Source organism: Protomyctophum bolini (genome assembly GCF_963924005.1).
Source record: "Protomyctophum bolini genome assembly, chromosome: 2".
Classification (NCBI taxonomy): Eukaryota; Metazoa; Chordata; class Actinopteri; order Myctophiformes; family Myctophidae; genus Protomyctophum; species Protomyctophum bolini.
In genome coordinates, this window is record NC_137863.1 from 43,104,385 (window position 1) to 43,176,473 (window position 72,089).

General features: G+C 41.1%; 1 protein-coding gene across 1 annotated transcript; it reads left to right on the plus strand.

Moving 5' to 3' along the window:
- Nucleotides 1-14,158: 14,158 nt before the first annotated feature.
- LOC308334310 (electroneutral sodium bicarbonate exchanger 1-like) lies at nt 14,159-52,544 on the plus strand (the record flags this gene model as incomplete). Its single annotated transcript, XM_080790997.1, has 25 exons — nt 14,159-14,288; nt 25,988-26,057; nt 27,345-27,470; nt 28,882-29,017; nt 29,330-29,490; nt 32,475-32,651; nt 33,190-33,278; nt 35,593-35,750; nt 36,685-36,772; nt 38,194-38,340; nt 40,342-40,442; nt 41,239-41,413; nt 42,199-42,332; nt 43,006-43,251; nt 43,965-44,064; nt 45,105-45,266; nt 45,396-45,509; nt 45,801-45,962; nt 46,577-46,828; nt 47,520-47,588; nt 47,774-47,947; nt 50,523-50,660; nt 51,538-51,632; nt 52,219-52,321; nt 52,539-52,544. Exons 1-25 carry the CDS (start codon nt 14,250-14,252, stop codon nt 52,542-52,544), a joined length of 3,222 nt encoding a protein of 1,073 aa, XP_080647123.1. The 5' UTR covers nt 14,159-14,249.
- Between the last annotated feature and the right edge of the window lie 19,545 nt (nt 52,545-72,089).

Here is a 72,089-nt window from a genome sequence, read left to right on the forward strand (position 1 = left end):
GTTGGACATGGCAGAGAAGTGTTTTCCACACTGATCACATCCATAGGGTTTCTCTCCAGTGTGAATTCTCTGGTGGCTTTTAAGGTGGTGTATTTGAGAGAAGAGTTGTCCACACTGATCACATCCATAGGGTTTCTCTCCAGTGTGCACAATTCTCTGGTGTGTTTTAAGGTTGGATATTTGAGAGAAGTGTTGTCCACACTGATCACATCCATAGGGTTTCTCTTCAGTGTGCATTCTCTTGTGGATTTTAAGGCTGGATAATTGAGAGAAGTGTTGTCCACAATGATCACATCCATAGGGTTTCTCCCCGGTGTGAATTCTCTGGTGCTTTTTAAGGCTGGATATTTGAGAAAAGTGTTGTCCACACTGATCACATCCATAGGGTTTCTCTCCAGTGTGAATGCGCTGGTGTGTTTTAAGGTCGGACATTCTAGAGAAGCATTGTCCACACTGATCACATCCATAGGGTTTCTCTCCAGTGTGCATTATCTGGTGCTTTTTAAGGCTGGACATGGCAGAGAAGTGTTTTCCACACTGATCCATGGGGTTTCTCTCCAGTGTGAATTCTCTGGTGTATCTTAAGGTGGGATTTGTAATGGAAGCGTTGTCCACACTGGTCACAGTTGTGCTGTTTTGGTTTAGCCAAGATTCTATCTTCATTTACTGTTGGTAAGACAGGGAGGCCAGACTGATGATGCAACACTGGATTGGAAACAAAGATAAAGGAAAAACACATTGAGAGGTTGAACGACATATACTTTTATGGACTGAAATGTACATTAACTATTACACAATAATAATAAATTACATGATTATATAATTATTCAGTGGTAAGTAATAGGCCCACTACAAGCACTTAGAGTGAATTAACCTGTGAGACAATATAAAGGTAAAACACGATCTGAATCAAATTACAATGGAAAAAAAAGCGGAAGATTGAGAATGCAATGTTTTAATTATCCAAATATGACAGGTGAAAGGGGCAAGTAACATACCATGGTCTTTGGGTTCCTCCTGTTCAGCAGAGTTGAGGTTGACAGAGTTCATCTTCTCCTGAAGTCTTGAGTCCACAGTCAGATCTGGTCAGAAATGATTGATATCCTTGAGCAGTTGTGGAGAACTGACACAGAGCAACTCTTCTTATACTAGAGAGCCTGAGGTGGAGCCACTAACTGCTTGGATTGATAGGCCGAAGAGGAGAACAATAGAACCATCTCTCAGCCAATCACAATCTAACAAACTGCTGCATGCCCCACCCCTCCCTCCTCCCCCAGGCATGCTCTATCTATACCCAATACATGTGTAGCAGGGGGGATTTTTGAGGGACTAATAATAAAATATACAAGTAATGCCTACTAAACTACGCCACCTTTTTCTAGAGGGAAGGTCCTCTTTAACAATAGAAAGCACAGGTTTGTGTGACCAGGGTTGAGCATGGAAATAAGACATATTGGGATTTCAAACAAGGCATTTTTATTCTCTTTTCGTTTTGTACACAGTTATTCTTTTAAAATACTCATATTAAAAGTCAACATCATATAAACAACCAATACATACTATACTGTACCATACACTTGGCTGGCGTACCGGAGGAGGAGCACAGCAGCATGGAATAAGGGCATTTCTACTTACTAATTCTAATTCACCAGGCAGCCAGTGTGCTGATACATTTAGGAAAAGCCATGCCTTCAAACTCTTGTCCTCAGGTACGCCAACCTTACAGCAAGCTAGGGGATCCCCTGAATGAAAGCAGCCCAGCCCTTTTAAACCTGTTTGCCAAAAAACCCCACCCTTAATTTGAAACAAGGAGCACCTGGCTGATGTTGCCATAGTAACAGGTCTACCTGGTTACATGTATGGCCATTATGTACATAGTATTAAAAGCATAAATGTATGTACTGTATCAGTACAGTTTATTGCTACTGAAGCAGAGACATATTCCTTCAGTCACAACAGAACCAAGTAGAACCAGCTCTGATGAAGATACAACTGCTCCTTATACTGTGATCTTCATTTATCTTACAAAATGTTATATGCTTTAAATTTAAAACAAAGTGTACTATTGACTCTCTATTTTACGTTACTCGCTAAATGGGTGAACACATGTGAACACACAGCACTCCTACAAACCACAGATTAACAACAACTCTTGAGCATTTAACCTAGATAAATAAATCACAAGTAAAAGTCTACCAGTTATTACACAAACTGCCACCCACCCCTGCACTAAATAGTACACAAGTCATCACACATTGACTTGTAAACTATTCTACATTATTATTAAGTTGCTTCATTATCTAGAAGACCGTTTTCTGGTTTCACAGGACTGGTGTTGTTTTGTACAGAATATAATAAAATGACCGATTAGCCCACATGCAATGAAGACAGTGAAGACTTGTACACCATTTATCAGAAAATAAAAGCTACAATTAAATTAGTAATCATGTTTCTGCATTTACTCAGATCAGCAAGGAATGCACAAGTCCAGTACTTTACAGCAGAGGAAACAAGAAATTAGATTGAAAATAACATTCATAGCAAGTGGAAATATTTCAAAAATGAATTTGTTTGCCTGCTTTTTCACCATTTGACCCAAGTTACATCGATTCGTTGTTGATGTGTGTATGGGCGGGGCTGGGGGTGTCTATTTGGCTATGCTATTGAGATGCAATTCAGTCAGACCATTGACTCATTAATTGAGAATAAAGTAGTGATTTACATAGCTGTGTGTATGGAACAGTAGCCTATAATGTGTGAAATGATGATGGCTCATTTGCAATTGCTTGGTCTATAGTTTTACTTTTGAGATGTAAGTGAGTCACTAACTACTAGAAGTTAAAATGATATGGTTTGTGTTGAATATGCAATAAAGGCCTACATGTCACTATTAGTACTAGAAGTTAAAATTATATGGTTTGTGATCAATATGCAATAAAGACCTACATGTCACTAACTTAGTAGGCTACTAGAAGTTAAAATTATATGGTTTGTGATCAATATGCAATAAAGACCTACATGTTTGAGTGCAGAACCTTGTCCTTGTTCATCATGTTCTTCTCCATGAACAATCCTGTTGGATTTTACAGTAGAATATGTTGTTGAATCTCCACCACTTTACAGGGTAGGGTATATGCACATTTCTACATTTAAGACCCTTTTAATACCAAACATTGTGTATGAAAGAGGCAAACATGAACATGGCAGATCTACAAGCTCAGAACTGAACCCTTACCCGATGCAAACAATGCCACTACTTTGAACTAACACCATAATTATGCTCTTGCAAGACCGACGTCCAATAAGTAAAATATGTTATGATAAACTATGACCTAGCCTACTGTTTATACCATTCTTAAATCTGTTCAAGTCTATTCCTACTGTAACTGTACAACAACATAACAACTATAGAATGTAGTGTTTTCTTGCATTCTGTGGTTTGGTTTATGGGTGAGCTTGGTGAGGGGAAAATTGTGAATGGAAGGAAAACATGCAAAGCCAAATCCAACAAATGCACAGTGAGCTTTACCTACAGCCATGGTGGCAGCTTGAAAAATGTGATCTATTATTCTGCATATTCTGCTGTGAGTTACATTTTGATAATTTGATTTGCAGAACCATTCAGATAGATGTGACAATCAAGTACACATAGAAACCACTTGATTGCTCCAAATGAAGCTGTTGTGTTGTGTTTATAGTATGTTATTGTTCATAACAGCATCTTCATTTATCTTGCTGTTACATGGTATTGTATTGCCTTCTAAATGGTATTTCATGTGATTGACTGGAATTACCACACAGTACAAAAAAGTTAATAAGAAACAAACAAAATAAAAACAGAAAACACCTCAGACTTGTTTGCCTTTATTTGTGACTGCACAACCATTATTTATGCTACGTTTACTTGCAATTAATTAACTAACACAATTAATTAACACATTGATCAAAAAAATAAATCATCATGCAACACTTTTATGTAGATGCTGATATGTGTACAACCTTGTGAAAGTCTACATCCTTTGAGCATCTGAAAGCTTTTCTACTCACATATGGGTTTCTCTCTGGTGTGCATTCTCTGGTGCCTTTTAAGGTTGGACATGGCAGAGAAGTGTTTTCCACACTGATCACATCCATAGGGTTTCTCTCCAGTGTGAATTCTCTGGTGGCTTTTAAGGTGGTGTATTTGAGAGAAGAGTTGTCCACACTGATCACATCCATAGGGTTTCTCTCCAGTGTGCACAATTCTCTGGTGTGTTTTAAGGTTGGATATTTGAGAGAAGTGTTGTCCACACTGATCACATCCATAGGGTTTCTCTTCAGTGTGCATTCTCTTGTGGATTTTAAGGCTGGATAATTGAGAGAAGTGTTGTCCACAATGATCACATCCATAGGGTTTCTCCCCGGTGTGAATTCTCTGGTGCTTTTTAAGGCTGGATATTTGAGAAAAGTGTTGTCCACACTGATCACATCCATAGGGTTTCTCTCCAGTGTGAATGCGCTGGTGTGTTTTAAGGTCGGACATTCTAGAGAAGCATTGTCCACACTGATCACATCCATAGGGTTTCTCTCCAGTGTGCATTATCTGGTGCTTTTTAAGGCTGGACATGGCAGAGAAGTGTTTTCCACACTGATCCATGGGGTTTCTCTCCAGTGTGAATTCTCTGGTGTATCTTAAGGTGGGATTTGTAATGGAAGCGTTGTCCACACTGGTCACAGTTGTGCTGTTTTGGTTTAGCCAAGATTCTATCTTCATTTACTGTTGGTAAGACAGGGAGGCCAGACTGATGATGCAACACTGGATTGGAAACAAAGATAAAGGAAAAACACATTGAGAGGTTGAACGACATATACTTTTATGGACTGAAATGTACATTAACTATTACACAATAATAATAAATTACATGATTATATAATTATTCAGTGGTAAGTAATAGGCCCACTACAAGCACTTAGAGTGAATTAACCTGTGAGACAATATAAAGGTAAAACACGATCTGAATCAAATTACAATGGAGAAAAAAAGCGGAAGATTGAGAATGCAATGTTTTAATTATCCAAATATGACAGGTGAAAGGGGCAAGTAACATACCATGGTCTTTGGGTTCCTCCTGTTCAGCAGAGTTGAGGTTGACAGAGTTCATCTTCTCCTGAAGTCTTGAGTCCACAGTCAGATCTGGTCAGAAATGATTGATATCCTTGAGCAGTTGTGGAGAACTGACACAGAGCAACTCTTCTTATACTAGAGAGCCTGAGGTGGAGCCACTAACTGCTTGGATTGATAGGCCGAAGAGGAGAACAATAGAACCATCTCTCAGCCAATCACAATCTAACAAACTGCTGCATGCCCCACCCCTCCCTCCTCCCCCAGGCATGCTCTATCTATACCCAATACATGTGTAGCAGGGGGGATTTTTGAGGGACTAATAATAAAATATACAAGTAATGCCTACTAAACTACGCCACCTTTTTCTAGAGGGAAGGTCCTCTTTAACAATAGAAAGCACAGGTTTGTGTGACCAGGGTTGAGCATGGAAATAAGACATATTGGGATTTCAAACAAGGCATTTTTATTCTCTTTTCGTTTTGTACACAGTTATTCTTTTAAAATACTCATATTAAAAGTCAACATCATATAAACAACCAATACATACTATACTGTACCATACACTTGGCTGGCGTACCGGAGGAGGAGCACAGCAGCATGGAATAAGGGCATTTCTACTTACTAATTCTAATTCACCAGGCAGCCAGTGTGCTGATACATTTAGGAAAAGCCATGCCTTCAAACTCTTGTCCTCAGGTACGCCAACCTTACAGCAAGCTATCCCCTGAATGAAAGCAGCCCAGCCCTTTTAAACCTGTTTGCCAAAAAACCCCACCCTTAATTTGAAACAAGGAGCACCTGGCTGATGTTGCCATAGTAACAGGTCTACCTGGTTACATGTATGGCCATTATGTACATAGTATTAAAAGCATAAATGTATGTACTGTATCAGTACAGTTTATTGCTACTGAAGCAGAGACATATTCCTTCAGTCACAACAGAACCAAGTAGAACCAGCTCTGATGAAGATACAACTGCTCCTTATACTGTGATCTTCATTTATCTTACAAAATGTTATATGCTTTAAATTTAAAACAAAGTGTACTATTGACTCTCTATTTTACGTTACTCGCTAAATGGGTGAACACATGTGAACACACAGCACTCCTACAAACCACAGATTAACAACAACTCTTGAGCATTTAACCTAGATAAATAAATCACAAGTAAAAGTCTACCAGTTATTACACAAACTGCCACCCACCCCTGCACTAAATAGTACACAAGTCATCACACATTGACTTGTAAACTATTCTACATTATTATTAAGTTGCTTCATTATCAAGAAGACCGTTTTCTGGTTTCACAGGACTATGGTGTTGTTTTGTAGGCTACAGAATATCATAAAATGACCGATTAGCCCACATACAAGACAGTGAAGACTTACCATGTATCAGAAAATAAAAGCTACAATTAAATTAGTAATCATGTTTCTGCATTTACTCAAATCAGCACAAGTCCAATACTTTACGGCAGAGGAAACAAGAAATTAGAAAATCACATTCATAGCAAGTGGAAATATTTCAAACATGAATTTGTTTGCCTGCTATTCCACCATTTGACTCAAGTTACACCGATTCGTTGTTGATGTGTATGAGCGGGGCAGGGTGGGGTGTCTATTTGGCTATGCTATTGAGATGCAATTCAGTCAGACCATTGACTCATTGAGAATAAAGTAGTGATTTACATAGCTGTGTGTATGGAACAGTAGCCTATAATGTGTGAAATTGATGATGGCTCATTTGCAATTGCTTGGTCTATAGTTTTACTTTTGAGATTTGCTGTTACATGGTATTTTATTGCCTTCTAAATGGTATTGCATGTGATTGACTGGAATTACCACACAGTACAAAAAAGTAAATAAGAAACAAACAAAAGAAAAACAGAAAACACCTCTGACTTGTTTGCCTTTATTTGTGACTGCACAACCATTATTTATGCTAAGTTTACTTGCAATTAATCAACACATTGATCAAAAAATAAATCATCATGCAACACTTTTATGTAGATGTGCTGATATGTATCGGCCTCTATTTAATGAGATTGATGTTCAGTGCTTGATGTAGTAAAACTATTTCCACATCGACCACAAGGGAGCAGTTTAAATCCGGTTGTGTACAACCTTGTGAAAGTCTACATCCTTTGAGCATCTGAAAGGTTTTCTACTCACATACAGGGTTTCTCTCTGGTGTGCATTTTCTGGTGCGTTTTAAGGTTGGACATTTGAGAGAAGTGTTGTCCACACTGATCACATCCATAGGGTTTCTCTCCGGTGTGAATGCGCTGGTGTGTTTTAAGGTCGGACATTCTAGAGCAGCGTTTTCCACAATGATCACAACCATAGGGTTTCTCCCCGGTGTGAATGTGCTGGTGTGTTTTAAGGTCGGACATTCTAGAGAAGCATTGTCCACACTGATCACATCCATAGGGTTTCTCTCCAGTGTGAATGCTCTGGTGTGTTTTAAGGTTGGACATTTGAGAGAAGTGTTGTCCACACTGATCACATCCATAGGGTTTCTCTCCAGTGTGCATTCTCTTGTGGATTTGAAGGCTGGATAATTGAGAGAAGTGTTGTCCACAATGATCACATCCATAGGGTTTCTCTCCAGTGTGAATGCGCTGGTGTGTTTTAAGGTCGGACATTCTAGAGAAGCATTGTCCACACTGATCACATCCATAGGGTTTCTCTCCAGTGTGCATTATCTGGTGCTTTTTAAGGCTGGACATGGCAGAGAAGTGTTTTCCACACTGATCACATCCATAGGGTTTCTCTCCAGTGTGAATTCTCTGGTGTATCTTAAGGTAGGATTTGTAATGGAAGCGTTGTCCACACTGGTCACAGTTGTGCTGTTTTGGTTTAGCCAAGATTCTATCTTCATTTACTGTTGGTAAGACAGGGAGGCCAGACTGATGATGCAACACTGGATTGGAAACAAAGATAAAGGAAAAACACATTGATAGGTTGAATGACATATACTTTTATGGACTGGAATGTACATTAACTATTACACAATAATAATAAATTACATGATTATATAATGATTCAGTGGTAAGTAATAGGCCCACTACAAGCACTTAGAGTGAATGAACCTGTGAGACAATATAAAGGCAAAAACACGATCTGAATCAAATTACAATGAGAAAAAAAAAGCGGAATATTGAGAATGCAATGTTTTAATTATCCAAATATGACAGGTGAAAGGGGCAAGTAACATACCATGGTCTTTGGGTTCCTCCTGTTCAGCAGAGTTGAGGTTGACAGAGTTCATCTTCTCCTGAAGTCTTGAGTCCACAGTCAGATCTGATCAGAAATTGATATCCTGGAGCAGTTGTGGAGAACTGACACAGAGCAACTCTTCTTATACTAGAGAGCATGAGGTGGAGCCACTAACTGCTTGGATTGATAGGCAGAAGAGGAGAACAATAGAACCATCTCTCAGCCAATCACAATCTAACAAACTGCATGCCCCACCCCTCCCTCCTCCCCCAGGCATGCTCTATCTATACCCAATACATGTGTAGCAGGGGGGGTTTTTGAGGGACTAATAATAAAATATACAAGTAATGCCTACTAAACTACGACACCTTTTTCTAGAGGGAAGGTCCTCTTTAACAATAGAAAGCACAGGTTCGTGTGACCAGGGTTGAGCATGGAAATAAGACATATTGGGATTTCAAACAAGGCATTTTTATTCTCTTTTCGTTTTGTACACAGTTATTCTTTTAAAATACTCATATTAAAAGTCAACATCATATAAACAACCAATTTCATACTATACTGTACCATACACTTGGCTGGCGTACCGGAGGAGGAGCACAGCAGCATGGAAAGGGCATTTCTACTAACTAATTCACCAGGCAGCCAGTATGCTGATACATTTAGGAAAAGCAATGCCTTCAAACTCTTGTCCTCAGATACGCCAACCTTACAGCAAGCGAGGGGATCCCCTGAATGAAAGCAGCCCAGCCCTTTTAAACCTGTCTGCCAATAAACCCCACCCTTAATTTGAAACAAGGAGCACCTGGCTGATGTTGCCATAGTAACAGGTCTACCTGGTTACATATGTATGGCTATTATGTACATCATCATCATCATACTAAAATTCAGCGAATGTCTGTCTGTCTGTCTGTCTGAATGTCCCTGACAGTGCTTTATCTCAACATTGGCTGGCCCAATCACTCCCACTTTTCACACAGGCATGGACCATAATTATATGGAGGTCTTAATGGAGCCCTTTTTCCAATTTGACACATTAATGATTTATAATTAATTTATTAGTGGATTAAAAAATGCAAAAATGGCTATTGTACTGTCAATATGACATGAATATGAATGCAAAGTAGCGGTCCATGTGTGGACAGGCTACCTGTCGCCGTTGTGCATGGTGAGATGTGTGCAAACCGTGTAGTTTATCAGGAGAAGAATACCAAAGGATGCAAGATGTATTAGTGAATTAAAAACGCACCCGGCCGCAGTACCCCCCCACGGCCACAAGAGGGGGGCAAATATCTCACAACGGGTAAGGGCTAGTAGTATTAAAAGCATAAATGTATGTACTGTATCAGTACAGTTTATTGCTACTGAAGCAGAGACATATTCCTTCAGTCACAACAGAACCAAGTAGAACCAGCTCTGATGAAGATACAACTGCTCCTTATACTGTGATCTTCATTTGTCTTACAAAATGTTATATGCTTTAAAATGACAAAGTTTACTATTGACTCTCTATTTTATGTTACTCGCTAAATGTGTGAACATACATGAACACACAGCACTCCTACAAACCACAGATTAACAACAACTCTTGACTCTGAACATTTAACCAAGATAAATACAATGTAAAAACAATGAGTCTAACAGTTATTTGTTTTCCAAGACACAAACTGCCACCCACCCCTGCACTAAATAGTACACAAGTCATCACACATTGACTTGTAAACTACTCTACATTATTATTAAGTTGCTTCATTATCTAGAAGACCGTTTTCTGGTTTCACAGGACTGGTGTTGTTTTGTACAGAATATCATAAAATGACCGATTAGCCCACATGCAAGACAGTGAAGACTTGTACACCATGTATCAGAAAATAAAAGCTACAATTAAATTAGTAATCATGTTTCTGCATTTACTCAGATCAGCAAGGAATGCACAAGTCCAGTACTTTACAGCAGAGGAAACAAGAAATTAGATTGAAAATAACATTCAACATAGCAAGTGGAAATATTTCAAACATTAATTTGTTTGCCTGCTTTTTCACCATTTGATGAGTTACATCGATTCGTTGTTGATGTGTGTATGGGCGGGGCTGGGGGTGTCTATTTGGCTATGCTATTGAGATGCAATTCAGTCAGACCATTGACTCATTAATTGAGAATAAAGTAGCCTAGTGATTTACATAGCTGTGTGTATGGAACAGTAGCCTATAATGTGTGAAATGATGATGGCTCATTTGCAATTGCTTGGTCTATAGTTTTACTTTTGAGATGTAAGTGAGTCACTAACTACTAGAAGTTAAAATGATATGGTTTGTGTTGAATATTCAATAAAGGCCTACATGTCACTAACTTAGTACTAGAAGTTAAAATGATAGGTTTGCGATCAATATTCAATAAAGACCTACATGTCACTATTAGTACTAGAAGTTAAAATTATATGGTTTGTGATCAATATGCAATAAAGACCTACATGTCACTAACTAGTAGGCTACTAGAAGTTAAAATTATATGGTTTGTGATCAATATGCAATAAAGACCTACATGTTTGAGTGCAGAACCTTGTCCTTGTTCATCATGTTCTTCTCCATGAACAATCCTGTTGGATTTTACAGTAGAATATGTTGTTGAATCTCCACCACTTTACAGGGTAGGGTATATGCACATTTCTACATTTAAGACCCTTTTAATACCAAACATTGTGTATGAAAGAGGCAAACATGAACATGGCAGATCTACAAGCTCAGAACTGAACCCTTACCCGATGCAAACAATGCCACTACTTTGAACTAACACCATAATTATGCTCTTGCAAGACCGACGTCCAATAAGTAAAATATGTTATGATAAACTATGACCTACTGTTTATACCATTCTTAAATCTGTTCAAGTCTATTCCTACTGTAACTGTACAACAACTATAATGTAGTGTTTTCTTGCATTCTGTGGTTTGGTTTATGGGTGAGCTTGGTGAGGGGAAAATTGTGAATGGAAGGAAAACATACAAAGCCAAATCCAACAAAGGCACAGTGAGCTTTAAACCTACAGCCATGGTGGCAATATGTTTAGTTTGAAAAATGTGATCTATTATTCTGCATATTCTGCTGTGAGTTACATTTTGATTAATTTAATTAACATTTTAAACCCATATTCATGTCTTTGTATGAGTCTTCCTCACGTTCCACTTGCTATTTAAGCAGAACCATTCAGATAGATGTGACAGAAAACACCTCTGACTTGTTTGCCTTTATTTGTGACTGCACAACCATTATTACTTGCGCAAGCAGAGCGCGCAAGTAATCGTTTCGCTTGGTCTCTTCGAAGTGAAGCCAAGTTTTCTTCAACGGTAAATCTGTGCCTGGTTTGCTGGGACTAGTTACAACATTACGTCATCCTTGAGAGAGTACATGGTGTGTATATGACGTAATGTTACAAGTTACAAGTTACAAGTTACAACATTACGTCATATACACACCATGTACTCTCTCAAGGATGACGTAATGTTGTAACTGGTCCCAGCAAACCAGGCACAGATTTACCGTTGAAGAAAACTTGGCTTCACTTTTTGGAACCAAGTAACCACAGTATACTGCTAATCAAATTACAACTACATACTCTGTATGTAGTTGTAACTAGAACAACTACATACAGTCTGTGCCTGGTTTGCTGGGACTAGTTACAAGTTACAAGTTACAACATTACGTCATATACACACCATGTACTCTGGTCCCAGTTCTCAACGATGACGTAATGTTGTAACTGGTCCCAGCAAACCAGGCACAGACGGTTGAAAAAAACTTGGCTTCACTTTTTGGAACCAAGTAACCACAGTATACTGCTAATCAAATTACAACTACATACTCTGTATGTAGTTGTAATGTGATTTGTAATTTGTAAATCTGTGCCTGGTCTGCTGGGACCAGATTACACAGATGACCATTTCTCTTACGTCATCACTGAGAGCTAGTCATACATATACACACCATGTACTCTGGTCCCAGCTCTCAACGATGACGTAATGTGGTAACTGGTCCCAGCAAACCAGGCACAGACTTACGGTTGAAAAAAACTTGGCTTCACTTTTTGGAACCAAGTAACCACAGTATACTGCTAATCAAATTACAACTGATGAAAAAAGTAGAACACGTATACATACATGTAAAAAATAAAGATCTATATATCATTCTTATGTACAGATCACCTAAAACAAACCTTTCGGAATTAAACACATTTCTCAAAAAAATGGTAAAGTATCTATCATCTCCGACTTCCACAATTATGATAATAGGACATTTCAATGAAGACCATTATACTGAAAAAGATATAAATATAAAGACCTTCATGTCAAGATTAGGCTTTAAACAATTATTAAAGTACAATTATTTGAAAGTATTATTACAGAAATTGAAGTTAGAGACACATATTACTCTGATCATGATTTAGTATTAATATCACTATAGTACAAAATTAATTTGAAGTAATAAAATAATTATACTGTATAATATATTTTAATTCAGTTTATATACCTTTTTTTTCATCACATATCAATGATTCATTTTTCTGTAAAAAAGTAGTTAGGTAGCAAATAGTTACACGTAATGATTATACATTTCAAACGTTCCTTCACAGAGATACTGAGATGTGATAGTTTCCAGCGGTCGAAAATACTTGCGCGCTCTGCTTGCGCACTAGTAGGCCATTTATGGCCTACTAGTGTGCAACAAGCAAGTATGCACTCGGCAGAGTGCAGTTCTAGTTTATGCTACGTTTACTTGCAATTAATTAACTAACACAATTAATTAACACATTGATCAAAAAAACAAATCATCATGCAACACTTTTATGTAGATGCTGATATGTGTACAACCTTGTGAAAGTCTACATCCTTTGAGCATCTGAAAGGACACACACACACACACACACACCTACTTGGGTGCAACAAGCAAGTAGGCACTAGAGTGTGCTGTTCTAGATTAGTAATGTAACCTTTGCAAAAAACAATTTACAATGTAGGCATTTTGCAGACCCTCTTAATCCAAAGTGATTTACAATAAGCAAGGACAACGTAAACGGTAATACATCAAATACATACAGTAGGGAATCAGTTTTAAAGCTTTAGAACAGAAAGTTGACTATTAGGAGGGACTAACTGATTTATTAGGGCATTTGAGAGTTCAACATTTATTTGAACACTTTTATTTTGGGCTTGAACTCTGATGCCTGCCAGTCACAAGGGGGCAGGCAGGGTCTCATTTTGTGGGACGCCTGAAAAGTCTTGAAAATGTGGAACTGAACAGCAGTGGTGTACTTTGTAGATTTTGATTATTACAAAACATAGGTACAATATGGTGGCTATACATTAACAACTTCACAGCACTATACACAGCCAATACTTTTGTAGGCCTACTGTTTTATTTTATTTTAAGTTTACTTTTTCCACCACCGTCTGCCTGGAACTGCACAGCTGCCTGCTGCTTCAATTAACAGACCAGCCTCATCTGCGAAGAGAAAAGTCTTCAACAGCAAGCAGACTGCTGTCTGCGCAGTGATTGGCCAGAAATCAGCGTGACGCTGTGTGCATGTGCTGTTTGTGCATCCTCCTGCCTGGCTGGCTGCAGACAGCAGAGGACACATGCACGCGCCTCGCCTCGCCTCGGGAGTCGGGAGAAAACAGCCAACATAGAATGTGGAAAAAACTGACCGTCATATTTTTTTCAGTTATCGCCTCTATGGCAACCATCAGCATGTGCGGAGAAGAACAATCGACCGATGACAGGAGCTTCTGTTGAGCCGCCCCATCGCATCGCATCCTCGGATCACTCACCATAGCCGCTGCTGGAGAGACTTGGACCACAACCACAACCAGCTGAACCCCGGGGGTCCTCCGGGAGACTATCAGCCCGAGCCCCTGGACTCTGTCCCCGGACGGTCATGATGCCAGCCGGGGTGGACGATATGTTGAGTTACCAGGTAGGCTAATCAACTCATTCAGCCATGATCACTTGCAGCAGTGGTTTTCACCCATTTTCACATCTACCTTATTCAGCATTTGAGCCGCGGACCACCATTTTTTGATGACATTTAGCCTCTCAGACCCAAAACTAAAGAATATGTTGTCTGATGAGATTTTGTCCACAATTCCATGCTGTAGGCCTATTTATGTTGGTATAGGCTACCATTAGGAGAGATAACAGGCAAACGTTGATCACAACAACAATTATTGTCCTCTAATTGTGTAGACTTCTTGTAATTTAAGTAATGCAGATGTTTAACAATAATTTAACTCTTGAGAGTGTAAATTGAAACCAAGTTGACCCATTTGGTTTCATTTGACACGCTCAAGAGTTAAATATCTATAAGGGTCCATTTGGTTTCATTGTTGTACACTCTCAGGAGTTAAACATATATATATATAATATATAAATATATATATTAATTTAAAGGGTCCATTTGGCAATGGTTACCATTACAACTCTCCATCATTTAAGTTTAACTGGGGAGCACCTGGAATCCCCTCAAGGACCACTGGTGGTCCCCGGACCACTGAGCTAGCAGATCTCATCTCAGTATGATGAGGATCAGGAGGATATATTACATTACATTATACATTACATTACAGGCTGCGGGTTCGAAAGGGATTAATAAGCTCAGGTGATCTGAAGTCGCATATAAATCAGTGCTTATTTGGATGGACGTCATAGGCTGTATTTGTTATTTATTGTCTATATTGATGAACATGAAGCGCCCGAGGGAAGGGATACATGCATCGCTCTGTAACTGCAGCCACACAGTGCACACTGTCCAGCTCTATATAGCTGCACAAGAATCGATGCGAACGAAGCGACGATGGCTTTAATTACGTGTTCCGAAATATCCCCCATGCAGCCTGTGCCAGTGTGCCATAGCCTCACATAGGAATAATAACGTATATCCTATACTGTTGTGGTCCAGTCACATCAGTTCCATATGGATCATTTATGGTGCAGGGAGTGGATCTCGTCATCATCATATTCTAGCTATGTGTGCATGCTGCAGCTCAGCTGAGCATTGTTGTTGATATTGTCCTCTCAGTGCAGCACGTGTCGTGCACAGCTGACTAGCATAAGATTTAGACTCTCGTATATATGTATTTTATCGATTCTCACACTCGTGGATGTATATTTCATCGATTCTGACACAATGTCAGAATCGATAACATATACATCTACGAGAGTCTAAACTCTAAACCTTCATAGGCACTGCCACTGACTGACGATGAGACAAATGACACACTATCCTAAAGCCCATAGTGATGATTATAGATCACATCATCATGCATGCATGTGTTCCTCCGATCCAGGCTGCTCCGATCGAAAGCATTTATCAAACACACATACAATTTACAGTTATACAGGCATTTAAGCAGACGCTCTTAATCCAGAGCGAGTTACTGTACAGTAAGCGAGAACAACGTATATGTTGACTGTATTCAATATGACCTGAAGCATGTCACATATAGGCTAAATGTTGACTGTATTCAATATGACCTGAAGCATGTCACATAGGCTAAATGTTGACTGTATTACATGGAGATCATTTAGAAATGCATATTCACACTGCATGTTCACAAAATATAAACAGGCTAAGGCTATATAGGAGACTGCTTTCGAAGCCCATAATTATGCTATATGGGTGCTGCTTGCATCAGGGCATGCATAGTATGCTATATCTGCCCTTTTCTTAAAGGCATAAAACATGGTATATAAAAATAGATCAGGCTTATATCGCCTATTGTGGATAACATATGATACCCTCATACCCTCAGTCTGCCTCAGATGACCTTGACACCATCCTTGTGGTTTTGGAACAGGTTAAGCTTAGGTGCATGGGTGAACTGTCTGTCACAGAGACATCCAGTCAACCAATCACATGCATTCAGTTCAATGCAGTTCAGTGAAAGGAGAAATTCGGTCAAATGTCCGCCAAATATGATGCAAATGTTGTCCCCACACGTCTCAATATTTGCCATTGACAATGAAAGGAGAAATGAGGTGAAATGTCAGCCAAATAAGACGTAAATTTGTGGCAACACAAACTATTAAATGCCATTGACAATTGACAATGAAGGGAAAACCTACGTCATATGTAGATGAGCAAATCGGCTGACCAGTCACCTACATTCAGTTGTTCACGAGAAGATGTATGATGATGATGTATAATGATAAGTTCGCCCCTCACTTCACACAGGTGTGATTTGTATCCTCAATTCCGTGGTACACAGACACAGAAAGCATGGCGATAGCTAGCTAATAATCGTTACAATCGATTATTTGCCTTTGCAAAACGTTTGGATACCAATTATTTGCATTGCAAATCGATACTTTTTGAGAGGTTTGGTTTGTTTTCTTACCTTATTATGGGCAAACTAGTCCATTCCATGAGCTATTTTGCTCCGTTGTGTTGTGTCAATTTAAAAAATACAAAATAAATAAAAAAAGTTGAATGATTCTGACAGTTTATTTAGTTTCAGGAAAACTCATGCGGTTTTATTTTTAATAAAAAATGTCAATTTTGTCTTGTTTTCAAGGTTCAAGGTTATCTTTATTTGGCCCCCCCTGGGGAGAAATTTGTCTTGGAGACAGAGTCACAGCTGCATACAAATAACAGACACGTTCACATACGAAAAGAAAAAACACCATGAAACACCCACATACACAAAACAGAGATATTGCACACATTCCCTTGATAAAGTGCAACTATAGTCATTAAAGTGCATTCGGCAATCCCTGATTGAGCATTTTCGTTGACAGGGGAACAAAAGAGTGTTTAAATCTATTATATACACATCGTGGAGTTCTATACCTCCTACCGGATGGCATTAGCTCGTACTCTCGGTACAGTACATGCAAGGGGTCAGATACAATATTCCGAGCCTGTCTCACCACTGCTTGTTCAAAGATGGCCGTGATGGGTGGGGTGGACATGCCCATGATCTTCCCAGCCTATATGTTTGCTAGCCTATTTACTTTGTAGACGTTGGTGTATCTTAGAACACAGTGTTGTAACATGCGTGTGCCAGCTCAGGTCCTCATCGATCTGTACTCCCAGATATTTATATGAGGGGACCTGTTTGATGTTATGGTCATGGACACTAATTATACTGTGGTCTCCTATGGACCTGGGGTCCACTATGACCTCCTCTGTTTAGTTTACATTTATTTTCAGATGGTGTAGATCACACCACTCTATAAACTTGTCTACTCCCTCTGTATGGCTGAGGATGTTATTATCACTCTTGAGCAGACTAAGTATCACAGTGTCATCGGAGAACTTGATAACAAATTGATTTGGATGTGAGCTGACACAGTCGTCCGTATACAAGGTAAACAGAAAAGAGAAACTGACTGTTCCTTGAGGCACCCCTGTACTACTCAGTGTCTCCTCTGAGAACACCGAGTTAAATCTCACCCTCTGTGGTCTACTAGAGAGAAAATAAAAATACCATTTCATTATAAAGGGATTCACATTTAACTGAGCTAATTTACGCAACAGAATATCTGGTTGTATAGTGTTAAAAGCCGAGCTGAAAACGATAAAAAGTAATCTGGCGTATGCCACCTTACTTTCCAGGTGTTTCAAAGTGAGATGAGCTACTGTAGATATTGCATCGCATGTACTGCGTTTCTTAGAATATGCAAATTGATACTGGTCTAGCTGGGGTCCTATACCTCCTTTCGGAATTCCTCTGTCAGGATCCTCTCCAGTGCTTTTACTACATTAGATGTTATAGCCACAGGCCTATAATCGTTATTCTCTAGTGGACATGCTTTCTTCGGGATTGGGACTATCACTGATTTTCTCCAGATCTCAGGCACTGTATGCGAGTCTAGTGACAGCTGGAAAAGCCTGTGCCATGCTGGGGCTAATTCCTCAGCACACGTCAACAGGAAAGCATGGATTCCGTCTGGCCCTGTTGCTTTATCGGTCTGTATGGTTTTAAACACTTTACAGACGGTGTCCTGATTTATTACCATCCTGTTATTAACAGCATCACAGTTCAGTTCAGTTTTGACTAATTTGTGTGGAAAGAAGATCCGGTGGGTATGCCTACCTGCACGACTGAATCACTGCGGTTCGCGTTGAGTAAAAAAAACGATCTGATTGGACCAAAACTGTACACCCACTCCTGAAGCGTGTTATTGGAATGCTGTTGAGCCACGACGGGGATGTAAACAAATGGATTTGATGTTGTCCGCTTGTCACTAAAAACATACACAATGGACGTGTCACGTGTTTGAGGGAGACACTTTAGAAGACAGTGTCTGTGTCTGGGACTGCTCGTATGCGAGGCTGCAGCTGGGTGCATCTCAAACAGCGTGACTTACAAACGAAACCTTGCAAGATGTCCCCGCGAGAGTTGGGGACGCCAAAGTACTGCTTCAGTCTATCTCCGACTAAATTAGTAACTTTATAAAATCTTATTCGTCTTAAAAGACGAAAATAAAACCGCATGAGTTTTCCTGATGTCATAAACTGTCAGAATCTGCTTTTGTTGCGTTGGTTTGGTTTGTGCTAAAAGACTGACTTTGAGAGCAACTTTTCTATTTGAACTTTTCTATTTGAGAGCAACTTTTCTATTTCTTAAATTGCTAATAAAAAACACAACGGAGCGAAATAACTCATGGAATGGACTAGTTTGCCCATAATAAGGTAAGAAAACAACCCAAACCTCTGAAAAAGTGGTCTTACCCTTTAACACGATATAATTTATCACATATTTGATCTGTAAACGCTGTGGCGAGTTTGTCCCTCGAGTCAAGAGAGTTTGTTTTGTTTCAACAATAATATAATGTCCATCCATCCATCCAATCCATCTTCAACCGCTTATCCGTAGTCGGGTCACAGGGGAAACAGCTCCAACAGAGAGCTCCAGACTTCCCTCTCCAGAACAACTTTAGATAAGATTATTCTTATTCTTATTTGGGAGGCAGTATAGACACCAGGATTAGGCTACTGCATGCTTTGGGGCAAGACCGGGAACGAACGCCACATGGCGATTGTTTACGTCAGCTGACGAAAACAGAGCTATGACATCACACGTAGATTTCCACTCTGGAAATCTCTCTGCCTCACTTTGTGAGGGAGAGCGAGTGCATTCTCCGGAAGCACCGTCAGACTCGCGTCTGTCGATAGCAGCCGCGGCAGTGTTTCCGCATTTGTCCGACACCCTACCCCAAACCTAATTCTAACCTCACAGGGAAGCCATGGGTGAGTTTTAACCAGCCACGCTGATATCCTGCCCCTAACCCTAACCTCAAAAGGGAAGCCATGGGTGAGTTTTAACCAGCAACGCATGTTGGGAGCCACGGGCGAGTTTTAACCGGCCACGTATGTGTCTTAACCGGCAACGCATGTCGTGAGTTTTAACCAGCCACACATGTCTGTAGCGCAGAGGAAACACCGCCGAGGTGGTTATCAGCAGTTGCCGCGTCTGGACCGGCGGTGGAGGAAACAGTGCCGCGGCACGTGCCGCGGCACGGTCTGGCGTCTGGCGCTGCTGCCGGAGAATGCACTCACTCCTTCTGCACTTTGTCGCGGTTTCAACCCCCGATAGCGCCGTTGCCGTCTGAACGGATATTTGATTTTGCCGTTTGCTTGAGAGACCGACTAGTCGACAAAATAACCGCTGTCCTGGAGTGGTTCTCTTCTCAACTAGTCCCTCCCTGACATTGTAGTCTAGTTTTTATTTGTTGACCAAATTATCAGTATATTAAAGTCATAGTTTTAAGACATCATGGCTTAGTTTTAATCTGGAAGTGACAGCTCCACTCATCAGAGTCCAGGTCCATCGCCTCACCCACCCTCCAGAGGGTGGGGCACAGCTGGGGCGGCTGATGGAGGGGAAAGGATTAAAGGAACTGCTTGGGATAACGTGTTCCTTCCACGTGCTGTGTCCAACCGGGGAAACTCCCCCCTTGTCAGGTGAAAAGAAGAAGCGGCTTGGACTCCTCATGCATTAAATGAAGCATGAGTTCAGTCCGTTGCTCTCCCCAGGTTGGCAGAGGGAGAAAAATGGGTTACAAAAAGTATATTAAGTAAAAGTCCGGAATTCAAAATATACTTCAGTAACAGTACAAAAGTATTGGCAAATAGCCAGTCTACAAGTTCACAAAGTGTCACATTGTGAACTTGTAGATCTGCTATTTTGAAATGGCCGATATGTATAGGGCTGAAGTGTTTAATGTATGTTTTGTAATAATAATAATCAAAATCTACAAAGTAACTACTGTAGTAACTATACATTTTCAAATAAATGTAGTGGAGTAAAAGTAGCCTATACAATATTTGGATCCGAGATGTAGTGGAGTAGGCTATACAGTCCGGTACAGTACTGAAGTAAATTGTCTTTCCACCACGGCAGACACACATGGTTCTGACAGCAACTCCAGAAAAAAGGCTCGTCCAAAAGGAACCATCCTATAATTAGCGACTCCGTGTCCATGATTTGGAGAGAGCCGGGCAGAAAACCCTCTTATCTCCATATTATCTGTGTCACACAGAAGCATCAAAAGCAGCAGATCTACAAGCTTGAAACGCAGCGCGAAGTGACACACTTTGTGCTTGTAGATCTGCTACTTTTGCTATTTTTGAATTTGCATCCTGAAGAGTATCAGTTTTGTGCAGAGAGGATTATGCGTTCTTCTCCCTCTCGCTCCATCTAGCACAGTGGTTCCCAAACTTTTCATGTCTCCCAAATTGACACTGATGAGCCCGCGGACCCCCATTTGAAAAAGATATGCCATCCCCGGACCCCATGCACTTTGGGAACCACTGTTTTACAAGAACTGTTCAACTCCTTCGGGAATATCACGTTGGGGCCTTTTGGAAACGTTTTGAAATGTTACTCACTAGACTGTCACTCATAGGAATGATGAGAGTTGTTTGAAATGTTAGGCTACATTTACAGTGGCAGCCAAATCCATTTAAACTGGCAGGCAAATCCATTTACACTACAGCCAAATCCATTTACACTGGCAGCCAAATCCAGCCTGAATCAAATCTGTGCCACATCCAGATTGGAATTTGATTTGTTTTTTTTTTTTCTCCCAGACAGTATAGACACCTTGGTGTGGTTGTTATGTGCAATGATGTCTTCCCTTTGTATTTAGGGTTTCTTCCTGGAGGCTGAAACCTTGAAGAAAAAAAACAGTGATATAGTGACATCACAATCTTCCCCTCCCCTAACCCCTCCCCCTTTATCATACAACCACAGCTGTGGGTGCAGCTTCAGTTCAGGTGGATCACCACCCACCAGGCAAACCAGGCATGCTTAATGAACTGGTGGGCGTGTCAACATAAAAACGTAATTTTAACAAATACTGTACACTTTTTCAAAAACAAATTAATAATAATAATAATAATACTCTATTCCTACTCTCACCTATGGTTATGAAGTGTGGGTCATGACCGCGAATACAAGCGGACAAAATTAGTTTTCTTCAACGGGTGGCTGGCATCTCCCTTAGAGATAGGGTGAGAATTTCAGTCACACAAGAGAGACTCGGAGTAGAACCGCTGCTCCTTTGCCTGGAAAGGAGCCAGCTTAGGTGGTTCGGGCATCTGGTTAGGATGCCTCTCGGGTGTCTCCCTATAGGGAGGTCCTCGACGCACGTCCCACTGGGAGGAGACCCCGGGGGCAGACCAAGGCGCAGTTGGACTCACTGGCCTTGGAACGCCTCGGGATCCCCCAGGAGGAAGTCACTAATGTTGCTCTGGAGAGGGAAGTCTGGAGCACTCTGTTGGAGCTGTTGCCCTCATTTTAAATAAGTCTAAACACAAACAAGTCACATGGAATGCAATTTTTACAAATGCGACTTGAGACACATTCAGAGGTGGTTTCAAATTTTTCAGGAGATCCGTCTCAGCCTGAACACAGCAACCTGATCTAAATCGCTTTTGTGTTTCACACCAGGCAGTTTTTAAGTTGCTTGATTCAGTATTTAGATATTTGATATTCATTATTCTATCAGACATGCCCCCTTCCTATATAAACCCATTGTAACTTCAAACATTTTAACCATAAAAAGATAAAAAAGGGGTCCAAGGCACTCTGTTCCATTCTCGTGAAAAAAAAGCCTTTATTGGCATGGCATGGCAAAGATCATTAAAATGGACCAACACTTTTCGGCTACAAGGCTGTGTCAGGCTCCATTTTAACCGTGATGGAGTCATTGAAAACAGCCGGTTCTGGTGACTGATATTGTCCTTCTAATACGTGAGGAGACCATTCTAATTACTTAAGTTAATTTGTATAATTAAGCTAAATAAAATGTATTGACGTAACAGAAGTGTTAAAAATGTAAATTTATTTTCTTTTTCTCGATGAGTATAGACACTTTGTGAACTTGTAGATCAGCTATTTTCAAACATGATTGCACTACTACCCGGTCGACTATACAGGCAACATCTGGCCAATCAAAGATTCATTGGTAGTCGGGGACCTCGACACATTTGGCCAATCAGATTCCTTCTTAGTCGGGGACGTTGAGGCCTCGAGTGTTTTATTAGCCGACGATGGTGCAGCGGAGTGTGAAGGACACCAAACCCAAGGTCACACACACACACACACACAAACACACACACACACACACACACACACACACACACACACACACAAACACGTGGGGGGGGGGGGGGGGGGGGGCTAAGCTGTGTGGAAAAAAATCCATTATACAGTCAGTGACACTATAACAGCACCGTCCCAAGTGACAGTGACATGAAGGCCATATCGGAGCCAGAGAGGGGGGGGGGGGGGGGGGGGTTGCCAGGAAACAGGGGGCAAAGCAGCTAAACACAAGATGACAAGCCTGTCAGTGAATGCTGCGCTGCCACACACACACACACACACACACACACACACACACACACACACACACACACACACACACACACACACATTTATTAATATTGTTAGTAGTAGTAATAGTAGTATGTACATACTAATGTCTTAAAGGTCCTACAACTTTTTTTGTGTGTTTTTTTGCGCTGCCCATATGTGCTCTCAGGAACAGCTCAACTGATTTGGTCATATGAATGATGCCATCTGTATCACCCTATACTGTACTTTGTATAATTCCTTCATTCTTCAGTTCCAAGTTTGCATTTCCACTTTGTTTATTTTCCAAGCTGGCATTGGAATGGAAACAAGCCTGGGTTTATCTACAGCAGTATTATAATGACTTGAAGATTAAATAACTTGCATATCAGCAACCCCACACCACCTCAGGACATTGTGGTACTGCAGCTAAAACTATACTTTAGAAGCCAGACAGAAGTGAAATGAACTGGTTATATCAGAGTGGATTTAGAAATGACCCCGATTTAAAAAAAAACACTAGTGGACATGGAAATGACCCCAGGAGTAACGGGAAAGCATTTGTGTCATTTCAGATTTAGAACCAGGTCTTACATTAGTTAAGAGAAGAACCTTTCCTACTTCAGAGGGATGGTATTAGTTGCTGTCCTGTTAGCACACACACAGACTCGCACACGCACGCACAGACAGACAGATAGACAGACAGACAGACAGACAGACTGGTTCTAAAGTGCTTCTTGGAAGCGAGTCAACAAATGGCTGAGTGTGGAGTTCAATCTGATTTGATCTTGCCCAGACCAGCTTCTGTAACACGTACACGTACACACACACACGTGCAGACACACTCACGCAGGCACACACGCACGCACACACGAACAAACATGCGCACACCGCTGCGAAGAATGCTGACAGGCTGGCCTTGTCTGTGGATGTCAGACACACCTTGATTGGTTTATGCCTGTGATTTAAGGTCTGCAGTACTGCTGCAGAGCGCACGCACACACACACACACACACACACACACACATGCATGTGCGTCGCGTGTGTCGCGACCAGACTACGGATCAGCGGTTGAAGATGAATGGATGGATTTTATGTTTGGTCATTTTCAGATGACTAAAATAGGACTAAAACTACACCAATCATTGCTGTCAAAATCAAACTGTCATGTGTGAGATGAACTGTCCCGACCCATTGATTGGGGAACAGCTCTGTATTAGTCTATATTGAACTGGATAAATCACAGATATTGATGACAACTGTCCCATAAACGCACGGCTCTATATGACACTATTTGTGCACCCATTGATTTGTAGCGGTTGCCACTTTTTCCAGGCACGGTCATCCTGCTATAACGTTTCACGTTGCATCCACAACCTTGTTCTTTGGTCATGACCCACACTTCATGACCATAGGTGAGAGTGAGAGTATAGGAACGAAGATTGCTTGGGCAAGCAGAGAGGTTTTCCTTCTGGCTCAGCTCTCTTTTGTCACAACTGTGCGGTACAGCGACTGCAATACCGCCCCCTGCCGCTCTTGATTCTCTGGCTGATCTCCTCCTCCGTTCTCCCCTCACTTGTGAACAAGACCTTGAGGTAGTTAAACTCCTGGGGTAATTTCTCAATACGCACAATAAAAGCACAATATCGCGAGAATACTGCCCACATGAATTCAACAGCCCAGCTATAATGATCTTAAATCACTTTATTTCAGATTGTTTTTTTAGTAATAGTATAAGATAAACATTGCATAGACTTTAGTCACTGTACAATACTTCATTGGCGGCACTCTATATACACACATCTCTGTTTCCGGGTACGACATACGCAGTTACAGCACAGTTGGTTGCCTATTGAATTCAGTTACCTCCCGTCACTGATCTAACGGGTAAGGACTAGTCATTATAGTGAATGAAAACGAATGAAATAACGAAAACTTTAAACGGAACTAAATACAAAACTACAATAACTAACTGAGATTGTAGTATGTGTTTACAAAACGAACTAAAACTAATTATAGATAAAAATTAAACGCTTAGTTTTTATTTATTTATAGGGTTTTTGGGTTGATATATGAATGACATAATTTATTGATTTAGCCGTACCAGATGTGTGAATACATATTATATTTGGTAACAAACATTGCCTTGTCCCTTGTGATTGGCGCATCACCCCATAGTGATGATTTGATTGGCTGAGCAAAGTACATAATGAAGATAAAAGTGAGGGCAGAACAGTGAAGACGGCAGAAGTGATTGAAATGAAGCAGAATGCCACCAGAACATCCATCTATCTTGCCCGTTGTGGGCATCAAGCGTTATTACACGAGACCGTCACAAGATTCTAATGACCAAAAATAGGAACACAAGGAGAGCACGAGGACGTTACACAGGGAACCATCTAGAACACAGAGAGAGCGAGGTCATTGGTATAAAGATGTCACTCCACAGGCCAGTCAGGTGCCATTGAAGCACATGGGAGGCCTTAAAAACAACAGACCTCCCAAAATAAAAATGGCCAGGCTACTGCTTGGCCTCACATCTACAACTCACCTCCAGTGGAGCAGAACTCCAACTGTTCACCAGAGCAGAAAAACAGTTTTTTTTCTCCTTTATGTGTTTCTGGTAAGTTCATGTGGAATGGTCATGGTCACACATACTCATACTGTATACTAGTGGAGAAGTACACAGTATCATTTTATGTGGTCTAAGCAGCGTTTAAAAAATAAATACATCAGAGAATCTCAATTTCCCTCAATGTCTAACATAAAAAAATGTTTGTGTGTGTGTGTGTGTGTGTGTCTCTCCACCAATCAGAGGGCAGATGAGGAGGTGGTGGTGGATCAGGGCGGAGCCAACATCCACTATGAGAAGGAGGAGCTTGAAGGTGAGTGACAGGTCTCCTGAGGGATGCCACAATCTGACCATCAATCAGCAAATATCGATTATTCTGACGATTATTTATCGATTACTCGACAGCCCCCCTCCCAAAAAATAAATAAAACTATAATATTATTATTATTATCCTGCCACACTAATAGCCAGCGCAACAGCCCATCCTTTGTCCACCTTCTCCTACCAAACCACACCGTTTGCACACATCTCACCATGCACAACACCAACAGCATGCCTGTCCAGACATCAACCACTACTTTGCATCCATGCAACTGTCATATTTACAATACCCATTTATATGAAAGAACACATTCTTGCGCAACATCACCAGCCTACGCCAAAATCGTCATCACTTTGCCGACTTACGCCAACTACGTTCACTTCATGGGGCCAGTCCAATGGCGCATTGTAGTTTACGGCCTTTAATCACAGTGACACACGCATTACACGAAATTCTAGTTATTATTATATTATTATTATTATTATACAACTTTTCATGCAGAATATTATATGCACATGGTCACATAACATTACATGTTGAGTGCTGTCTATGCTTTGATGGTTACAGTTTTAGAACCAGTTTTGATGAGTAAACTTTGTTGCAAGGAGTTACATTGGTGTGACCGTGACATGTCCTTAAAACTGTTTTGTTGCAAGGAGTTACATTGGTGTGACTGTGAAATGTCCTTAACTTAAAACTGTTTTGTTGCAAGGATTGGTGTGACTGTGAAATGTCCTTAAAACTGTTTTGTTGCAAGGAGTTGCGACTAGTTAATTGCATTGGTGTGACATGTGATGTCCTTAAAACTGTTTTGCTGCACGGAGTTGCGACTAGTTGCATGTGGTTTGGGCCCAACATTATGATACCTCCGTAGGAGAGCATTTCATCAGCACCTGAATCAGTGCATAACTTATCTCCATACAATACAATGCCCTATACTTCCTCACAAATAGTAGCAAAAATAGACGATCTACAAGCTCACAATGTGTCTCCATGCAACCAACGCATTGTGAATGTGTATAGATCGCCAATTTTGGCTACTTTTAAAAAACAGTTTAAGTAACATAAATGTAGTAGAGATATGTCACTTGTTCATCCCCCGGGTCCTGATCGCAGGCAGTATGCTCAGCATACATGCAGATGCAGTATGTCGATAAGATCATCTTGATAAGCAACCTACCGGTGATTGTCTGTGGGTTTTCATTCAAATATCTCTCTCTCTCTCTCTCTCTCTCTCTCTCTCTCTCTCTCTCTCTCTCCCTCTCTCTCTCTCTCCAGCTCACAGGGTCAAGGTCAGGCAGGTCCATCGTCACCACCGTCCTCGTCACCGCAGGAAAGACAAGAGACCGTCCAGCATCGTCAGCCAGCCCAGCGACGACTCTGAATACCCCCCAAACTCACATGGTACAGTTAAACTATGTTTTAATGTTTTTAATTTGAAAACTTTGAAAGGGACATTCTGCACAACAGGTAGGTTAACTTTTGGTACTTTAAGTAGTAAGTACCGCCATAAGACGCGTTCAAAAGCTGGCCAAGTTAACCAAACAGAAGAGAAGTTATTTCTTTATTCAACTCGAGCCAACATAGCATAGAGTATAGCACTGATAATGCCACAACTCCCACACAGGTAAAAGTGCTGTCCCACACTTTTACCTGTCCCCCTATCAACATTGGCAGGCGGGAACTAACATTACGGTGCATGTTAAAGCAAGGGGACCTGTCATATAGCCTGCTTTTTACTGGTATAAGACATAAAGAAACTATATAGCTTATTTTGTTACTTTACCTTTACTATGGTACCCTATGCATTTCTAAAAGACAATGCCAGTATTAGTCTACACACATATTAATCTATACATATTAAAATCTTTCTATGATCATTTTAAAATACATTTATTTTCTTTATAAAGAACCAGGTGTGTTTTCCACAAATAAAATGAGTCTTGAAAAATGGGGGTCGTCTTATAACCAGAGTCGACTTATATTCTGTACAATACGGTACATTTTGAAGCGAATACTTTTGTACTTTTACTCAAACAAAATGTTGAATTCCGGATGTTGAATTTACTTAATTAACCACATGAACTTTGCACTTTGCACTTTGCATGTTGGGGCTAGTCGTTAATGAAGCAATGAAGGACATAATCAATACCACACTCACACACACACACACACACACACACACACACACACACACACAGCGCCCGCAGGGCTAACAGAATCGACCGGCACGCTAATTACATACCGACGACAGAGAACAGTTCAGCACATCTCGTGAGCGTGGATGGCTGACATAATGTGTGTGCGTATGTGCGTCCGTATGTGCGTCCGTATGTGCGTCCGTATGTGCGTGCGTGCGTGTGTGCATGCGTGGATGTCAAGGTGCAGGTCGTCTCATACAGTATGTGATTGACCTTCCAGTAGTACACAGTCTTTATGTAACTCAGAGAGGCTACAAATGGAACCAAATTAACCCGTAATGGAGTTACATTAACCACTTATACGACTCTGGAGTACTGCCAAAGAATAGCGGTTGTGACGCGCGGTGAGCTTTGTATATGGTATGTTATCATACATATATTTGTAAACTAGTAACAAGTTGTGAGCGAACATTTCGTGCGCAGTTTAGTTGGGCAAGTCATAGACCATTCATAGAGTATTAATATGCACTGTCCCGTCCTGATGAGCATAGACATGAATAATAAACGTAATCGTCCAAATGAACGTAGAAATGAATGATAAAACCCACCTCAGTAACAGTGTTCTCTGTTTGGCAGTAATAATTTGTTCTCTGTTCCCATTGGCTCCCGTGTAGACACGCCCTCCCAGCGGGTCCAGATCATCCTGGGGTCAGAGGAGGACGCCGAACACGTCGCTCACGAGCTTTTCACCGAGCTGGACGAGATCTGTGTGAAGAACGGCAAGGATGCAGAATGGAAGGAGACGGCTAGGTGAGAGCTGATCTACAAAACATCTGAACTATAGAAGCTAGGAGACCTAAAGCTGTACTACAAAACAAGACTATACACTCTTCCAGCAAGTACCAGTCAACTTACAGTCTCTCTCAGAAAGAAAGAAAGAAAGAAAGAAAGAAAGAAGAATTCGAAATCCAAAGGATCTGAGAGAGACTGTAAGTTGACTGGAAATTAATGTGACCTCTCTCTCTCTCTCTCTCTCTCTCTCTCTCTCTCTCTCTCTCTCTCTCTCTCTCTCTCTGTATTACTAAACACCTACACTGTACTAAATGGTCCAACCCTGTGCAGGTGGTTGAAGTTTGAGGAGGACGTAGAGGATGGAGGGGAGAGGTGGAGTAAACCCTACGTGGCCACGCTGTCTCTACACAGCCTGTTTGAGCTGCGATCCTGTCTGATCAACGGCTCTGTTCTGCTGGACATGAGAGCCGACTGCATCGAGGAGATAGCAGGTGATCCATCTATCCGCACGTTTTGAATGGCATCAACGCACAGAAAGGGCCAAAATCCCGTTCAATCAGAGCATTGGATGCTCTCGGTAGACGTCCTCTGACCTGCCAAGATCTCAGTAGGCTGCTTTCGTTCCTTTGACCACGGCTACTGTTTTGACAGCGACGACGCACGTTGTCAACTGACGTACATGGCTGGTTAAGACTGACATGAGGTTAGGGGACTCATGTGGCCGGTTAAGACTGAGGCTAGGGTTAGGATTATAGAGTTATAGGATAACATTTTGTGTTAGGGTTAGTAATGTCGGACAGTGCGCGTCACCACTGTCTAAACCAGACCTGGGCATTGTACGGCTGACTCTGACCGCGAAAGATTACTTGACAATTAGAAAATAAAACATACTTTCATTACCATATGGGTGGACTAAAACAGCATTGCTTTTATTTTGAAGCCCATGTATTCTCACACTGCACGCAATCTGCACGTCAACTGTGTACGTGAATTGTGTGTGATTGAGAACCTGTCTTCCTTCCTTCACCTTCCTTCCTCATATGCGAAAATGTCGGCTTTTTTTCTGATTTATTGGTGAACAACAGCGTCGGTGAATGAATGCAAATAGCCATGAAGCTCATGCTAAGCATGCAGCTCCACAACACGGTAGGGCAAGCGCATGATTACCAAACTTCCTCGCAGGAGGACAAGTTAAATCCCATTATGCTTATTGCTTTATTTAATCCGAGCTCTAACCCGCCTCGCCGTTAAAGTTAACTTAAGATGTCTTAACTGATGCTGCATCATGCGGCGGTGTTGCGCCCCGAATGTGGCATCATGCTTCTGAAGTTCAGAACGGTTGGGCGATGCGCCGTGAGCTTGTGGATCGTCTGTTTTCGGCATGCGAGTCGACACCGTTGTACCACAAAGTAAATCTGGCAGAACGTGCACACATCAATGCCTGCCAGGGTGCCAAGTCTCAACAATATCATCACTGGTTGGCTTGTTATTGTGTTTTCAGAACATTGTTGTTAAATGGTTGTGAGTGACTCAACACTCATCTCACGCTGATAGTAGGCTAAGCAGTGCGCCATGTGGTTTGTGAAAGTGGCACCTCCAGGGTCCTCCGTATGGAAGAACAACTATTAAAAGAGATACCTCTTTATGTTCTTATAGTATTTACATGACTTGTAACTTAAACAAAAACATAGTTTTCAACTGGGAAAGGAAACGTCTCAAGCATGCAAGTACAAAGTTAAAAATTGATATTATGCATAATTAAGTTCAGCCTTTTGGCCCGGCCCTCCAAACTATTTTCTGTTTCTAATGCGGCCCCTTGGGAAAAATTATTGCCCACCTCTGGTCTAAACAGTAGCCATGATCAACGCACAGAATGCAGCTGATTTTCTCCAAAACGTCACAATATAACGCTTCACGCTGGAGACGGTGGCGGTAGCGGTGGCGGTCTGTCTGTCTGTCTGTCTGTCTGTCTGTCTGTCTGTCTGTCTGTCTGTCTGTCTGTCTGTCTGTCTGTCTGTCTGTCTGTCTGTCTGTCTGTCTGTCTGTCTGTCTGTCTGTCTGTCTGTCTGTCTGTCTGTCTGTCTCAGTCAGTCAGTCAGTCAGTCAGTCGTATACGGATTTGCCGCACCCGCCTAGTGCATTTAGCGGAGCTGTTGACAGAGCTGTTGACAATCACAACAAAACTGTCCCACATTGCTGGCTTTGATTTGTTGTTGTCTCCACCAGCCAAAGGCATGGGGACAGTACTTTTTTTGTTTTGCGTTTCACCTCGCTCGCTCAAGGGGGCCGCCATGATTTCATTAATACAGCCAGTGGTGTGTGTGTGGGTGTGCGCTGTCGGGATTGGAGAGAGAGAGAGAGAGAGAGAGAGAGAGAGAGAGAGAGAGAGAGAGAGAGAGATGGCATGTCGAGGTGCTTGACGAGACCCAGCCCTCATGTGACTCTGTTCAACAGTCTTTAGAGACCATCTGGACTTTAATGTAATAATTACAATGCATGCTGGACTCTCTTTTTTTAAACCTATTTTTAAATGTGAAGGGTTTAATAATATAATAAAGCTCGGAACATCACGGGTAATTTCGGGTAACTGCATTTCAGACGATTCCGAAAGAGACCGTGGCAATTTGAAATCCCCGAGAGGGACAAGTCAATGTTTTTGGCCCCAAACCGGCTCGGCTCTCGGTTCGGTTCCCGGGTGCACCCGTGCTGCCCTAGTCTAGTCCATCCATAGTACATGTGATGTTGTCAGTGATGTTGGACAGATGCAGCACGCGTCACTTTGTTTTTCCTTCAAATAATAAATTGAGGCTCTAATCTCTTTAGTTGGTGTATAAACTTGTTTTCTCATTTCCACACGCTCTCGCTCTCTCTCTCTCTCTCTCGCTCTCTCTCTCTCTCTCTCTCTCTCTCTCTCTCTCTCTCTCTCTCTCTCTCTCTCTCTCTCTCTCTCTCTCTCCCTTTCCCGGCATATTATAGTCATTTAGGTAAAACAGACCAGATCTCAGTAAGGATGTCTGGCAGTTGTTTTGCTAACAAACTTAATAAGACACGCATTAGTCTGCATCCACACACACACACACACACACACACACACACACACACACACACACACACACACACGCACACGCACATGCACACACACACACACACACACACACACACACACACACACACACACACACACACACACACACACGTTCCGCTTGTTACCTCTGTTTCAAATGACTGTACTTTGTCACATGCGACTAATGTTTATCGGGGGAGTCATTAGTCGAGTGCATTATTGTAATTAATTGAATTGTCTTGTTAAGTGGCACACTGCATCAAAAGTAAAGCCTCTCACATCTAAAAACACATGTTAAAATCAGACTGTAATGATGCAGAAGTGTGTTGGCGTTGGCGTGCTGTTGCTTTGTGAGTAACTCATTTCTGTGTGTGCGTGCGTGCATGTGCGCGCGCGCGTGCGCATTGGCAGACATGGTCCTTGACCACCAGGAGGCGTCCCATGACGAGCTGAACGACAGCGTGAGGGTCAGAGTTCGCGAGGCTCTGCTGAAGAGGCACCACCACCAGCACGACAAGAAGAAGAGCACCCTGCTGCCCATGGTGCTGTCACTGGCCTCTGGGAGCCTGTCTGAAGCTCATCTACCGGGTAAGTAACCCCGTCCGAACCTCATCCACCAGGTATGTTTAAGTGCTATATGCGGTTCTGACTGCAATGGGAAGTTCATTCCACAGTTTGGGACCCCGTGGAGCGGGGTTTGGAGGGTTGGTATACAGACTTATATTTGTGCGGGCAGCGACCGCGGGAGCCAATGGAGGGAGCGCAGAAGGAGGGAGAATTTGTCTGGTTGAAGACGTGCTTCAAGCGTGCTTTGTTTTGACTGTATAAGTGAAGTATAGGCCTATATTGTTTCCAGACAGATGTGACACACAGGGCCTGATTTCTAAAACGTGGCGTTAGAACTGCCAGCGGGTGACAATCTGCCCCCAAATCAATAGATTTGTTCCAGTTCCAAACTGCCTTTGGAAGCTAGTAAAGGTTGCTGCCGTCATAGATCGTTTTTTATTGGCACTCGGCCAGAAAATAAAGCCGATATATGACTTCTGCCTCATTTTGTGTCTCTCTCCCTCTCTCTCTCTCTCTCTCTCTCTCTCGCGCGCGCGCGCGCACGCACGCACGCACGCAGGCACGCACACAGCGGCGACTCCCCAGCCTCCTTCCCAGACAGACAGACAGAGCGGATCGGCTGCTGACGGACAGGTGGACCTCAGTAAGGTAACCCAACCTTTAAGCCTGAACGTCTAGTCTCACGTAGCCTGACAGAGTCTGGAACTACACCTCCTGGATGCTATATAGGAGTCTGGAACTACACCTCCTGAATGTTATATAGGAGTCTGGAACTACACCTCCTGAATGTTATATAGGAGTCTGGAACTACACCTCCTGAATGTTATATAGGAGTCTGGAACTACACCTCCTGAATGTTATATAGGAGTCTGGAACTACACCTCCTGAATGTTATATAGGAGTCTGGAACTACACCCCCTGAATGTTATATAGAGTTTGTTTTGACAACGTTTGTTTTATATCATCATTACATCACCTTATAGCAACATGAGTTAGACTTTAATATATTAGAGCGCCCCTCACGTCACACGGGTGTGATTTTTCAGTTCCACTCCACTCATGATGAGTGAAAAACGAATGAAATTCACCCAAACACCTCCCTGTACAAAATAACAGCGATGTGGGCAGGCAAACACACCTATACCTTCTATTATGTCAACTGAGCATCATGAAGCTATACCCAAGGACCCACCCACCTTGGACCTGCATTCATCCACAGGATACTATATAATGCATTGGATTCGCCCAAACCCACCACTGCAGCCAGTCCCTGTACATCAAAGGATGTCTGAATTGCTATTAGAGTCCACTTTGAAGTAACACAATACCCGTGTCTTTTTGCACCCATGTGGTCACGTCACGTGTGCGGTGTGCCATGGTGCGTGTGTGCGCACGTGCGTGTGTGTGTGTGTGTGTGCGTGTGCATGCGTGCATGCGTTCACGAGCAAACTTGTAGGTCGGCTATTTGGGGCACAGAGATGTGATGCAGTAGGAGAGCAGACCAAATTCAGATCATTTCTACAGTAGTCCTCTGGACATTCACTAAAAACGCCAGGGCAACAGTAACACGTCCCAGACTCTACTCCCTACTGGCTCCAAAACTATGGAATGTACTTCCCATTGCAATGGGAGTAGTCTGAAAACCCAGTAACCCACCTCTTCAGACTCCATCTTGGCCCGTAGCACTTGCCTTATAGCCCCGACGACCTTACAGACGAAGGCTCAACTTATGTCATTTAGATGTATGTATGTAGACATAGCACTCTATAGTGTATACGGATAGTTTAATTGTACAGAAATGCCACTGTCAGACGGATGTTAGGTTCTTAGCTTACGTATGATTCTCGATGACTATTTTCATGTATTTGATGATCACCATCATGTTGTTCTTCTCTGGAATTATGTATTAATTTACTCTGGCAGTGAATTAGTTGCTATAAAGACTCGGTGTCACGTTATCAGTCTGTTGAATACTTTTATTACGTAGCCTTGTCCTAGTGTTTCCTGTTTTCCCTAGTTACTGTTCTGCCTGTCTCACCTCCCTGTGATTACTAGTTTTCTCCACCTGTGTCCTGTTAGTCTCCCAGCCAATCCCAGTGTTGATTGTTGTTCTGTTGCACCTGTGTCTAGTCTTTATAAACCTCCCTGTGTTCAGTGTGTTCCCTTGTCAGATTATAAATCATTGTTACTGTGTTTGTCCTGCTACACTTTACTGTGAGTTTATGTTAATAAATATATTGGCCTGCTTGGTTCTGCTTCTGGGTCCTCACCTGACACACCGTGACACTCGGAAAGGGATACAATCCAGCCTATAGGGCCTACCAAAATCTCCCGGAGGGGGCGTTAACATATGTGTCACGTGGTAGCGGCCGCCATTTTCGCTGGCTTTTCTGGTTTGTTTACAGTCAGCGACCATCCGTGTGCGTTCTAATTTTTAAACACCAGAGGGAGTTCCACGAGCTCGTTCCTGGCGACAACACAGTGAGCCAACACCGGGATGGAAAGAAAAAACGTCGGCCTCGACATACCTTACATAAGGACAAGCTGAACTTTGAGGAAAAGGAGCGTTAGTGGTGGTAGAAGATCGAAAGCATCCTCTGTCCAGTCAGTGTGTTCATAGGGGTCGAGACCGTCAATATCCTTGATTTTGTTGAGGTAACGCTCCTTTTCCTCAAAGTTCAGCTTGTCCTTGTATGTAAGGTATGTCGAGGCCGACGTTTTTTCTTTCCATCCTGGTGTTGGCTCACTGTGTTGTCGCCAGGAACGAGCTCGTGGAACTCCCTCTGGTGTTTACAAATTAGAACGCAAACGTTGACTGTAAACAAACCAGAAAAGCCAGCGAAAATGGCGGCCGCTACCACGCGACACATATGTTAATGCCCCCTCCGGGAGATTTTGGTAGGCCCTATACGGACTGCAGCTTTTTTTTCTTCTTCTTACCGTGTGACCTCTGACCCTGCAGGTGGACATGCACTTCATGAAGAAGATCCCGGAGGGCGCCGAAGCCTCCAACGTCCTGGTGGGAGAGCTGGACTTCCTGGACCGGCCCATCGTGGCGTTCATCCGCCTGTCCCCGGCCGTGCTGCTGAGCGGCCTCACCGAGGTCCCCATACCGACCAGGTACCACCATTCACTGCTATTGAGAGTAACGAAGTATATAGCGGGGAGTCATAACATTTATTTAACCCATTTTAGGCCTGACGTCGACATTTTTTTAAATGTATTCTTTTCTGAAAAACCTCATGTTTCTATACCAGTAAGACGCGCAAACGCGGGAAGCGAACGCAGCTGAGACCCTGCAGATCATGTCTGTCTGTCTGTCTGTCTGTCTGTCTGTCTGTCTGTCTGTATGTGTGTCTGTCCCGCTGTTACTGTATATGTGGACCTGGCCCCTTTTGTGCCCATATATGGAGCTGAGTGGACCTGGCCCCTTTTGTGCCCATATATGGAGCTGAGTGATTGCTGATGCAACACACTCCATATTTGGATAGCGGGACAGACACACGGACACACGGACAGACATGATCTGCTAGGTCTCATAGTAAGTGCTCACTGCGTTCGCAATCATCAGTGGTTCTCAATATTTCATGTCAAGGACCCCCAGAAATATATGAAATTGGCCGCTGACCCCCCAACTGAAAATGTGTTGTTTCAGGGACCCACCTCCCCAGAAGCAAAGATTTGCTCTGAAAGAGTATATATTCAAAGCTTTGCACCACATATTTTTCACAAATTTTCTAAAATAGCAGACCCACAAGCTCGTAGCGCGCTATGAGCTTGTAGATCTGCTATTTTTCAACACCTGGCTGTGATTTTCTCCGCATCGCATACAGTATATACACACTCTTTGTCTTGGATTGAAATGAACACAGATAATTTCATTGAGCATGTGTTTAATCCGTTGTTTATTTAATCTGTGCATGTCGTGGTATTTAATTAGTAATCTGTTGACACATGGTTGTGTTTATCTCCAGGAGTTCATCCTGCTGTCTCTGTACTGTATACTGTATGTATTATTGAATCGCTATACTAATGTTACCGTGGTTGTCTCCAGGTTCCTGTTCATCCTGCTCGGTCCGGATGGGAAGGCTCAACAGTATCATGAGATCGGACGCTCCATGGCGACCATCATGACCGATGAGGTATTTCATATATTAATGTGGGACATCCTCTTGATCGATGCCCTGCATGTATTGGTTCCCGCAGTACCAATTTGCCGGCTGGCAGTTCTTGATGGTGTCCTGCGCTAGTCTCATTCTCCTGGCTGCTATTTTCTGGCTCACCCTTGGTATTCCCTCATACAGATTATTGTTGGTAACATGTGTACTCTTGCTGATGTTAACCCATTCTGACCTGAGATCAGATTCATACGAGGTTTCCACTGGACACACACTGGTCTGATTAACCCATTCTGACCTGAGATCAGATTCTAAAAAATCTCAGTCGTTCTTCGATTTTTCAAAAATAGCAGACCTACAAGCTCGTATCGCGCCACTCGGTGGCGCGATATGAGCTTGTAGATCTGCTATTTTTCAATAGGTAAAGCATAACATGATGCTAACACCAAAATGGGTGCCCGGTCAGAATGGGTTAAGTACTGCACGCAGCATTCTGGTGTGGCACCCGTCTAGAGACTTCACTGGATGAACCCTCTGCATTAGTTTAGTGCAAAAATGGTGTTGAATGAACAAAAATGTTGTTGAATGAATAACGATGCTATCTGTTCAGTTGATGTTATTTAATGTTTTGGTAAAATGCCCTTGGTTAACGACATGAATGTTTGATTGGAAACAAGCTTTTTTTTAGTTTGTAAATGAAGGGTTTTATAAAAAGTCAAAAAAGTCTCTCTCTCTCTCTCTCTCTCTCTCTGTCTCTCTCTCTCTCTCTCTCTCTCTCTCTCTCTCTCTCATTAGGCTAGCTGTAGAACAGAACTGCAAGCAAACAGCATTAGCTGCGTTAACAGCTTGCTGCTCTTAGCAGAGCTTGGACAGACAGGCACACAGAGGAGTTGGTCCCTAAATAATTCTGTTGTCTGTCGTGGCCATAGTGCTTCTGTGTGTTTTTCCAGGTCATGTTTCCGTGTCTCTGCAGCTGTGTCGCTAGTAGGAGTTTAAAAATCACACCCGTGTGAAGTGAGTGAAGTGAGTGGCGCTAGTCTAACTCATGTTGATTAGTTGATGTAATGGTGATGTAAAGCAAACGTTGCCAACACAAACATGAAACGCCATTAAAAATAAAGAGGCGGTATGACGTCTTGAGGTACATTATGACGTACATTTTCCCTTCATTGGTCAATGGCCTTTACAAAACAAACATTGAACTAAAGACAAACATTAAACCTGCCCCTCAAAAATCACACCCGAGTGAAGTGCTGGGACACTGCTGGCTCCGCCCATAAAACTCAGGCTTTAGTAGGCCTATACTACCTCATGCGCTGTGGAAACAAACCCAGAACACAACAAATTCAGCTTCAGGTTCTGAAAAGTTCTGCTTCCATCTTGGCAGTGGAAAAGTGGCTTACTGTATGTCTCTCTCTCTCTCTCTCTCTCTCTCTCTCTCTCAGATCTTCCACGATGTGGCGTACAAGGCGAAGGACCGCAGTGACCTGCTGGCCGGCATCGATGAGTTCCTGGACCAGGTGACCGTCCTGCCGCCGGGGGAGTGGGACCCCTCCATCCGCATCGAGCCCCCCAAGAATGTCCCCTCCCAGGTTGGTATATTCTTCTGCCTGCACATGCGTCACACGCGTGACGTTTCATTCAGGACGCGGGTCTGTGCCATTTTGAAATATAGGGCTAAACAGTCAGCTGAAACCAGTGGGAACTGTGGTGCAGAAGTCGTCAAAAGTCGGGGTTTGATTTGTTGAAACTTTTTTAGTTTTCGTCGTTAGTTTCATTTAACTGTTGGGAATGAGGCATTGGCCCCAGGTGAAGGAGTTTAAGTATCTTGGGGTCTTGTTCACGAGTGAGGGGAGGACGGGGAAGGAGATCAGCCGGAGAATCGGAGCGGCAGGGGGCGGTGTTGCAGTCGCTGTACCGCCCTGTTGTGACGAAAAGAGAGCTGAGCCAGAAGGCAAAGCTCTCTGTATACCAAGCAATCTTCGTTCCTACTCTCACCTATATGGTCATGAAGTGTGGGTCTTGACCGAAAGAATAAGGTCGCGAATACAAGCGGCCGAAATTTGTTTTCTCCGACGGGTGGCTGGCATCTCCCTTAGAGGTAGGGTGAGAAGTCACGCGGGAGAGACTCGGAGTAGAGCCGCTGCTCCTTTGCCTGGAAAAAAGCCAGCTTAGGTGGTTCAGGCATCTGGTTAGGATGCCTCTCGAGCTCTGGAGAGCGAAGTCTGGAGCTCTCTGATGGAGCTGTTGCCCCCGCGACCCGACTACGGATAAGCGGTTGAAGATGGATGGATGGATGGATGTTGTTTTATCGACTATTCCGTTTTTAAATGCCAGCGGACTACTTTCAAAGGCTTGCGCCAAGCACGGTATAAACAACATACCCATATGTGAGTGATGCTCTTCTTTCCAGTTCCTCTTCATGGCTGGGGAAAGTCCATTTGAGCATCCCTTTTTTATCTCTTATGTAACTGTTGCTGCTGCTTTTGCAGTTCTTCTGACATTACAATAATACTTGACCATAGTGTCATAAAATGTAGGTTCCATAATTCCAATGGTCTCTGGTCCCTAAACAACAATGGTGGATTTGGCCACGCTCCAAAATAGCCGCACGTGTCTCAAAGAATAACCCACGAGGGCTTGTTTCCATTGTGGCGCTTCAATTAATCAAGACAAAATGGCATGCACAGCGTTCAGAAGAGCTAAATGCCTAAAGTGCTGTGATTATGACGCACAGAAACAATAGCAACCGAGGCACTCTAGTGGGAAATTAAAACATCCTCGCCTAGCGAGGAGGAATGGATGATTCATTATCTTCATGCACATGAAGGCTTTTTATTCCCCCACCAGACGACGGTACCTCGGTTGCTAATTGCTGTTTCTTGTGCATCAACTTTTTATCAGCCTTTATACCAAAGCTTTGTTTGGATGTCACCCTCTCAGTTTTTACTGAACCACTGGTTCTCAACCTGTGGGTCGGGATCCCCCAGTGGGGGTCCCCAGATGACAGTGAAGTGATGATTTAAGGACTGTTAAGGCCTTTTAATAACTCAAGACCATTACTGCATCAAAAGTATTCAGCAAACTGGTTCAAACATTGGCCAAATTGTCCAAATTAATATTAGAAAGACACAATAAGCTACAAATCTACAAGCTCACATTCAATTCAGTCAAACTGCATTGAATGCCTCAACTCCTAGTGCTCAACAGGGTGGGGGGGGGGTCGGTCCCCCCAGTCAGTTCATACAGTATATGATTATTTGGGGGGGGGGGGTCTACAGGTCAGTTCATATATGATTATTTTGGGGGGTCCCCAGTTCATATATGATTATTTTGGGTGGTCCCCAGTTCATATATGATTATTTTGGGTGGTCCCCAGTTCATATATGATTATTTTGGGGGGGTCCCCAGTTCATATATGATTATTTGGGGGGGGGGGGGGGGGGTCCTCAGTTCAAATATGATTATTTTGGGGGTCCCCAGTTCATATATGATTATTTTGGGGGGTCCCCAGTTCATATATGATTATCTTGGGTGTCCTCAGTTAACTGGGGTGGAAAGGTCATGCATGTCTATACTCTCTATTAATGCAGGAGAAAAGGAAGACTCCTGGGGTTCCAAACGGGACAGTGTGTCCGGTAGACGATGAACCTCATCCTGAACATCACGGACCAGAGCTGCAGCGGACCGGAAGGTACAGTACAGTACAGTATACCCTGGGGGTCCCTGGAACAAACAATTTTGAGACGGGGGTCGGCGCCGGCTAAATACATAATATTATGTTTGGAACCACTGACGGAAAACTGTCATGATAGACATTTGTAGAATGTTACAGGATTACCGCCATGAAAAAGTATTCCGTTACGTTACAAGATTACCTTCTGAAAAATGCATTATCGACCGGAGTGTTGTGGAGCTGTGCCAGGCTTGCTTCCCCATGACTAATTTGCATTGACTTCCATCAATAAATCAAAATATAGTGTGAATACTTCCACAGCCTTACTAAAGGACAAACTCTCTGTCTTCTCTCAATCTGTCATTTCGCACATGTGCGACAACGGAATGTAAACGAGACCAGCCGTGTGTCACACCAAAAATGATGACCTATTGAATACGGTAGATCAGAATGATCATGAAATCACCACAGACTGCAAAACATGTGTCACTGACTTCCGTGTAACACCTGTGTTGCAACGGTGTTGCTTGCAGCCGTTCACTCCTCCGTTGACAGAGAGCTCATTAATTCAGGAAACAAAATGTGTCCGATAGATTCTTTATCCCTTGTGGCAACAGAAAGAACAGGGAAATACCGGCATAGCCTATAATTCTTCAATGTAACTAAGTGACGCCTTTGATTTTGGAAAAGGCATAACTGATTACTCTAATTGCAAAATAATCAGTTAGGTTACTCCGTTACCCTAAAACAGTAATGCCATTAACCCCAACACTGTTCCTCACTGACTATACGTCATGCGTTGTGTTCCTTGCAGGCTGTTCGGTGGTCTCGTCCTGGACGTGAAGAGGAAGCTTCCGTTCTACATCAGCGACTATCGGGACGGGATGAGCTTGCAGTGCGTGGCGTCCTTCCTCTTCCTGTACTGTGCCTGCATGTCGCCTGTCATCACCTTCGGAGGTCTGCTGGGAGAGGCTACGGAGGGACGCATCGTAAGAGAGACACTGTTTTGCATATACTGTATATTAGGGATATCCGATATTGACCCTTTGGTCGATATCGATATAGCGATATTGTCCAACTCCCTATATTTTCCGACACCGATATCAACTGATATATGCAGGCTTTTTCAGCAAACGTCAACTAATTGTCAGGTGACATCCCATAGATGTTGGCCTATTTGACAGGGCAGAAGCATAATTACCTCGATGCCTATAACACTACACTGCTACAGTGTTACACAAAAGCATCTAGATCTAGTACCTTTTCTATGTTTGAAGTTTAATCCTGAAAAGTCACAGTTTTGGACATTATGAGGTTCCCACCCGACTCTTAACACATTAAGTTTCATGAATGGAGATCTCCGTCTTTTAATGTTTTATATTTGTTTCAGTTCGAGATCGCACTATACTACTGTCTATCAGCATCTGCGTGTCTAGGAGATAAACCGTGAAGTGGTTGGTCCGTCAGTAAAAAAAGCTTCCCTGGTCGTTGACTTGAACGATAGACGAAATCTTAACATCCATTTATCTCGGATTCTAATGCCAGATTCAGATTCTAATCAAAACAAACTATATTTACGGCCGATGGTGGCTGCGTCGATGGTCGTGGTTACAAAATGCATGCCTCCCGCGATAGGATTGCTTGTTATCCGTGAGCAAAGTTTCGGTTAAAGCCCTCACTGAAACTACCTTCGTACACTGGAATGGACAGAGACTGAAACGATTGTGGCAGTCATTGAGCGTATCCTCATCTGTGGTGTCACCGTGTGTTTCAGAGTGCCATCGAGTCCCTGCTGGGCGCCTCCATGACGGGCGTGGTCTACTCGTTGTTCGCGGGGCAGCCTCTCACCATCCTGGGCAGCACGGGACCCGTCCTCGTCTTCGAGAAGATCCTCTTCAAGTTCTGCAAGTAGGATACCGGTTTAAAAAAAACACCTTAATTTATTCATGCTACAATTAGTCTCGCATAGCCGGGCAACTATTCCACAATTTCCACAAATGCTATATAGAGTCTGGAAGTACACCTCCCGAAATCCGAGCAAGGAATTAAGCTGGCATTTCCGTTAACTAAAATGTTTAATTACATTTTAAAATTACATTTTTTTACATCCATTTCCGCTAAGCTGCAAGCTATGCTTAAATGATTTCAATTTATATTAGGATAAATGTGCGCAATTGTAAAGAAGTGGGGAGGAGGCTTCACTTCCACTTTACCACTTGTTCATTATAGAGCTTCCGTCTGGCAACGCCTGTTACAATCATCTAAATCCTAAATGTCTCTCCTGTCCCCTCCAGGGTCAATGACCTGTCCTAAATGTCTCTCCTGTCCCCTCCAGGGACTACGACCTGTCCTAAATGTCTCTCTTGTCCCCTCCAGGGTCAATGACCTGTCCTAAATGTCTCTCCTGTCCCCTCCAGGGACTACGACCTGTCCTAAATGTCTCTCTTGTCCCCTGCAGGGTCAATGACCTGTCCTAAATATCTCTCCTGTCCCCTCCAGGGACTACGACCTGTCCTAAATGTCTCTCTTGTCCCCTGCAGGGTCAATGACCTGTCCTAAATGTCTCTCCTGTCCCCTCCAGGGACTACGACCTGTCCTACCTGTCCCTGAGGACGTGCATCGGCCTGTGGACGGCCTTCCTGTGCCTGGTGCTGGTGGCCACCGACGCCAGCTCTCTGGTGTGCTACATCACGCGCTTCACCGAGGAGGCGTTCGCCGCGCTCATATGCATCATCTTCATCTACGAGGCGCTGGAGAAGCTGATCCACCTGGGAGAGATCTACCCCATCAACGCTCACCAGGACCTGGACAAGCTCACGCTGTCATAGTGAGTCTATATGGAGTTTATAAGAGTTTGTTAGGATCCCCCCATTAGCTCACGCTGGCATAGTGAGTCTATAGACTCTATGGAGAGTCTATAGAGATCTAGCCCTTCAACACTCCACCAAGACCTGGACAAGCTCACGCTGGCATAGTGAGTCTATATGGAGTTTATAGAGTTTGTTAGGATCCCCCCATTAGCTCACGCTGGCATAGTAAGCAGGGTTGTCTTCATAGAGTTTATTAGGATCATCGTTAACTGGTGCATAACAACAGTATAAAGGCACACTGGAACGCGTTTTCGGATTTTTAGCAGCGGTCGGTTTTTCCGAAAAAACGTGTCCAGTGTGCAACCACCTTTAGTCTTCCTTAACCAAGACTCCGCCAGATGGAAGACGCTTGCTTCACATTGGGTGCAACCAGACATTTGACATAAAGCAGCCACTCCCGTTATAAGGGGAAAACCGGAAACGCTTTTCCCACGCTACAAGTTGGACAGAGAGAAAAAAAAAGAAAGAAAGGCAACAATTAACATTGTATAAATTAGAAGTCAAAAGGCTATACCTTCAATTCTATTAAAAGTAAAACAAACAAGAGTAAAAAAAACAATCCTAATCATAACTGTGAATGTGTGTGTGTGTGTGTGTGTGTGTGTGTGTGTGTGTGTGTGTGTGTGTGTGCTCGTGTGTGCATGTGTGCACGCACATGCGCTGTGTGTAGCTGCGTCTGTGCAGAGCCTGACAATCCCAGCAATGAGACGATGGAGATGTGGAGTCAGAGCAACCTCAGTGATGTGTCCTGGAGCAACCTCACTGTGACGGTACGCACACACACACACACACACACACACACACACACACACACACACACACACACACACACACACCTCCTGGGCAGCACCTTTTTGGACAAACAATGAAAAGAGGTGCTCCATTAACTAATGAGCTCCATTATCTAAGGACGTGCACTGCCACTGTGTGTGCATGCGTGTCCAGGAGTGTGTCGTCTGCACACAGATACATGTTTATAATGTGTCTGTAGGAGTGCATCAGTCCGCTGCCCCCCCAGGTTGGCAGAGGAAGTGTAGCGCCCAGGATTACATTAGATAATTGGCACTGGGTGAAAAGAAAACTGGGTTACAAAATCGTGGGATAAAAATATATTTAAAAAAAAGCATTGCATCAGTCTCCAGGGCCGGTTCATAGGACTCACAGGGTCGTAGGGACGTATATATGTTTATAATGTGTCTGTAGGAGTGCATCAGTCTCCAGGGCCGGTTCGCAGCCTTCGTAGGATTCGTAGGGATGTTAAGTAAGGCACAATGTATGACTGAGTGATTATTGTTGATAGATAAATCACAGACGGGGTGATTAACCACCGGCGCGAAGCGGAGGTCGCGGAGGTGTTTTAATCACCCTGAGGTGATTTATCTCTAAACAATGACCACTCAGCCATACATTATCCTGCTTATTACACGGCTACTCAATAGACAAATTCATGAATTGACCCAACAGTGACAACAAAACAAAGTATTTCCTTGCTTACGGTAATGAAAGCAGTCCAAGTTGGCCCCGCAAGAGCGCAACAAATCGCCTCGGAAACAAGAAAGACAGCATGTTGTTTAGTTAAATGACACTGTGTGTTAGTTTTCATGGCTGTCATGTTGGGTACAGCATAACATCCAAGCAGCGCAGCGGCTGCTGCCAGGTGCTCCGAGCGTTTGACGTCGTTAGACATCGGTCTGTCATAGAGCGGAGCGGACATTATCAAGAAATAATACACAGCTGAATTCGCCGATTGACCAATCAGAATCAAGCATTCAACCAAGCCGTGTGATAATATGTTTATAAATGTGTGTAGGAGTGCGTCAGTCTCCAGGGCCAGTTCGTCGGCACGGCGTGCGGGCACCATGGACCTTACACCCCCGACGTTCTCTTCTGGTCCACCATCCTCTTCTTCTCCACCTTCTTAATGTCCGCCTTCCTCAAGGAGTTCAAGACCAGCCGCTACTTCCCCACAAAGGTAATCTATTTAACAGGGGTTCTCAATGTTTTTGGCTGGGTACCCCCGGGAAATGCTTTGGCCATGTCTTCTTGCGACAGTACATGTGTATATCTCCTCAGGTCAGATCCATTATGTTCTTCTCCTCAGGTCAGATCCATGGTCAGTGACTTTGCAGTGTTCATCACCATCGTCTTCATGGTTCTGGTAGACTACATGATTGGAGTTCCCTCACAGAAGCTCCAGGTCCCCAGCAAGTTCCAGGTAAGTTGTGTGTGTGTGTGTGTTTGTGTGTGTGTGTGTGTGTGTGTGTGTGTGTGTGTGTGTGTGTGACGTGAGTGGAGATCATAGTCTGATGACTCTCTTCTTCAGACTCCACCTAAGCTCGTAGCACTTACCCTAGTTATCCCTAGTCTCCTCTCCACCTAGTCTAGTCTTTCTTTTTTCTTTTTTTTATTATTCAGAATAGCCTTTCTCATATATCTGCTCTTACCAGGAGTGACCGCGGTTGGCTGTTCAACCCAGTGGGGCGTAACCCTTGTCTTATTGTCTCAGCCTACGAGGAGCGACCGTGGCTGGCTGATCAACCCGGTGGGGCGTAACCCTTGGTGGACGGTGCTGGCGGCCGCCATCCCGGCTCTGCTGTGCACCATCCTGATCTTCATGGACCAGCAGATCACCGCCGTCATCATCAACCGCAAGGAGCACAAGTTGCTGGTCAGTCAGCCTCTAACCCTAACCGCCTAAACCCTAAAACCTAAACCCATAAACCACAACCGCAAGGAGCACAACCAAGTTGCTGGTCAGTCACTATAGTCTCGTGTAGCCAGACAACTATTCCACAATCTCCGAATGCTATTAGGGTCTGGAACTACACCCGGGTGGTCCCCAGCTAAATGATGGAGAGTTGGTAACCAAATTTAAATCATAGCAAACATCATGGCGACCAGTGCTATACTATGTTTTGGGCAAGTCTCCGTCCTACTAATGGTTCTGTACTGTTTAACAGAAGGGCTGTGGCTATCACCTGGACCTTCTAATGGTTCTGTACTCTCGTTAACAGAAGGGCTGTGGCTATCACCTGGACCTTCTAATGGTTCTGTACTCTCGTTAACAGAAGGGCTGTGGCTATCACCTGGACCTTCTAATGGTTCTGTACTCTTTAACATAAGGGCTGTGGCTATCACCTGGACCTTCTCATGGTTCTGTACTCTCTTTAACAGAAGGGCTGTGGCTATCACCTGGACCTTCTAATGGTTCTGTACTCTCGTTAACAGAAGGGCTGTGGCTATCACCTGGACCTTCTAATGGTTCCGTACTCTCGTTAACAGAAGGGCTGTGGCTATCACCTGGACCTTCTCATGGTGGCTGTGATGCTGGCGGTGTGCTCTGTGATGGGTCTGCCGTGGTTCGTGGCGGCCACCGTCCTGTCCATCTCGCACGTCAACAGCCTCAAGCTGGAGTCGGAGAGCTCCGCCCCCGGCGAGCAGCCGCGCTTCCTGGGCATCCGAGAGCAGCGGCTCACCGGATTGGTCATCTTCCTGCTCATGGGCTGCTCCGTGTTCATGACCAGCGCCCTGAAGGTCAGTGCGAGAGGTCATGACTCTTTGATCCTAAAAGTCAGTCTGAAAGGTCATGACCTTTAGGGCTCTTCATCTTCCTGTAATGGGGCTGCTCAAAAGAGATTCTATATAAAGAGGCGACACTTCCATTAAGTCCTATAGTAACAGCCAGCGCCAAGTGCCTCCGCCATATTATTGGAGTTTTGACGTAACTTTTGGTTGCTTTAAAAAACATTTTAAAAAAGTCATGCTGTACAAAACAAGAACTTTTTGTAATCCTATTCTACTCTCATATATTTATTTACCCATTTATTCATCATATTTATGAATGGATCAAAGCGGAAATTAGCAACATATTCATTCAGAATGTAAGGGTGCATGCATGTGTGTGTTTGAGGTGTTTACATAGACAAAGCGTTGCTGCCATATTGGAGTGATGCCGGCAGCACTATACCGCTGCGCCCTCTAGTGGTGATTCCAAATATTTGAGGACTGTCGCCTCTTTATATAGAATCCCTTTGGTGTTCATGACCAGCACCCTGACAGGTCAGTCTGAATGACCAGCATCGAAAACAGCAGATCGAGATTCATTCATTCATTCATTCATCCATCCATCCATCCATCCATTCAACTCACTGATCCTTTCTGCTTTCTGTCCTATAGATCATTCATTCATTCAACTCACTGATCCTCTGTGTTCTCTGTCCTACAGTTCATTCCCATGCCAGTGCTGTACGGAGTGTTCCTCTACATGGGAGCCTCGTCTTTGAAAGGCATCCAGGTACCTTCTGACGTTCTCCAAGACCTAAACCAGGCGCGGCGATATAGCTGAAGCAACAGAAGCCGTCACTTTTTTTTGTAATATCATAGTCCAGTTATTTTGTATGTCAGTGGCAATTGTTTTACAAAAATCCTCTCTCTCTCTCTCTCTCTCTCTCTCTCTCTCTCTCTCTCTCTCTCTCTCAGTTCTTTGACCGTTTCAAGCTGTTCTTCATGCCAGCCAAACACCAGCCAGACTTCATCTACCTGCGTCACGTTCCTCTCAGGAAGGTTCACCTGTTCACCGTGACCCAGCTGACCTGCCTGGTGCTGCTCTGGGTCATCAAGACGTCACCCGCTGCCATCGTGTTCCCCATGATGGTGAGCACCTGCTAAAAGCTAAACCCTAAAACCCTGATACCCTGAACCCTATAACCGCTAACCTCACCCCTACACTTCCCCAGGAGAAACAAAATTAACACTGCCATAAAGAAACTTAAACTCAACAAAAGATGGCGAAAGCAAACATTACATACTGTATAAACAAACTATAATAATCAAAAGTCTCCAAAACCATCTCCGGGCGAGAATATATCGCACAGACCTCTGCATACATTCCACAGCGGCACCCAGTGGACACAAAAGGAATCACTGCGCCAATATATCATAGATTAGACACACAGACACACACACACACATATCTTCCGCACCAATCCACACGAAGGGTTCCATAGAAAACATCACTAGCGAAAAGCACGCTTCCTCCAGAAAGAGTTGTTGTTCAAAAGAAAATGAAAAAGCAAGTGTTGCATCCTTGCAGGAGACACGGAAAAGTCAGAACCAAAAAGCAGCAGTATAGGATTGCAAGCCGAAAGAAAATAACACATTTAAACAGACCATGCAATGCCCTTGCGGTAGATATAGCAAGTAGTTATTGGGATATCAAAGATCTGGTGTTTATGTGTGGTTGTATCTTCAGGCGTTAGCCCTGGTGTGCGTGCGTGCATATTATATCTCTAGGTCTTATAGATTGGGTATTCATCAGGAAGGTCCAAGATCTGTACTTCTCCAGTATAGAGCTGAGCTACCTGGATGACCTGATGTTTATGTGTGTGTATGTGTTGTATCTCCTTATAGCCCTGGGGCCTATTTCACGAAACTTGGATTAGAGATTAAGCCGGGCTTTAACACATATCCTCGCTTAATATATCCTGGATCAGTGCTTAACCGGTTTCATGAAAGCTGGTTGATCTTGCCAGACTAACTTAACCAGCTAACCTGGATATGTTGAGGCTTGATTCGGTTTCATGAAAGGGATGCTACATAAGTTACCATGGGAACTTATGCTTTGGATTTAGCCTGCTCCGGACCAGGCTAACAGCCAGGTTTAACCTAATCCTGATGTCTTTACTGTTCATTAAGCAGTCAAACTGATCACAAACCAATGATGTTTTCCAGATTTATTCAATTATTATGGGTTTATGTTGCCTTATTTGTATCGGTCTGCATTAAAGGACAAATTTAAGCACTATATAAAATCAAATAACCAAAATATATAGGCTGCACAACATCATGACAGTTTGTGAGCTTGTAGATCAGCTGCTTTTGGTGAATGTTCCCCATGAATAGGTTTGCTGTCGTGCAAGTGCACGGTTAGGTTTTTTTATTTTATTTTTTTTGTAAAAGTGAAAACCACTAAATATTACCATTACTCATTGTTTTACAACATATTACCATTATAACGTTTCACCCATAGTCCTACATACTTACACCTAGAAACCCCATTCAAACCTATTTAGGTTCATCCTACGGTGGACATGTGTGCCTGAAAAGGAATCTTTGAAATGTTTCATAGTTTTAGAAATATAGTGCTTTCAAATGTGAGACATTTATAGGCTCAAATTATGATGGAATAATACATTCTGAAAAATCGGTATTGCCATGCCATGCAATCGTGACACTACAGTGCATGCAGACAGATAGACAGACAGACTTAATGTAATGTAACATTTCATGGCGCACAATACATGTAGATTAGTAGGATATAATTCCATACCGTACCGAATCCGGAGCGCACTCGCCTATTAGTTTGGCGTTTGCATTGCACAAATGAGCTCAGTGCGCTATTTTGAGAAAGTGCCCTTAAAGTTTAAGCTCGTTTGGAACTATAGCTCACCCTCCACAACTCGGGGCTATAGGTTCACTGAATTATATATTTATGGACTTCGACTATAGGCCTATATATATATAATATGCTTTACAATTTACGCGTTCAATCTGTCGGCAATATTTTGCCACGCTCTCTCCCTCGCCTTGTTAATGGCGCTTGTATTTCCCTTTTTTTAATTATTTCCTTGGCTTCCTCGTAGTATATCATAAGATTTTCTTGCTCCTCAACGGTGAAAGCCGCAGCTCTCCCTGCAGATTTGCTCGCCTCGCTCATGATTGGTCTCGCTCAAGAAATCTATGATCGGCATCATGGCTTTTCAAGGAATGCGTGCACGCGCTTGTAAGCGAGGCTTGCTGAGCCCGGCTCGCCAAATCCGCCAATTCTGAGCCTCGCTTGGCTTTAGTGGAACGGAATAAACCAGGCTGTAAAGATCAGGATTTAAAAAGCCTCGCTTTGGCCTATATCCTGGATTAGTTAATCCAAGATTCGTGAAATAGGCCCCTGGTGTTCATGTGTGTTGTTGTGTATCTTCAGGTCTTAGCCCTGGTGTTCATGTGTGATGTTGTGTATCTTCAGGTCTTAGCCCTGGTGTCCATGTGTGATGTTGTGTATCTTCAGGTCTTAGTCCTGGTGTTCATGTGTGTTGTTGTGTATCTTCAGGTCTTAGCCCTGGTGTCCATGTGTGTTGTTGTGTATCTTCAGGTCTTAGCCCTGGTGTCCTTGTGTGATGTTGTGTATCTTCAGGTCTTAGTCCTGGTGTTCATGTGTGTTGTTGTGTATCTTCAGGTCTTAGCCCTGGTGTTCATCAGGAAGTTCCTAGACCTGTGCTTCTCCAGTAGAGAGCTGAGCTACCTGGATGACCTGATGCCCGAGTGGAAGAAGAAGAAGTTGGAAGAAGAAGAAGTGCAGTCCTCCGTGACGCCTGTAAGTCATCCCGTCCCGGTTGCTGCCCACACAGAGTATGGCACCCCCATAACTTCCACGTCTGATCGGACGCTAACAGAGCGCTCAGATCAGTACATTCATTCACTAGAAACGCCGGGACAACGCTCCACACGTCCCAAACTCGGCTGGAATGGGCCGGAACGCCGTAAAAAACTGTGAAAATGAAGAAAATAAATAAATAATTCTTAAAACGGGTCGGAGTATTTCATCCAGTTGTAAACAAGGAAGTGGTCCGGGTCTGCGACCATTTGATTGGGACAATGTAAGGACTAAGGAGCCCTAGGATCATCATTGGCTGAGATTGACAGATTCCCTCAGCCAATGATGATGTTTGTTACCGCCCAACGTTAGAAGAGTCTCAAAAGTAGCGCAGCAGAGTTTCATCACAGAGATAATTCACCACAGCACAGAGAAGTTTGCACATGCACATGAAGGGTTTGTGGATTTATATGACGTGTGTGTTGGGAAAACACTATTTGTAGATTAGTTTTTTGTTTGTAAATATTAATATCTTTTGCAACGTTTAAGCGTGCCCTTTGAAACTGGATGTGAAACACAAATTTGAAACACAAATTCATAAAAAACACAGATGTGAAACACGGATACAAAACACAGATGTGAAACACGGATACAGAACACAAACCTTGAACTTGTGGATACAAAACACAAATGTGAACCTGTGAGTTCACTCATGTGAGTTAAAAAATAAAGTAAAAAATCTGTGATCGCGACTGTGAGACTTTTCAGACTGTTCTGGCTCCATACTAAGGGTTGTTTGTATGCGTGCATGCATGTGCACGTGTGTGTGTGTGTGTGTGTGTGTGTGTGTGTGTGTGTTTGTGTGTGTGTCCTACAGAAGAAGGATATGGTCAGTGCAGATGATTCCACCACCGTTCAGATCTCCATGGAGAGCAGCCATCTGATCCAGCAACCTAAAGGTCATGACCTCAAGTAAGAACACACACACACACACACACACACACACACACACACACACGCACGCGCACACGTAAACGGTCACGGCCCAGTAATATAGTAAGAGAGTGGCGACACTAGCGTTGACTCCCATTGTAACAATGGAATGCGGAAGTGCTCATTCTATCTCAATGGGATAGTTCCAGCCCTAGGAGCAATGTTTGGAACTATAGCCGCCCACATAGGCATCGCTACTCTCCTACACTCTGGGTCACGCCACCCCGTTTGGACGTCGGGCGGTGAGGTGAGGTCAAACAATACACCATAACTGCCCTAAACAAACGTAAAAGTCCATAGACTTGGATGTCCACATGACGAATAATTTCAGAAAGCCATGCGTTGGCTTATTATTAAAAATCACACTTGTGTGAAGTGAGCAGAACTCTTATCGTCATATACATCGCATTCCTTCCGTCATCAGCCAATCAAACTGATTAGTACTAGGATACATTCTACCGCACACGCCTCCTTCCTAGTGTTGGGCCCCCTGTGCTCCCGACTCCTCCCCCTCAGGTGTGACCCCTCCCATCCTAACCCCTGTGCTCCTAACTCCTCCCCTCAGGTCATGTGATCCCTCTGACATTAACATCTCAGAGGAGATGTCTAAAACCACCGTGTGGAAATCTCTCTCCTCCAACCAGAAGGAAGCACGACCTCACAAGAAGGTCTGTCTGCCTGCCTGCCTGCCTGCCTGCCTGTCTGTCTGTCTGTCTGTCTGTCTGTCTGTCTGTCTGTCTGTCTGTCTGTCTGTCTGTCTGTCTGTCTGTCTGTCTGTCTGTCTGTCTGTCTGTCTGTCTGTCTGTCTGTCTGTTTATATTATTTTAAAGTGAAACATCACCTTTAACATACAACATACCGGTGTGCGTCTCTGTTGCTCCCCAGGACTGAAGGCTTGGACGTCATAGACGAGTGACGTTGGCTCCCCCCAGTGGCAGTGGTGCACACCTACAGGCCACTGTGTTTTAACTGCTGCCTCCATCAATACAAGACTATGAGGCATGCACACACATGCACACATGCACGCACACACATACACACAAGCACACGCACAAGCACGTGCGCACACGCACGCACACACACGCACACACACACACACACACACGCAGGATTTGACTATGTACATTTAAAACAGTGCCATGCGTGTGTGTGCGTACTGTATGTGTGTGTGTGCGTTCTTTTTTTAAATTGTGATGGTACGGTAATTGTCTTTATTTCTTTTTTAGTTTTTTAAAAACATCATACTGTGTCAATAGTAGTTCTATATGCCTACTAATAATGTCATATAATAATATAGTATAATAATAATATAATAACAATGTGTGTTTTTGTGTAACTAACGTTATATAACATAATGTCAAGTAATAACAATGTGTCATTCTGATTGGTCCCTGTGAAGGTCAGAGGTCAAACATGGCCGGTCCATAGAATGCAGTGTTGTTTTTGGCAGCAAATTTCTATTTTAGTTTTAGTCATAGTCTCTTGAATAGTTTTCACTTAGTTTTAGTCACATTTTAGTCACCTGGAATGTTCTAGTGTTTAGTCTAGTTTTAGTCGACTAAATGTCATACGATTTTAGTCGACTAAATCTACAGTTGATTTAGTCGGCTAAAATGTGTTTTGACAGGCCTTGATGTCGTTGTAATGACATATTTTACACTTTGGCTGCATGCTGAAAATAGCAGATCTACAATCTCACAACGCGTCGCAGCGCGACGTGTTGTGAGATTGTATATCTGCTTTTTTCAGCATGCAACCCAGCATAAAACTGGATCTCTTGTCCTCTAGTCCCGTCCTAACATTTTAGTCTAGTTTTTATTTGTTGACGAAATTGTCAGTATATTTAGTCTTAGTTTTAGTCATCATAGATTCGTTTTTATTTAGTTTTAGTCAGTCGACGGACATTTTTCGTCGACGGAAACAACCCTGATAGAATGTATTTGTATGTGTTCATTCGTCAACCTTCTTATCTCTTTACCTCAGAAAAACAGCTCGCAATGCACTATGGTGTGTGCGTGCGTGCGTGGATGTGTTTTGAATTGTTAAAATAACAATAATCTACAAGCTCACAACGTGTCAATGTAGATTAGCTATTTTCGCTGTTCAAAAATGTTTTCTAAATAGTAAAAGTCGTTTAGGGATAAGGGGTTAAGCATGGACGAAAATAGAGCCCTTGGTGTTGCTAGGCAACAGTTTCTGTTGTTTCTGTCAGACCCGAGCTCGATCAGCGAGAGAGAAAGAGAGAGAGAGAGAGAGAGTCGCAATAACCCGTTACAAACTTTGCAAAGTGGCTATTTATATAGCCCACAGTATTTACGCACGCTGACACACACTCACACACACACACACACACATGGACGTGCGCTCCTGTATGTGTGTGTAATGGCTATCATGGCTTGTTACGTACGGGGGAACTAAATGAAACAGTAATTTCATTCGAGCAATAACAATCCCCACCGACCGATCACATTATTACCATATTATTAGCATATTATTAGCATACCGACATCTGAAAGGTTTGATTTGATAACGTTGTCGTTTTATTATACTCGTGTCGGACGTAGCAGGAGAGCCTCGTTTTCATTTAACCCATTTAGACCCGAGGACGATAAAATAAAATGAAAAGGCTTCTAAATCCCGACAGTTTTCCTAACGTTGCAATGTAGCGCTCTGCAGGTCATCTCCATTACGTCGCTGAGCGGAGTTACTCAGGGCTTTATGCCTGGGTGTTCTTATCATAAATATCTCAGCAGAAAATAGCTACAAATCTACAAATTCACAATGATGTGGCTATTTTCCCGCGAGTAAGTTGCATGGTTGATTTGAACAGCCATATACATACACTGTTTGTATATATATATATATATATATATATATATATATTACACATAACGGTAGCCTCATAGCATAATTGCCTATAGGGCTTTTCAGGCGGGATTTAGTTATAGGCCGTGAGTGAATAAAGCTTGTTTTGACCAAAACAAGCAACCCAGAGTCATTCATATACGTTGGTGAAGAGCGCAATCTTCTAACGTAACCAACACGATCTAACGGTATGAAAACCCTTGAATGACGAGCATGCTCGTCAATGTGTTATTTAGACCTGAGGCCGAGGCTTCTAAATCCACACTTTTCTGAAAAAGCTGTTTCTATTGTCAGTGGTTCTCAAACTATTTCATCTCAAGGACCCCAAAAATCTAATGTAATTGACTTTCGAACCCCATCTGAAAATATGTTGTTCCAGCCAGGGACCCCCCAGAAGCAAACATTTGAGTTAAAAACGTTCGCTCTGAAAGAATATACAGTATATTCAAAGATTTGAGGCACATTTTCACGATTTTTCAAATATAGCAGATCTACACAAGCTTGTATTGCGGCACTCGGTGCTGCGCTATGAGCTTGTAGATTTGCTATTTTTCATTCATAGCTAAAAAATAACATAATGCTTAAAACACCGAAAGGGGTTCCTGTCGCACTTTCTGCCTAATGGTGGGTTCACCCTGGCAGACGCAGAGACGTAGTATAGTAAGGGAATATCGCCTGGAGCAGCTACATGCACCGTAGCGTCTTTGCCTCGTCATGTCACAGCATGGCTGCCATTGACAATGAACGGTAGACTGCGTCGTTGCGTCTGCCCGTGGGAATGCAACATACCGGTACGTCATGTTGGTATGTAACAAGCAATCTGATTGGCCTAGGACATTAGGCAATAAGGCACAATGTTACGAGAGTAGAGTTGGGCACAAATGTCAATTTGACAACAAAAAAACAATATTTATAGGCAATGATGCCACGAGGCTAACGCTAATGAGCATTCAATATTCATGACATTGCCTAATGATATACATTTATATGCACACAATGCAACTCCTATCATTGATATGAAAACAATGAAATTGCATTCCTTATATACACTTCACAGCCTGTCGACAGTAATAAACATTGAAACAGAAAAGAGCAAAAAAACATTTATAATATTTTTTATGAGAATTATAATACAACTCATAGGCCTACTAGCACACAGTGATTATGCCTTGTACTATGTCATCGGTCATCTGCATAATTGATACCAATAATGCCTCTTCATATTTGCTTTATAAAGGACAGGTTTATTTTGTATTAGTAGGATAATTATCCTAGGTTGTTACAGTATGTCTAGGTTGTGTCTTTATATCGGGAACCAGAATATGACCATTGTGGTAGTTTGTGTGTGTTATAGAGCACCAAAGTCTGACATTAATATCGCTATATAGTGCGCTAAGTCCACGGGTTTGTGTACTTCTTTAATTTGTATCATAATCCACATAGGGCGATCTTATAGATCGTCTCAACTGTGTTTGAAAAATCAACAAATCATCCCGGCGCTTTCACTCGTATATATGGATATTAAGAATCGACTGACTGAAAACGCTAATGCTACTGCTGCCCAATTAGTTAGAAAAGTCGCAAGAAATCAGACTGACATCAAATATGACTGACTGACTTTCTTAAACGATACAGAGACACCTCCCCCGACTATCGCAGAGACAGTTTTTTTTTTAAATTTTTGGACCACAATTCTTTTATTAGACGATTTTAAGATGACCCCATGTAGGCCTAACCCCATGTTAACCTCCACGAGCCCCTTGGAAGCAGGGGATGAGCGAGTTACGTCAGGACTTCAGTGCTCTATGGGTCGTGGTTTGTGTGTGTTTTGTCGTATAGTTCAAACCTGGTTGAACAATTTTGGCATTGTTGAGCTGAAGCTGCAATCTGGAGGTTATTTCAATGAATAAGACAGACTTTATAATCTGTAAAGCAGGGGTCGGCAACCTTTTTTTTGAGTGGTGCAACCACTCCCTTACGGAGCTATGTGTGTCTGGGTATGAGCACGAAAACAGCATACACAAACACACACGCATGTATTAACTGTATATATGATTCTTTCGGGGGTGCCAGTACATACAGTGACAGTACACAGTACAGTAGAGAGTACAGTAGAGGGACCGCCACACAGTAACTCTGTCATTTCTCTACCGTTTCGGATGCGGGGCGACTCGCCGGAACCAGGACGGCACCCTGGATGCGTTCCTGTGGGTCTGGAACTCCCACCCCCCCACTCACTTCACATTACCCTACATTACGTTTAATTAGGATGCCACAACAAACAAAAAAAAGTAGAATGATGTGCAGGATGTAATTTACATATCTCTGCTGTCTGGAGGAAACCTCATAACTCAAAAAAAAAATTCAGGAAATGAAAAATATAACATTTTCAGGAAATTAAGAAAACCTTATGTTTCTAAAACAAAGCAATACTGCCTCATCAACGTTGGTGTTGTATACTTTATATATTGTCAATTACTTCCATGAGAGGGGGAGAGGTGGTGGAGTGTGTTGCTTTATAGCAGACATTTTGAGGGTCCAATGGAGTTAAGAGGTTTTGTCCAAAGCACTTTTTACTACTTTCCATTGGTTCAATATTTTTGAAACAACACACAGACGTAAAGGGTATTCAATAGCACTGATTAATGTCAAAAAAATCTAAAACCTCAGAAATGGAGTTATGAGTTTTCCTCCCGACAGCAATGATATACAGATGTGAGAGGACTTTGCTTTAATTGACTACATTTTTGTTTTATATTGAATTCTAAAATAAACACACGCATGCCAGTGCTCCGCCTCCCCTGTGCCAATGTTGGCACTGTGTCTAAGGTTGCCCAGCCCTGCTGTAGAATATGTTAATGCAACATTATGTAGTCGGAGGTCTCCCGGTTCTTCCCATGTTTAGACCTCCTAAGGTATCAGGTGGGCTCAGGGGTCAGGGTTAGGTATTCAGGAAGGTGGTTTTCAACCTTTTTCAGGCTGTGCAAGTCTTTGTCAATTTGGCCAGTTGTATAGTCTAGTTTGTTGATTACTTTTGATGCGCCAATGGTCTTTCTTTTCATATTAAATTGTCACTTAATTGGGACCTGGGATCCCCCTCCTCCCGCAAATGAATACATAAAGAAATAGATCACGGGGGTCCCCTGGGGTTCCCACAGGTTGAGAACCACAAGTAGTATACTGCCTGAAGCCAATGAATGAAAAAACACCCATCAGTGTTTCCTGGAAGACGTGTAGAATTTTGGGAGTCCCGGGTTCGAGTCCCGGGACGGGGCGTTCCCGGTTGCAGCTCTGAGCCATTGGTTTACTTTTATACAATAAGTGTGAGAGAGAGAGAGAGAGAGAGAGAGAGAGAGAGGTCACTGAAGGGTTGAACGATTTCAAAGAAGGATCTGCGATACATAAATCTCTGATTTGTAGTTGCACTTTCTGTAGATATACGGCAAAGAGTTTATGAAATGAATTAATGAATTTTATTTTCAAGAGAACTATTGACAGAATAAAAATTATCGGATAATGTATCGGATAATGTATTATTACAATTATTTATTTTTTAGAAAAGGCATGGTGCCCTTTTTTTTATACTTTCTGTACATAATCCTGTAAGCAGAAAGCATAATATAACAATATATATGAGTAATGTTTCTATGTCTAATTAACACAACAGCAGCGTAATGGCACAGACCAGCCCATAGAGGGAGCCACGGGGTCTGTCCAGTGATTGTTTTCATGATTGTTCCACATCATTCCAAAGAGGCTTTCAAACAGAAAGCACAAAATGTATAGTAATAACAATAATAATAAAATAATGTACACAAGTCAGACATTGATAAATGTAAAATGCAGTGATATCTTCTGAATTGTATTAAAGTTTTCCCTCCCGACAGAACACAGTGTTTGCTCTTTGTGTTGTATATCTCTATTCTCTGCTGCTCCAAAATAGTAACAGGAATTCCATGGTTATAAAACAACACAACACTGCCTCATTGAAGTCGGTATGGTGATTGGTGACTTTACATGCTATACATTGTCAGATAGGCCTACCTGAATGTGTTCTTATATTATCATCACTTTACCCAAATACAGCTCAATGGGAGCTGTATTTGGCTAATGTGATGATAATATTATCATCACTTGCTCAATGTGTTCTTATATTCTCATGGTCTTTCACCATTACAGTTTTTCACGATTGTTAACACGTTTTTCACAACCTAACGGCATTCACAAAACTACACACACCAAACTGAAAACCTCACACACAAAATGCTAAACCCTGACACGGCATACTATAGAACGCCGTTTTTCATCATTTTTGAGGATTTGAAAAAAATGAAAAAAAAACGATGGGTTATAGCAGTGATACTCAACCTCAGGCCCGCGGGCCACATCAGGCCCGCGGGACCATTATGACTGGCCCACCAATGAAAATCTAAAAAAAAGAAGAAAAAGAAATCTGGAAAATGAAATAAAAATAAATAAATCTGAATGAAGTTATCTTTAATTACATTATTATAAGTAATACTATTAGAGTTGTACTATTACTCGAACGAAAATAAAAGCTTGGGGGGGGGGGAGATGCAATGCAAATGAAAGACATACTGTGTATCCCTATTCCCTGACATCATTTTATAGCTAAACGGACAGAATTCTATTTTATTTGAATGATGAAACCCAGCTGCCATTAATAGTTGGAAATGGAAATTGCGGAAATTGCGGAAATGGAAATTGCGGAAATTGTAATTGCGGAAATTGCGGAAATGGTGAAAATGGAAATTGCGGAAATGCGGAAATGGAAATTGCGGAAATTGCGGAAATGGTAATTGCGGAAATTGCGGAAATGGTGGAAATGGAAATTGCGAAAATTGCGGAAATGGAAATTGAGGAAATGGAGTGTGTTAAATTGGACATTTTCATGGTAAAAGGTTAGCTGGACAGGGTTCTTTCAGACATAACAGCCAACTGTTACTTTTCAGGAAACAGGGGGAGCGCGCTTGGTCGAGTTCCATCTTTGTCCTTTTTTTGTTCCAAGTGTTTCAACAATGTTGCAACTTCCGGGCCACTGATTGGCCGGTGCCCGGATCGTGCAGGCTACCATTGGCTGGTTCCAACTGGGGTTCCAACCCAGGAGCCAATGGGGGCATGGTCCCGCCCCTACCTCTCAGTAATTCCAAAACAGCACGGCGGCGGCCATCTTGTTACAGTGTGCGGTGGATGGAGGTATTCATAATTTTAATAAATCGTACAAGGTGTTTGGAAAATATTTAAAGGCAGCAGGGCTTTCTCCAGGGGCCAATAAGGGAACGATTTTAATTTGGAACATTTCTGTCCATTTTTGGCTTAGTTATGGACATGTAGTATCTGTTAGCATGTTAGCTAGCTGCTGGATGATGATGATGATGATGATGGGTTCTTAATATTATGTGTGAATATTTCATATTTTTTTATTAAATCGTACAAGGCGTTTGGAAAATATTTAAAGGCGGCAGGGCTTTCTCCAGGGGCCAATAAGGGAACGATTTTAATTTGGAACATTTCTGTCCATTTTTGGCTTAGTTATGGACATGTAGTATCTGTTAGCATGTTAGCTAGCTGCTGGATGATGATGATGATGGGTTCTTCTTATTATGTGTGAATATTTCATATTTTTTTATTAAATCGTACAAGGCGTTTGGAAATTAGTGAAAGGCACCGTGGCTTCAACCAGGTCTCACCAAGGAATCGACTTTAATTTGGAACATTTTTGGTTCATTTTGGCATAGACATGGACATTGCAGCATATGTTAGCATTAGCTGCAATGGGTTCTTCTCATTATTTCGAACGCAGTGATTGCGAACTCAGTGAGCACTTACTATGAGACCTAGCAGATCATGTCTGTCTGTCTGTCTGTGTGTGTGTGTGTGTCTGTCCCGCTATCCAAATATGGAGTGTGTTGCATCAGCAATCACTCAGCTCCATATATGGCCACAAAAGGGGCCAGGTCCACTCAGCTCCATATATGGGCACAAAATGTGAAAATTATGTAATATGAGCCAGATTGTAGATTGGCTATTTTAGTATTTTTCTTGTTTTATTTATTTAACTGTCTAGGCCTATTCACATGCAATGAACTCAAGTGTCACAAAGCAAAGCAACACGAAAAGCGATGGTAATAGTACTATTAGCCAGCTTCTGCTGACCTATATGGGGTGCGAGGCCCTGCATTGCTCAATAACCTGCTTTGATGACACTTTTGTCCTTTTGTATGTTTAAATCAAATGTCAAATTATAGTTCAAAGACACCAAGAAGATAGTCTGTGATTACAATATCAATTTAAAATGTATTACCCATTTCTTGTTTCCTGTTTTCCACTTCATGATAAATGCTTTTATGTGATGTATTCCCATGCTTTTGTTCTTGCTTAATGTAAGTCGCTCTGGATTAAGAGCGTCTGCTAAATGCCTAAATTGTAATTGTCCCCTTGCGCGCAGGGTCCGGCCCATTCCTCTCTGTTATGTCATATGACGAGCATTTAACTTTTAATATCACAATTATTGTAGCTAATCTTTAAATGAATCTGGAAGTATTCCTTTATTAAATGATTCTTCATAGTCTGGAATTGTAACTGATCAATTTTCTTTTGTGACTTTCGCCTTTATTTTATATGGAGGGACAGTCAGTGGTGTAAACTTTATTTATATAGCACATTTCATACATAAAATGCAACTCTGTCACATTCTGTCTCTCCCTCAGTCTCCACACTGGCCTCCCATATCCCATTCCAGCACACCCAGTTCCATTTACACACCTGTCAACTACCTAATCAGCCCAGCAGTGAACACTTCTCCAATCAACCTGCTCACTATAAAACTGGACTCAGTACAAACACTCATTGTCAGTTCATAACCTGTGTCACAGATGTCCTGCCTGTTCATGTGTTGACTTTGATGTCATTCTGATTCATGCCTGATTCCTACCTGCATTCCCCTGTGTAAGATATCTCGTAATTCTTTATTAAATACTTTATTATTATACTCTAGTTTGTTGTGACTTTGCTCCTGGGTTCAACTCTGTCTGCATCCTTGACAACTAAAGTACTTCACATATTAAACTTTATTTATATAGCACATGTCATACATAAAATGCAACTCAAAGTACTTCACATGAAAATAAAATAAAAAATAACAAGCAGCGGAATGCCAGAAACAAAAAGTAGGTCAATCTACAATTAGCAAATAAAAATAGCAATACAAAACTAAAACATTAAAAATGGTAAGGAAATTTGTATTGGATAATACATTTTAAATTGATATTATTAGATATTCAACTTTATTGACATTTATAATTAAATTGGTGTCTTTACACTGTAGAATCCATTGTTGTTTGTTTCTGTTGCTTAACTCTGTTGCTTTAACTACATATAAGTGTCTATTTGTTTGTCTCTAAATGTTTTGATGAATTGAACAATGCCCTTTGTTCAATTCATGCCATACTATAGCACGCCGTTTTTCATCATTTTTGAGGATTTGAAGAAATTTCAAAATTTCAAAAAACATGGGTTATAGCCCATCGTTTTTTGAAAAAAATGTTATCCTCATTTTTCATCATTTTTGAACATGGGCTATAGCTCCTACCGTACGGCATACTATAGCACGCCGTTTTTCATCATTTTTGAGGATTTGAAGAAAATTCAAAATTTCAAAAAACATGGGTTATAGCCCATCGTTTTTTGAATTTTTGAAAAAAATGTTATCCTCATTTTTCATCATTTTTGAACATGGGCTAAAGCCCCTACCGTACGGCATACTATAGCACGCCGTTTTTCATCATTTTTGAGGATTTGAAGAAAATTCAAAATTTCAAAAAACATGGGTTATAGCCCATCGTTTTTTGAATTTTTGAAAAAAATGTTATCCTCATTTTTCATCATTTTTGAACATGGGCTATAGCCCCTACCGTACGCCATACTATAGCACGCCGTTTTTCATCATTTTTGAGGATTTGAAGAAAATTCAAAATTTCAAAAAACATAGCCCATCGTTTTTTGAATTTTTGAAAAAAATGTTATCCTCATTTTTCATCATTTTTGAACATGGGCTATAGCCCCTACCGTACGGCATACTATAGCACGCAGTTTTTCATCATTTTTGAGGATTTGAAGAAAATTCAAAATTTCAAAAAACATGGGTTATAGCCCATCGTTTTTTGAATTTTTGAAAAAAATGTTATCCTCATTTTTCATCATTTTTGAACATGGGCTATAGCCCCTACCGTACGGCATACTATAGCACGCCGTTTTTCATCATTTTTGAGGATTTGAAGAAAATTCAAAATTTCAAAAAACATGGGTTATAGCCCATCGTTTTTTGAATTTTTGAAAAAAATGTTATCCTCATTTTTCATCATTTTTGAACATGGGCTAAAGCCCCTACCGTACGGCATACTATAGCACGCCGTTTTTCATCATTTTTGAGAATTTGAAGAAAATTCAAAATTTCAAAAAACATGGGTTATAGCCCATCGTTTTTTGAATTTTTGAAAAAAAGTGTTATCCTCATTTTTCATCATTTTTGAACATGGGCTATAGCCCCTACCGTACGGCATACTATAGCACGCCGTTTTTCATCATTTTTGAGGATTTGAAGAAAATTCAAAATTTCAAAAAACATGGGTTATAGCCCATCGTTTTTTGAATTTTTGAAAAAAATGTTATCCTCATTTTTCATCATTTTTGAACATGGGCTATAGCCCCTACCGTACGGCATACTATAGCACGCCGTTTTTCATCATTTTTGAGGATTTGAAGAAAATTCAAAATTTCAAAAAACATGGGTTATAGCCCATCGTTTTTTGAATTTTTGAAAAAAATGTTATCCTCATTTTTCATCATTTTTGAACATGGGCTATAGCCCCTACCGTACGGCATACTATAGCACGCCGTTTTTCATCATTTTTGAGGATTTGAAGAAAATTCAAAATTTCAAAAAACATGGGTTATAGCCCATCGTTTTTTGAATTTTTGAAAAAAATGTTATCCTAATTTTTTCATCATTTTTGAACATGGGCTATAGCCCCTACCGTACGGCATACTATAGCACGCCGTTTTTCATCATTTTTGAGGATTTGAAGAAAATTCAAAATTTCAAAAAACATGGGTTATAGCCCATCGTTTTTTGAATTTTTGAAAAAAATGTTATCCTCATTTTTCATCATTTTTGAACATGGGCTATAGCCCCTACCGTACGGCATACTATAGCACGCCGTTTTTCATCATTTTTGAGGATTTGAAGAAAATTCAAAATTTCAAAAAACATGGGTTATAGCCCATCGTTTTTTGAATTTTTGAAAAAAATGTTATCCTCATTTTTCATCATTTTTGAACATGGGCTATAGCCCCTACCGTACGGCATACTATAGCACGCCGTTTTTCATCATTTTTGAGGATTTGAAGAAAATTCAAAATTTCAAAAAACATGGGTTATAGCCCATTGTTTTTTGAATTTTTGAAAAAAATGTTATCCTCATTTTTCATCATTTTTGAACATGGGCTATAGCCCCTACCGTACGGCATACTATAGCACGCAGTTTTTCATCATTTTTGAGGATTTGAAGAAAATTCAAAATTTCAAAAAACATGGGTTATAGCCCATCGTTTTTTGAATTTTTGAAAAAAATGTTATCCTCATTTTTCATCATTTTTGAACATGGGCTATAGCCCCTACCGTACGGCATACTATAGCACGCCGTTTTTCATCATTTTTGAGGATTTGAAGAAAATTCAAAATTTCAAAAAACATGGGTTATAGCCCATCGTTTTTTGAATTTTTGAAAAAAATGTTATCCTCATTTTTCATCATTTTTGAACATGGGCTATAGCCCCTACCGTACGGCATACTATAGCACGCCGTTTTTCATCATTTTTGAGGATTTGAAGAAAATTCAAAATTTCAAAAAACATGGGTTATAGCCCATCGTTTTTTGAATTTTTGAAAAAAATGTTATCCTCATTTTTCATCATTTTTGAACATGGGCTATAGCCCCTACCGTACGGCATACTATAGCACGCCGTTTTTCATCATTTTTGAGGATTTGAAGAAAATTCTAAATTTCAAAAAACATGGGTTATAGCCCATCGTTTTTTGAATTTTTGAAAAAAATGTTATCCTCATTTTTCATCATTTTTGAACATGGGCTATAGCCCCTACCGTACGGCATACTATAGCACGCCGTTTTTCATCATTTTTGAGGATTTGAAGAAAATTCAAAATTTCAAAAAACATGGGTTATAGCCCATTGTTTTTTGAATTTTTGAAGAAAATGTTATCCTCATTTTTCATCATTTTTGAACATGGGCTATAGCTCCTACCGTACGGCATACTATAGCACGCCGTTTTTCATCATTTTTGAGGATTTGAAGAAAATTCAAAATTTCAAAAAACATGGGTTATAGCCCATCGTTTTTTGAATTTTTGAAAAAAATATTATCCTCATTTTTCATCATTTTTGAACATGGGCTAAAGCCCCTACCGTACGGCATACTATAGCACGCCGTTTTTCATCATTTTTGAGGATTTGAAGAAAATTCAAAATTTCAAAAAACATGGGTTATAGCCCATCGTTTTTTGAATTTTTGAAAAAAATGTTATCCTCATTTTTCATCATTTTTGAACATGGGCTATAGCCCCTACCGTACGGCATACTATAGCACGCCGTTTTTCATCATTTTTGAGGATTTGAAGAAAATTCAAAATTTCAAAAAACATGGGTTATAGCCCATCGTTTTTTGAATTTTTGAAAAAAATGTTATCCTCATTTTTCATCATTTTTGAACATGGGCTATAGCCCCTACCGTACGGCATACTATAGCACGCCGTTTTTCATCATTTTTGAGGATTTGAAGAAAATTCAAAATTTCAAAAAACATGGGTTATAGCCCATTGTTTTTTGAATTTTTGAAAAAAATGTTATCCTCATTTTTCATCATTTTTGAACATGGGCTATAGCTCCTACCGTACGGCATACTATAGCACGCCGTTTTTCATCATTTTTGAGGATTTGAAGAAAATTCAAAATTTCAAAAAACATGGGTTATAGCCCATCGTTTTTTGAATTTTTGAAAAAAATGTTATCCTCATTTTTCATCATTTTTGAACATGGGCTATAGCCCCTACCGTACGGCATACTATAGCACGCCGTTTTTCATCATTTTTGAGGATTTGAAGAAAATTCAAAATTTCAAAAAACATGGGTTATAGCCCATCGTTTTTTGAATTTTTGAAAAAAATGTTATCCTCATTTTTCATCATTTTTGAACATGGGCTATAGCCCCTACCGTACGGCATACTATAGCACGCCGTTTTTCATCATTTTTGAGGATTTGAAGAAAATTCAAAATTTCAAAAAACATGGGTTATAGCCCATTGTTTTTTGAATTTTTGAAAAAAATGTTATCCTCATTTTTCATCATTTTTGAACATGGGCTATAGCTCCTACCGTACGGCATACTATAGCACGCCGTTTTTCATCATTTTTGAGGATTTGAAGAAAATTCAAAATTTCAAAAAACATGGGTTATAGCCCATCGTTTTTTGAATTTTTGAAAAAAATGTTATCCTCATTTTTCATCATTTTTGAACATGGGCTAAAGCCCCTACCGTACGGCATACTATAGCACGCCGTTTTTCATCATTTTTGAGGATTTGAAGAAAATTCAAAATTTCAAAAAACATGGGTTATAGCCCATTGTTTTTTGAATTTTTGAAAAAAATGTTATCCTCATTTTTTATCATTTTTGAACATGGGCTATAGCCCCTACCGTACGGCATACTATAGCACGCCGTTTTTCATCATTTTTGAGGATTTGAAGAAAATTCAAAATTTCAAAAAACATGGGTTATAGCCCATCGTTTTTTGAATTTTTGAAAAAAATGTTATCCTCATTTTTCATCATTTTTGAACATGGGCTATAGCCCCTACCGTACGGCATACTATAGCACGCCGTTTTTCATCATTTTTGAGGATTTGAAGAAAATTCAAAATTTCAAAAAACATAGGTTATAGCCCATTGTTTTTTGAATTTTTGAAAAAAATGTTATCCTCATTTTTCATCATTTTTGAACATGGGCTATAGCTCCTACCGTACGGCATACTATAGCACGCCGTTTTTCATCATTTTTGAGGATTTGAAGAAAATTCAAAATTTCAAAAAACATGGGTTATAGCCCATCGTTTTTTGAATTTTTGAAAAAAATGTTATCCTCATTTTTCATCATTTTTGAACATGGGCTAAAGCCCCTACCGTACGGCATACTATAGCACGCCGTTTTTCATCATTTTTGAGGATTTGAAGAAAATTCAAAATTTCAAAAAACATGGGTTATAGCCCATTGTTTTTTGAATTTTTGAAAAAAATGTTATCCTCATTTTTCATCATTTTTGAACATGGGCTATAGCCCCTACCGTACGGCATACTATAGCACGCCGTTTTTCATCATTTTTGAGGATTTGAAGAAAATTCAAAATTTCAAAAAACATGGGTTATAGCCCATCGTTTTTTGAATTTTTGAAAAAAATGTTATCCTCATTTTTCATCATTTTTGAACATGGGCTATAGCCCCTACCGTACGGCATACTATAGCACGCCGTTTTTCATCATTTTTGAGGATTTGAAGAAAATTCAAAATTTCAAAAAACATGGGTTATAGCCCATCGTTTTTAGAATTTTTGAAAAAAATGTTATCCTCATTTTTCATCATTTTTGAACATGGGCTATAGCCCCTACCGTACGGCATAGTATAGCACGCCGTTTTTCATCATTTTTGAGGATTTGAAGAAAATTCAAAATTTCAAAAAACATGGGTTATAGCCCATCGTTTTTTTAATTTTTGAAAAAAATGTTATCCTCATTTTTCATCATTTTTGAACATGGGCTATAGCCCCTACCGTACGGCATACTATAGCACGCCGTTTTTCATCATTTTTGAGGATTTGAAGAAAATTCAAAATTTCAAAAAACATGGGTTATAGCCCATCGTTTTTTGAATTTTTGAAAAAAATGTTATCCTCATTTTTCATCATTTTTGAACATGGGCTAAAGCCCCTACCGTACGGCATACTATAGCACGCCGTTTTTCATCATTTTTGAGGATTTGAAGAAAATTCAAAATTTCAAAAAACATGGGTTATAGCCCATCGTTTTTTGAATTTTTGAAAAAAATGTTATCCTCATTTTTCATCATTTTTGAACATGGGCTATAGCCCCTACCGTACGGCATACTATAGCACGCCGTTTTTCATCATTTTTGAGGATTTGAAGAAAATTCAAATTTTCAAAAAACATGGGTTATAGCCCATCGTTTTTTTAATTTTTGAAAAAAATGTTATCCTCATTTTTCATCATTTTTGAACATGGGCTATAGCCCCTACCGTACGGCATACTATAGCACGCTGTTTTTCATCATTTTTGAGGATTTGAAGAAAATTCAAAATTTCAAAAAACATGGGTTATAGCCCATCGTTTTTTGAATTTTTGAAAAAAATGTTATCCTCATTTTTCATCATTTTTGAACATGGGCTATAGCCCCTACCGTACGGCATACTATAGCACGCCGTTTTTCATCATTTTTGAGGATTTGAAGAAAATTCAAAATTTCAAAAAACATGGGTTATAGCCCATTGTTTTTTGAATTTTTGAAAAAAATGTTATCCTCATTTTTCATCATTTTTGAACATGGACTATAGCTCCTACCGTACGGCATACTATAGCACGCCGTTTTTCATCATTTTTGAGGATTTGAAGAAAATTCAAAATTTCAAAAAACATGGGTTATAGCCCATCGTTTTTTGAATTTTTGAAAAAAATGTTATCCTCATTTTTCATCATTTTTGAACATGGGCTAAAGCCCCTACTGTACGGCATACTATAGCACGCCGTTTTTCATCATTTTTGAGGATTTGAAGAAAATTCAAAATTTCAAAAAACATGGGTTATAGCCCATTGTTTTTTGAATTTTTGAAAAAAATGTTATCCTCATTTTTCATCATTTTTGAACATGGGCTATAGCCCCTACCGTACGGCATACTATAGCACGCCGTTTTTCATCATTTTTGAGGATTTGAAGAAAATTCAAAATTTCAAAAAACATGGGTTATAGCCCATCGTTTTTTGAATTTTTGAAAAAAATGTTATCCTCATTTTTCATCATTTTTGAACATGGGCTAAAGCCCCTACCGTACGGCATACTATAGCACGCCGTTTTTCATCATTTTTGAGGATTTGAAGAAAATTCAAAATTTCAAAAAACATGGGTTATAGCCCATCGTTTTTTGAATTTTTGAAAAAAATGTTATCCTCATTTTTCATCATTTTTGAACATGGGCTATAGCCCCTACCGTACGGCATACTATAGCACGCCGTTTTTCATCATTTTTGAGGATTTGAAGAAAATTCAAAATTTCAAAAAACATGGGTTATAGCCCATCGTTTTTTGAATTTTTGAAAAAAATGTTATCCTCATTTTTCATCATTTTTGAACATGGGCTATAGCCCCTACCGTACGGCATACTATAGCACGCCGTTTTTCATCATTTTTGAGGATTTGAAGAAAATTCAAAATTTCAAAAAACATGGGTTATAGCCCATCGTTTTTTGAATTTTTGAAAAAAATGTTATCCTCATTTTTCATCATTTTTGAACATGGGCTATAGCCCCTACCGTACGGCATACTATAGCACGCCGTTTTTCATCATTTTTGAGGATTTGAAGAAAATTCAAAATTTCAAAAAACATGGGTTATAGCCCATTGTTTTTTGAATTTTTGAAAAAAATGTTATCCTCATTTTTCATCATTTTTGAACATGGACTATAGCTCCTACCGTACGGCATACTATAGCACGCCGTTTTTCATCATTTTTGAGGATTTGAAGAAAATTCAAAATTTCAAAAAACATGGGTTATAGCCCATCGTTTTTTGAATTTTTGAAAAAAATGTTATCCTCATTTTTCATCATTTTTGAACATGGGCTAAAGCCCCTACCGTACGGCATACTATAGCACGCCGTTTTTCATCATTTTTGAGGATTTGAAGAAAATTCAAAATTTCAAAAAACATGGGTTATAGCCCATTGTTTTTTGAATTTTTGAAAAAAATGTTATCCTCATTTTTCATCATTTTTGAACATGGGCTATAGCCCCTACCGTACGGCATACTATAGCACGCCGTTTTTCATCATTTTTGAGGATTTGAAGAAAATTCAAAATTTCAAAAAACATGGGTTATAGCCCATCGTTTTTTGAATTTTTGAAAAAAATGTTATCCTCATTTTTCATCATTTTTGAACATGGGCTAAAGCCCCTACCGTACGGCATACTATAGCACGCCGTTTTTCATCATTTTTGAGGATTTGAAGAAAATTCAAAATTTCAAAAAACATGGGTTATAGCCCATCGTTTTTTGAATTTTTGAAAAAAATGTTATCCTCATTTTTCATCATTTTTGAACATGGGCTATAGCCCCTACCGTACGGCATACTATAGCACGCCGTTTTTCATCATTTTTGAGGATTTGAAGAAAATTCAAAATTTCAAAAAACATGGGTTATAGCCCATCGTTTTTAGAATTTTTGAAAAAAATGTTATCCTCATTTTTCATCATTTTTGAACATGGGCTATAGCCCCTACCGTACGGCATACTATAGCACGCCGTTTTTCATCATTTTTGAGGATTTGAAGAAAATTCAAAATTTCAAAAAACATGGGTTATAGCCCATCGTTTTTAGAATTTTTGAAAAAAATGTTATCCTCATTTTTCATCATTTTTGAACATGGGCTATAGCCCCTACCGTACGGCATACTATAGCACGCCGTTTTTCATCATTTTTGAGGATTTGAAGAAAATTCAAAATTTCAAAAAACATGGGTTATAGCCCATCGTTTTTAGAATTTTTGAAAAAAATGTTATCCTCATTTTTCATCATTTTTGAACATGGGCTATAGCCCCTACCGTACGGCATACTATAGCACGCCGTTTTTCATCATTTTTGAGGATTTGAAGAAAATTCAAAATTTCAAAAAACATGGGTTATAGCCCATCGTTTTTAGAATTTTTGAAAAAAATGTTATCCTCATTTTTCATCATTTTTGAACATGGGCTATAGCCCCTACCGTACGGCATACTATAGCACGCCGTTTTTCATCATTTTTGAGGATTTGAAGAAAATTCAAAATTTCAAAAAACATGGGTTATAGCCCATCGTTTTTTGAATTTTTGAAAAAAATGTTATCCTCATTTTTCATCATTTTTGAACATGGGCTATAGCCCCTACCGTACGGCATACTATAGCACGCCGTTTTTCATCATTTTTGAGGATTTGAAGAAAATTCAAAATTTCAAAAAACATGGGTTATAGCCCATTGTTTTTTGAATTTTTGAAAAAAAAATTATCCTCATTTTTCATCATTTTTGAACATGGGCTATAGCCCCTACCGTACGGCATACTATAGCACGCCGTTTTTCATCATTTTTGAGGATTTGAAGAAAATTCAAAATTTAAAAAAACATGGGTTATAGCCCATCGTTTTTTGAATTTTTGAAAAAAATGTTATCCTCATTTTTCATCATTTTTGAACATGGGCTAAAGCCCCTACCGTACGGCATACTATAGCACGCCGTTTTTCATCATTTTTGAGGATTTGAAGAAAATTCAAAATTTAAAAAAACATGGGTTATAGCCCATCGTTTTTTGAATTTTTGAAAAAAATGTTATCCTCATTTTTCATCATTTTTGAACATGGGCTAAAGCCCCTACCGTACGGCATACTATAGCACGCCGTTTTTCATCATTTTTGAGGATTTGAAGAAAATTCAAAATTTCAAAAAACATGGGTTATAGCCCATTGTTTTTTGAATTTTTGAAAAAAATGTTATCCTCATTTTTCATCATTTTTGAACATGGGCTATAGCCCCTACCGTACGGCATACTATAGCACGCCGTTTTTCATCATTTTTGAGGATTTGAAGAAAATTCAAAATTTCAAAAAACATGGGTTATAGCCCATCGTTTTTTGAATTTTTGAAAAAAATGTTATCCTCATTTTTCATCATTTTTGAACATGGGCTAAAGCCCCTACCGTACGGCATACTATAGCACGCCGTTTTTCATCATTTTTGAGGATTTGAAGAAAATTCAAAATTTCAAAAAACATGGGTTATAGCCCATCGTTTTTTTAATTTTTGAAAAAAATGTTATCCTCATTTTTCATCATTTTTGAACATGGGCTATAGCCCCTACCGTACGGCATACTATAGCACGCCGTTTTTCATCATTTTTGAGGATTTGAAGAAAATTCAAAATTTCAAAAAACATGGGTTATAGCCCATCGTTTTTTGAATTTTTGAAAAAAATGTTATCCTCATTTTTCATCATTTTTGAACATGGGCTATAGCCCCTACCGTACGGCATACTATAGCACGCCGTTTTTCATCATTTTTGAGGATTTGAAGAAAATTCAAAATTTCAAAAAACATGGGTTATAGCCCATCGTTTTTAGAATTTTTGAAAAAAATGTTATCCTCATTTTTCATCATTTTTGAAC